The sequence below is a fragment of the Neltuma alba genome, unplaced genomic scaffold, assembly GCF_004799145.2.
Source record: "Neltuma alba isolate B1F8T4 unplaced genomic scaffold, ASM479914v2 tig00004030_pilon, whole genome shotgun sequence".
Lineage (NCBI taxonomy): Eukaryota > Viridiplantae > Streptophyta > Magnoliopsida > Fabales > Fabaceae > Neltuma > Neltuma alba.
In genome coordinates, this window is record NW_021633531.1 from 154,665 (window position 1) to 226,753 (window position 72,089).

Sequence of the window (72,089 nt, forward strand, 5' to 3'; positions counted from 1 at the left end):
TGATATATTGTATGGACTGAGACTTGGTTTTACTATCTCTTGAGTGTTAATGATAATGTTCAGTTGTTTTTACCTTGAGCTTAATGCTTCCTTATGTCTGGCCATCATTTGGGTTAATTGTTTGATTAGTTTAACTTGAGAAAGTTAAGTTAATCTGTGAACTTTGGTAAAAACATGCTAGTCTGAAAATTTAACTGAGTAAATAGACGGTTTGTTGATAGAACAGAGATGTATCTGTTAACCTAACATAGACTAAATGGGTTTTAATTTTCAAAGTGCAACATTTTCAAACAAATGCAAGAGATTGCTGTGTTTTAATTGTGATTGCAAACATTTGGTTTTGACTTGAGAAAGCTTAATCAATTCTGCAAACCCCAGCTAACTGAACTTATTGTTAAGCACTACTTGAGAAGTGATTAATCCAGTTTCATGAAGTATTTTAGTGAAGAATAACCCTAGTCTCTTAATTGTTACAAAGTCAAGTTGATTTTATACTACCTTAAATCATTACTCTCCTAATTTCATTTCACAAACTCTTTTACAACATTTGTTTCAGTTAACCTAATCAAGAACACAATCATGATTTTCAACTCATCTAGCCTTAGTCTCTTAGGGAACGATACTTTTTATATTACTTGTGACCCGTCCGCTTGCGATTTAGCTAACGGCGAACAAGCATTTTCTTTTTTCCGCCTATGCAGAGATATGATTTAAGATTTATATGATATGTACAAGTTAAGGATAATTCATAACAACCTTAGTCCATTAAACATCATTGTGGTATCAACCTATAGCACTGATAGTGATGATGAACAAATGCAATTTTTTGCAAAAATATGCAACTTAGAGAAGTCAAAACAGTTTAGAGGAAGTACTCATCTGATATACTGATATGTATGATATTAATCGAAAACAATATTTGGTTCTTGAGCATTTTGATTATACTTTAGACTACTTTGTCAAAGCGAGCAATGTGGAAGAGTTTTACTATGATGACAGTCCCATAAGATTATTGTTTGGTTTAATAAGGTATGCATGAAATTTCTATTATTTAAATATTTTATGAGGGCATACATATCTATGTGTATACGTATACTATTTACTCTTGATTTTCTTTTTTTACCCTATGTAGGGACATGATTCAAGATTTATATGATATGCACAAGTTAAGGATAATTCATGACAACTTTAGTAAATTAAACATCATTGTGGTATCAACCTACGGCATTGATACTGATGATAAACAAATGCAATTTTTTGCAAAAATATGTAGTCTAAAGAAGTCAAAACAGCTATTATTGGTATTTGAGCCAACACAATTCTGGCAGAAGTGAGATGTTATTTGTAAAGGTAAGTAAGAAGATATGACCACATCATGAGTGAGATATTATTGGATATAATTTGAAGAATTCAAATGACGTATTTATCATATCACAGTTTTCAATGTTACCAATTTTCATAGAGGTAAGTTTGATAATCTTTTCGTTTGTATTAAATTGAATAAGACATATGTGAATGAGGAAGTTGAACATTTAGAATTATGTCGAAATATGCCCAATACCATTTATTTTTATACTGATATGTAATATATTAATAGAAAACACTATTTTGTTTTTGAGCATTTTCTTTTTTAGCCCCTACGTAGGGATATGACTTAAGATTTATATGATATACACAAATTAAGGATAATCCATGACAACCTTAGTCCATTAAACATCATTGTGGTATCATCCTACGGCACTGATAGTGATAATGAACAAATGCAATTTTCTGCAAAAATATATGTCTTAGAAAAGTCAAAATAGCTGGGAGGAAGTATTCATATTCATCCAAATAATTGTGTTTGTAAATAATTTAATAAAACTTTTGTTTTTTTAACATTTGTTCAGAGTAATAATATGAAATCTTCTATTAATATTATTAACAAATTTTGAAGCCAATAAAAGGAGTTATTACTGGTATCAGAACCTAAACAATTTTGTGAGATATTATTTGTGAAGGTGAGTAAGAATATGATTCAAGATTTATATGATATGTACAAGTTAAGGATAATTCATGACAACCTTAATTCATTAAATATCATTATGGTACCAAACTATGGCACTGATAGTGATGATGAAACAATGTAATTTTCTACAAAAATATGTGACTTAAAGAGGTCAAAACAACTTAAAGGAAGTACTCATCTTCATCCAAATAATTATGTTCGTAAGTAGTTTAATAAAATTTTTATTTTTCTTAACATTTGTTTATACTAGTAATATGAAATCTTCTATTAATATTATTAACAGATCTTGAAACCAATAAAGTCAGCTATTACTGGTATCAGAGCCAATACAATACTGACATAAGTGAGATATTATTTGTGAAGATGAGTAAGAAGATATCATCATATTAGGAGTGAGATATTATTGGATAGAATTTAAAGAATTCAAATGACATATTTAGCATACCACAGTTTTTAGTGTTACTAATATTCATGGAGGGAAATTTGATAATCTTCTAGTTTGTGTTAAATTGAATAAGACAAATGTGGGAGAAGAAGTTAAACATTTAAAATTACATCAAAATATGTCCAATATTATTTATTTTTATACTGATATGTAAGATATTAATAGAAAACGCTATTTGGTTCTTAAACATTTTCTTTTTTTCCCTATGTAAGGATATAATTCAAGATTTATATGATATGTACAAGTTAAGAATAATTAATGACAACCTTAGTTTATTAAACATCATTGTGGTATCAATCTACGGCATTGATGGTGATGATGAACAAATACAATTTTTTACAAAAATATGCAATTTAGAGAAGTCAAAACAGCTTAGAGGAAGTACTCATCTTCATCCAAATAATTGTGTTCGTAAGTAGTTCAATAAAACTTTTTTTTTTTTTTACATTTGTTTATACTAGTAATATGAAATCTTCCATTAATATTATTAACAGATTTTGAAGCCAATGAAATAAGCTATTACTGGTATCAGAGTCTACATTTCTCCCTGCTTATTTCCCTAACTCAAAAGTAAACTTCAATGTGTGTGTATTATTAAGGCCACAATATCTGCAAAAGTCGAAAGGGTAGACCTTCCATATTGCAGTTTGGTTCCTATTAGCTGGATTTCCTTGATAACCCTCACCTTCACCTTCTTGTCTCTTTTCTCACATTGTACACATGGAAAATTGAAAGAGCAGGCCATTCTTTGTCTTTCATCAGTGCGAGAAAGAAGGAGATGAGTGGACATTGCAATTTGCGAAGAAATAAAATTTGAAGCGTATATTGGTGTCTTGTTGTTAGGTACACTAATAAGCTTTGGAAAGGAAAAAAAAACTTTTTTGGGGTTAAATGAACTGGTCACCACTAAACGAAGTATAATCTTGAATTATCTTTTTCCCTAATTCATACGTATAGTTAAGAACAAGTTGTTATGTTCACCTTTGTTTTTAATGTCCAAAAACAGAGACAAACATAGTAACATTCTACCGCTGAAGAAAAGTAGCGAAAGATCAACGTGTTGCCATCATTTTTCTCATATCACATATTTGTTAAATTCACATCACAGTGTGTGTGCTAACTAATTTATCTCCAAAGAATTTGTAGGGTCACATATCATCTCTCACGAGTAGTTTAATGAAAGAGACACTAAGAAAAAGGATGAAGGGGATAAGAAGGGACAAGAGAAGTGTAGTGGTTATTGGATAGGGAGACCCAAAAGGAAAAAAATTTGGAAAAGTAGAAGGATACATTAGAGTAAGAGTAGAGGATAGTGGGCGCTTCACTAAGAGCAGAGCCATAATGGAGCAAGCTTCTTACATCACGATGTATGACCCACTTCAACAAGCCACGATAGAGTCAGACAATAGGAGCGATCTTTTGCTTTCTTTTCTGTTCACGTGGCCCTTCCTTTTTACCTTCTACCCTCTTCTGTTCTCCTCAGCCGTGCTACTTTCGAGAGATCATGTAGCATACGTTATAATTAAATAATTTAATATCTTTCTTAATCATTTCAAATTAATCACTAAATCTTATATTATAGAGAGCAGGTAGCATGTTATTTGCCAATATCAATCTTTTTAAAAGAAAAAATGTAAAAGCATCTCTATCAAATCTTTGTCTCCATTTTCTTTCTTCGTCACGAAGTTTTAAACCCATTAAAGCTTCATTTAAAAAAAAAAGAAAAGTCCATTTATGCTTGTCTTCCAATTTTTTTATAAGATGTAAATAATCAAATTTTGTTGCTTAAGAAATAAGTTAATTTTACTTAGAAGTTAAAAATAACAAATATGCAGAAAATATCACTTTTTAAATATGACTTTAGAAGGTAAGTGAGAAAAAGAAATAATGAATAAAAAACAAGAGAGTATTCAAAAATGCTTACGAACCCTATACCACTTATTTTAGTAAAAACAACAAGCAACAAAAAATAGTGACGTTGATCATGAGTATTTTCAATATTTTTAGGTAATAAAATCTCAAAATTATATGTATATTTTTCACAATAAAAATTTTTATTTCTGAATTTTGTCAAACATACTGTAATCATAATTTATAAATCTATAACTTGTTTGGGTAGGGAAAGAGAGCCAAAACAGCTAAAACACCTATTACGTTTTTTTTGGTATAAATTAATTTAAAAAGTTTTTATTTAGGAGTATTGAGTTTTTGAATTTTTTTTGGACTATCAACTAAGGCCTCATTTTTTTCCTGTTATTTTCAAATGTTAGCTATCTGAAATGAAATTTTATATATTCATATTTTCTTAAAAAAGATTTTAACGTTGTAACATTATGCACTTCATATCAAGACAAAAAAAGTAAAGATATAAATTAAAAAAATATAAAAATACTGCGGGAGAGAGGGGAGGGGAGAAGACCAACCTCTTTTTTTTTTTTTTTTCTTTTTCACCTTTACCCCTTTCGTTCCTTTTTTAAAGTTATACCATTATGCACTTGATATTAAGACAAAAAAGTAAAGATATAAATAAAAAAAATATAAAAATACCGAGGGAGAGTGAGAAGGAGGGGAGAAGACCAACCTCTTTTTTTTTTTGGGGAAAGTAATTCGGAGGTCCTTACACTTTTAGTCAGTTTTGAATTGGGTCTTTAGATTTTCTTTTCTTTTCATTGAATCCTTTAATTTTCAACTGTTAAGTCCTTTAGTCCCTCCCGTTAAATAAAAGCAAACACCGCTAAGATTTTTTGTTAGAAAGCACTGAAACATGTTTAGGGTCTGCCTCTTTCGCCATTAACAAGTACTCAGACTGAGCTTTCCTCCCTCGCTCGCTCAATCCCCAACATCTTCTCCTTCCTCGTCATCCTCCTAACCCTACTGTTCCTTCCCACATGTAACACCTTCTCACTTCGAAATTGGGGTAAGTGAGTCTTTACAATTAGTGAGCCTCACAAGAAATCGCATTAGTCCTAACCCTGAAAATGAAAATGGCAAGCATCTGATGTAGAGGTTTTGGGAACAATAAACACGTATAGCATGAGTATAGCGTAAGACGTTCTCAAAGCGTCAAAAATTCATGGTGACGCGTTGTACATCCCCAGCATAAATGCATCAGTACTGTAAGTGGTTTCGATTTTTTTTGGGGGGGGGGATGCAATCAAATTCTATACCTTGTTATATCAGAAGCTTGAATGGTGAGAAAGGAGATGTTGAGAACTAAGCAAATGACTAAGGAAAGCTTGGTCTAAAAGCTTGGGTATGGTGGAAAGAGACAGACCATGATAACAAAAAATCTTAGCAGTGTTTGTTTTTATTTAACTACAAGGACTAATAGATCTAATAGTTAAAAATTAAAGGATTCAATAACAAGAAAAAAAAAAGTTTAATGACCCAATTTAAAACTAAGTAAAAGTACAACGACCTCCAAATTACTTTTCTCTTCTTTTTTTTGTCACCTTTAGCCCTTTCGTCCCTTTTTTCTTTAAATATTTGTTAAATTTATCAGGTTAAATTTCAATAATTTAACTTTATTTATATAATATTATAATAATGACTTTATAAAATATTAAGCATCAATTGTTAAAATTTGAATTTAATAGCAATGAAACGAAAAGAAAAGAAAAAAGAAAAATCTGCAAAAAAAATGATTTTTAAATTTTAAAATTTTAAGTCAGTATTGATTACTACATTTATAAAGAAAATGAGTATACTCAAAAAGCAAATAATAACACATTTTTGTAGTAATTCTTGATTTGAAAATTTTTGAAATTCAAGTGTTTTTTTTTTTTGGATTTTTCGAAATAAAAAAGAAGGTTCTTTTTCTGAGGACGAGCTATAGTAAATGGACACGTACTTGAAAAAAGATAATGATGACTTGGTCATGGAGCAAAAGTGACATTGGTACCATATCAATAGTAGAACTGCAGAAATATGGATATTGTATCTGTGAGCACAAAGAGCTGGTATGACGAAAGCGGTAAAAATATGAATTGGTGTGATAGGAATAGATGAAACTACCTCTTCTTTTATTAAAAAGGCAATGGGGTGAAAATCATCAGTCCTAATAAAAGAGACTTTGGTGGGTTAAGTATGGGGTAAAACTATTTTTCTCACTTGATTTGCTTGCATGCACCAAGCTAATATTTTACAGTGACTGACGAACGGAGACTATATTCATGGAGTGGAATACCAACGATCCATTCCTTAGCTGCAACTCAGAATAAACTACAGACTGGTAAGTATATTGCAAGCTTCTATACGTCTCAGAATATTTTATTTTAGCGCGTGTGTATTACTTTCCCGTTTTAGTTATAAAAACTAGTTGACTAATTTGAGAAGATTAAAAAAAGAAGTTAATTTAGTTATTTGTAATAAATATATGTTATCTTTTCTAAAATATCTTTACTAATCAAGTGTATTAGCTAGAATTACTATTGTTAGAAGGATTATCTTGAGCGAAAATACATAAATATAAAAGACAAAATAGATTGAGATCCTCTATTTAGAACCAAAATAAAAGTTAAACAGGATTTTATATTAAGAAACGGAAATAGTAAGAAGATAAAGATCTGGTAATTTTTCTTCTCTTTTACAAAGAAATCTGGAGAGATTGAGCATCAACATGCACATAACCATAAGTTGACATTGAAACAAGCAGAAGAAAGCATAGCAAGCAACTGAATTAGTACATTATTTCAACTCCAAACCCACATAAAAGAAAACGACATCAACCAGAAAGAAATCTCAGAACAGGAACACACAGAAAAGACCAGAACAGGAGGACAAAAACTAAAAAGACAAGTGCCACACATGATCGATCCAGATGTTGATCTGGCTAATTAATTTTGTCATGGAAGTTTACCGCGCAAGCCATCAAAGCAAGCCTTCGGGTTTGCTTCAAAGGCAGCTCTTGCTATGAACTCGCCGGGTCGACCAGGTGCTTTCATAAGCTTTCCAACATTACCACCAGATGAACCACCTCTGAATAATATGAATCTGCAAGCAACATAAGCAGCAGCAAGTACAGCTCCACCACCTTTGATAAGCAAATTTTTTTGCTCATCACTTTTTCCTTTCGGCTCTTATCCTTCCTTCAGCCCAACCTTTAGTCTTTTCCAACCCATTTCTAGCCACCTCAGAAGCAGCACATTTTAAGATGAATGCGAGGGCACCTCCAAATCTGTCCAGGAAGCCAATAGCAGGAATAAGAAGACTTCCACTGTTCTTGGCGACCTCAAACCAATTCCTTCCAGACGGATTCCACTTCTTGGTCTTCTCCAACCAATTCTTTCCACTCTTAGGGTGTGTTTGGTTGGAGGAGAGCCCCTCCCCTCATTTGGTTAAAAATTTTGGAGGGAAGGGGAGCTAAAATGTCCCCTCCCCTCTCCCATTTTGGCTCCCCTCTAAATTGGGGGTTTTTGGAGGGGAGCCAAAATTTTGGACCATTATGCTCTTATAGTTTTTTTAATATTCTACTTCTACCCATAAAATATATTATTATAATATTTATTTTAAATAAAAAATATATTATCCTAAGTAAAAAAATAAAAAATATATACATTATTATAATTAAAAATATATTATAAAAATTATTTAAAAATAAAAAATTATTTAAATAAAAAGTTATAATATATAAAATTAATTGTTTTTTATAAATATATTATTTATTAAATATATTTTAAAGTTGGAAAAAAAGATAGCCTAAGAAAATAAAATTTCATTTTTCTTAGAGCATATAAAATTTGTTAATTTGATTATTTTAAATACATTATTATATTAATTAGAATAAAAAATTACTATACCAATTTTTTAATACACATATTAACATGATAAGATTGAATTTTTATTAAATTATATAATTTAAATTAAGATGTAAATTAATTTATATAATATATCAATAAAAAACATAAACTAATATGTAAGGGTAAAATGGTAAATTGATTATTACTATCCCTCCCCTCCCCTCCTTGAACCAAACAAGGGATCATTAAATACCCTCCCCTCCCTCCTTTTTAATCAAACCAAACAAGGTGAGAGTAAAATCTTCCCTCCCCTTCCCTCCCCTCAAACCAAACAGACCCTTAGACTGACTCATGGTTTCAAAGTTCTCGGACAAGATTTTTTTCCCACAGGAGACAATTCTTCATCTTTAATAACTTGCTGTCTTGTCTATATAGCGCGTGCCTGCTTTAAATATTTTTCCGAGGTATAGACTCCTAGAGAGATGTGCAGGAGACTGCCTCTTTTCCTTGAGAAATTTCATAACGTGTGGAGATTCTAATGAATGCCTTCTTTGTCCACTACCAGTGAATGTAAAATGAATAGATTCTGAGGCAAAAACCAAGAAAATGAATAAATTCGATAAAAAGGAATTTCCAGTTTTTCATTAGCAAAATCATAGAGATAAATGGGTTCGAATTCAATGAATGATACTGACGATTTTAGTGTTTGCCCCTGTTGTCTTCTTTCAAGGACATGTCCTTCTGCTATTGCTAGTCAACATTGTCTTCTTTCAAGGACATGTCCTTTTGCTATTGCCCCTTCTCAGAGGAAGAGGAACCTCTTATTTTACTTCTGTTTTCTTTTCTTTTCCTTTTATTACTATTAAATCAAAATTTTAACAATTTATCCTTTTTACCAGCTACAATTGATCTTTAATACTTTATAAAATCATTATTATTACTATTATAATTCTATATAAATAAATTAAAATTTTTAAAATTTAATCTGACCAAATTTTGACAATATAGATAAAATTTTAATAATTTTAAACTGTCCTAAAAATATTTTAGTTAAAATTTAGTAGTTTAATTTCTTTATATATTTTTTTGTGAAAAATTACAATAATAAATTTTAAAAATATTAATTCTAAATAATGAAATATTTTGATAAAAATATTTTTAAAAGAGGAAGAAAAGGGTAAATGTATAAAGCCAAAAAAATAAAGGTTGGTCTGTCCCCTATTATACTTTTGCTTTTATGTTTCTTTTAATATTAAAAAAAATCATAGTACAAATTTCGCCATTTGCTAAAGGAGTGTTTAAAAACAATCAAAAAACACTTTATAAGTCTATATTTAAAAAAAAAAAAAACACTTTATAAGCAACGTGAAATAAGGACCGAATGCGGGCGTAGTGTAGGCCCGAACTACTCACGGCCAAACTTCGCAGAAGTAACTGAGTTAGGATAGAATCCACATGCCGATGAGGGGGGGGGGGTTTAATCTTTCTTTTACTTCTTATTAATTTTTTTATTTGGATTAAGTTGATCCAATGCTCAAAATTATTTTTTTTCAGTAGTATTCTTCAGCTCAAAAAAAGTAATACATAATATCCTAAATTAATTATTTTTTAGTATATTTAATATCTTGAAATATTTTTTTAGTAGTACATTAAACACCTTAAATTATTTTTCACTAACACTCAATATCATAAATTAATTTTTAATACATTTAATACCATAAAATATTTTTTTAGTAGCACCTAATATCCTAAATTTATTGATTTTTACTACATCCAGCATCATAAATTAATAGGTACCAAGTGCTGCTGAGAAAGTAACTCAAATAAAAAAAATTAATAACAAAAAAAAAAGAGCCTCGTCCTCCAAACGTTATGGGGGGGGGGGTGAGATGCCTTGCCCACTCAGATTTAGTAAGCAGGTCATGCGGACTTGGTGGGATATTGGTGTTTTTTCTTCTTTTTTTTCCTTTTTTTTTAAGGTGACTTTTTTTGTTAATTAGTGATTAATATCTGGTCATTGCAGTTAGAAAAACAGTAACAAGCATATTAGCCGTTTCAGTTCTCATTCCCTACCCAAAACAAATTATAAATTTATGAATTATGAGTACAGTATGTTTGGTAAATTAAGAAATAAAACTTTTTTATTGGGAATAAATATAGATATAATATTGAGATTTAAAAATTTTTAACAAAGAAATTCCAAAAAAGAAAAAACAACAAATAGCCAAAAAAAAAAGTAAGATGTCTGATTGTAAAATGTATTACTTAAAAGTATTTGAAATTTGTTTAAGGCCCAAATATACTCCTCCAATCCTTAATATAAGACCTATTTAACTAATTTGATTAGATTAAGGAAATTAGGTAAGTTTGTTAATTATAAGAAATATGAGATGTTTTTTCTAAAACATCATAATCATCTTCCTTAATATCCTCTCTCTTGTTCTACTTAATTATAATTGAGGAAGTATCCATATAGGTAATTTAGGAAAAACTGATAAATATGATAAATATGTTTTATATTTAATATTAAAATCAATTTAACAATTAGATTCTATATTAAGGATCGGAAGAATAATATATTTTTAGTAGGTGCAACTTTTGTTAGCTATATGGTAGTATAATATATTTTCAACAATACATAAAACAAAAAATATGTTTTCATGGCTGAATATACATTATTATTATTATACATAGCCGAGTGATAAGTTTTGTAATGGACAATCTTACAGTAATTTTGCCAAGAAAACATTACATTTTAATAAAAAAAGAAATAAATAAATTTAAATCAGAAAAAAAATCTGCTAGCATGCCTTCAAACTCATCATTTGTCCCATGACAATATAGGCCACAGGCGTCCTTTCCACGAGGAATTCCATAACGTGTCGAGCTTCTATTGCTCGTGATAGCTTCCCCCCCCCCCCCCTTTTTCTGTGTCTGTCATCAAAAGGTGAGAGCAGCACTCACAAGTCTCTGTCTCTTTTTTTTTTGAAAAAAATTGTTTTTTAAAGATTACTGTAGATAATTAATTTTCAAAAGTCCCCTTAAAAGAACATGAGCATAGTGACTAATATATGTAATTGAGAAAACTGCGAGTATCCAATGAACCGAAAATTTACTAATCTCACCGAAAGTCAAATGAAACTAAGGACCAAGATACTAAAAAACGTACTGGTTATTAAATTGATCAAGATAGTTGGTTAAGGATTAGTGAATCAAATTGGGATCAACCTTGAGTCAAACTAGTAATAAAATGATATATTTTAAAATATGTATTGGCTATTTTTAATATAAAAATAAAAACAATTGTTAAATAATAATAATAAATAGACAAAATAAGTATCTATCAGTCAAATCCGTCCCCAATCTGAATTTTGGTTTCATGTTGCCTGGTAGAAATATGGGAGAATTATAATAAGGTATTAAGAAATAAAAATAATTATTAACAAGTCTTAAAGACAAATGAGTAAAGAGTTGGCATTTACTACTCTAGAACCTTATTATTACTCTGGAACCTTATTATTACAGGTTACTCTATTACTATTAAAATTTTTTAGTAATTATGAACAAGTCTTAAAAACAAATGAGTAAATAGACCATTTTTCCTTTTCTTTAAAAGGTAATTGATGCAATCATGATAACAAATTTTTAAAAAAGCTGTATATGCAGACTCATGCTTTAGAAATTTCTTACAGGCCTACTTAGCTAAGGCATCGTCTAAATTAGCCTCTTTCCGTCCCTATTTCTGTGGAAAATATTCATGACTGAATTAACTAAACAGCTAAGAGAACAAAAATTCGCTAGTACATACACACCATAAAATATTCTAGCTATTCCATGCAATAAACAATCGATTTTTAATTTATTCTGAGTTACAGTTAAGAGATGGATCATTAATATTCCATTCCATGCATCAGTTTGCCGGCCACTAGGAATTAAAAAAATATATTCGCATGCAAGCACACTTTAATCGACAAGGCGAAGTTTCTGGATTGTTGAATCGAATAAAACATTACTCTCCACATACATAAATGTACAAATTTTTTTTATCTAATTCACTTTTTTTGTTGCCATCTTCTATATCTTCTTTTTTTATAGCAGCCATCTTTTATATCTAATTCACACATATATTACAAAAAGAAGTTAGGATAACTTTTTCAAATTAATATGTTAACAATTTATAACGGTTTTTCTACCTTTGATTTAATAAGTCTATTAACTCTTAATTATTTAAATTTTAGAAAAGTGACATATTGGCTAAGGAATTTTTGGGAAAAATAATTAGCTAAAGACACACTAAAATATAATATTCTGATAGGTATAGGAGCGCGCAATAACATTCGATCAATTCTTTAATTTATTCTGAGTTGCAGATGAGATATTATCAATTTTTTTTAAATTATCCTTATTAATACTAACTCTACTATAATCAAGTAGGAGAGAAAGAAATGGTATTAAGGAAAATTATTGTGGTATTCAAAAAAAATTTATATTTCCTATAATTAATTAACTTACCTAACTTTTTTAATCTAATCAAATTAGTTAAATAAGTCTTATTCATTTAGTTCTATTTATAAGTTACTTTCAGCATATTTCACACAGATAAGGAAAAATCTTAAACTTCATTAACTCTCATTTCAAATTCAACAACTTTTCAACTTTATCCTTATTTAATATACTTACATCTCATGTAAATAAAGCCAACACAATAATGATTGAAGGGTAAAATTGTACATCTATACAAAAAAAAAACACTATGAATAACCAAAAAATATCTTTTTTTTCTGCTCTATAAATATAACTAAAAAAGTACAGTAAAGAGCGGAGGAGTATATCTTTAAGTACAAAGAACTGGTATAGGCTCTGTAAAATTTCAATTAGTGTGAGTAGCGTGAGATGACTGAGAATGGATGAAACTGCCTCTTCTCTTCTTAAAAGGACGCAGTGATGTCATGGAGTCACTACAGGATGCCCACACGGCCTAACCCATAGAAGTCCTTAAAGTTTATAATGTCACTTCTCTAAATTTTAAATATGAATGAAGTAGTATAGCATTGATCTTATGTTCATATAATACTTTTCCGGTCTTTAATATAAGACCCATTTAACTAATTTGATTAGATTAAGGAAGTTAGGTAAGTTAGTTAATTATAAGAAAAATGACACATTTTTCCTAAAACACCATAATCATCTTTCTTAATACCCCTCTCCCTCTTCTACTTGATTATGGTTAAGGGAGTATCCATAAGGGTAATTTAGAGAAAATTGATAAATATGATAAATGGGTCTTATATTTAGGACCAAAACCAACTCAAGAATTGGGTCCTATATTAAGGACCGAAGGAGTACATCGCACCTCAATATTATTTTCTTAATTACATTTAGGATTCTAATTTTCGAGTGTTAGATGCACCAGAAAAATATAAGATCATGGTGTTAGATGCACTATAAATTAGATGAGATGTTAGATACAATTGAAAAATAATATCAGAAAATTGGATACTACTTTATCCTTGAATATTTTTTGTGAAGAGAAAATATTTATGCAAGTTGAGTAATGGAGGCTCACTAATGCATGTGGGATTTGAACTTATGATTTTGTGAGTTGAGCCCATTCATTACTAATTGAACTAACTCTTGTCGGCATCTTTAAAATATTCAAATGTCAATTCAATAGAGTAATTAAATGGAAAGATATTTTGGAAATATAATTATTACCTCCAGTTTTTAATATAAGATCTTGCTTGGTTTTTATTTTAATCTTAAATATAAAATTTTAATTTATTTTGCTTCTCATATTTATTTATTTTTTAAGATAGTCTTCCTAATAATGATAATTTTAGCTAAGAAACTTGATTAACAAGGATATTTTAGAAAAGACAACACATATTTATTATAAATAATTAACTTCACTTATTGTTTTAATCTACTCAAATTAGTCAACTAATTCTTATATTTAGGACCGGAGGTAGTATCTTTGAAATAATTATCTTTAGCGTCTTGAAAAATTGCTAAAAATCCCCTATTTGAGGAGGTTTTTTTTTTCCCTTAAAAAATTATTTGAATCAAACAAGTGCAACTCTTTTTTAATTATATATAATATTAAAGATAGGTTGGACACGAGTTAAAAAAAGTTAGACTAGTTGACAATGAGTTACGCTAGAACCTTTAAAGAAATTTCAAGGATATTTGAGAAATAAAAATTTAAATGGGAATCTTTTTCGCAAATTTCCAGAACTTCTTTACGTAGCGTGCGCATTTAAACTTTTTTTTATTCCTCCGTCGGTGTGCTCGCACGGAACCACCTCACATTCGACGGTGACGGACGTACGGAGACTATATATTGATGATATCCATCTCTTAACTTCCTGCAACTCATAGAATAAATTAAAAACTGATCGGTATATTGTATGTTTTTAAACTTTTATATGTGTATATCGTGTGTAGGGTGGGCATCTATGAATTTTTGTTCTCCTTGCGGCTTGATACGAAGAAATCTAGAGAGATTGAGCATCAACATGCTTAAAAGTTGATGATATTAAACATAAGCAGAAGACAACAACAAGCGACCGAATTAATACATTACTTCATCCCCAAATCCACACAAAAGACAGAAAGAAATCTCAGAACAGGAACACACAGAAAAGACCTGAACAAGAGGACAAAAACTAAAAAGACAAGTGCCACTTATGATCGATCCAGATGTCGATCTGGCTAATTAATTTGGCCATGGAACTTTACCGCGCAAGCCATCAAAGTAAGCCTTTGGGTTTGCTTCAAAGGCAGCTCTTGCTATGAACTGGCCAGGTCGACCAGGTGCTTTCATAAGCTTTTCGACATCATCAGAAGAACCACCTTTGAATATGAATCTGCAAGCAGCAGCAGCAGCAAGAAGAGCTCCACCACCTTTGATTAGTAAATCCATCCGCTCATCACTTATTCCTGTGGCTCTTATCTTTTCTTCAGTCCAACCCTTAGACTTCTCAAACCAATTTTCAGCTGTCCCAACCCAATCCTTCGCGTTGTCCAACCCACTTTTAGCCATCTCGCGGCAGTGATCATCAGAAGCAGCATATTTTAATATGAACAGGCAGGCACTTCCAAATCCATCCATGTAGCCAATAGCTGGAGCAAGAAGAAGAAGTCCACCTCTTTTGATAAGTAAATCTCTCTGCTCATCACTTATTCCCTTGGCTCTTATCTCTTCTTCAGCCCAACTCTTACTCTTCCCAAACCCGGTCTTAGCCATCTCACACCAACTCATATTTTTACAGCTCTCATACCAGTCCTTTGTGCTTACAGATATAACATCTATATTCTTACTGCTCCCAAACCAGTTCTTTGCTGTTGCTGGGAGATTCATATTTTTGGTTCCCTCAAACCAATTCATTCCAAACGGATTCAATTTCTTGGTGCTCTCCAACCAATTCTTTCCACTCTCAGACCAACTCATGGTTTCAGAGTTCTCAGGATGGTGTTTTTTCCGCCACTCGAAACAACTCTTCTTATTTAATGATAATTTGCTATTGCTTGGCGCATGCCTGCTTTAAAAGATTTCTCCCAGGATGTAGAAGTACTTGGATTCTCTCCATTGATCCTCTTTCTCTCTGCTATCCTTTTTTGCCTTAAATCGTAAGGATCTAGATTTAATATTTATAATATTTTATAAAAATAAATATTATTATTAAAAATAGATAAATAAATTTAAACTTTTAAAATTTGATATGATAAGTTTATAGCTACAGATTGTAATTATAGAACAAATTTTTTTAATTTTTCATTACAGTTGTAAAAGTTTAAATTTATTTATTTATTTATTTTAATAATATTATTTTTATAAAATGTTAAGGGGGGTGACTGGGAAGGCATTCCGACGTGGATTGCCAGTGAGATGGGTAGGAAAGTGACTCTTTTCCTTGAGGAATCCCATAACGTGTCGAGATTCTATTGCTTGTTTGTGCCTAACATCAAAAGTGCCTACCGTCATGATTAATTACTTCATTTATTTGTTTGTGCCGAACGTCAAAAGAGTAAAGCAGCTCTGAGGACCGAGTCAAGTCTTTGTCTCTGTTTTTCCTTTCTTCCCCACGAAGTTTCAAAGCTATTTCACCTCGTCGGATTCCAACGGGTCCAACACTCAAGCTTCTATTATTGCTGCTAGACTCTTTTAACTTTTTTATTTAAAAAATTAATTATTTGGTGCTTGTAATTTGACAACGTCATCGTTTGGTTTCTTCAATGTAATTCAATTTTTATGATTTTGATTTGATTAAAATTTAATTTTTTAACTTCGATTCTGTTAGAGAATTAAGGATAAAAGTGTTATTAGCTAATTGAAATATGTTCTATATAAAGCGTCTAATGTGATACTACCTCCGGTCTTTAATATAAGACCTGTTTGACTTTTTGTTTGGTCCTAATTATAAGACCCCAATTCATTTTTTCTCTCATATTTATGTATTTTTTTCAAGATAGTCCTTCTAATAATGATAGTTCTAACCAATACACTTAATTAGTAAGGATATTTTAGGAATGACAACACTTATTTATTACAAATAACTAACTTAACTTACTTCCTTAATCTCCTCAAATAAGTTAACTGGATCTTATAATTAGACCGGAGGTAGTATATGTTTAGTGTGTGGAATGTGAAATCCTCACCAAAAAAGATGAGGATAATTTGGATCTTCCTCCTTAATCCCAATAATTTTGCATTTTTTGAGGGATTTGGTTAACTCTAAAAAGATTATTGTATTTTGTTGATCATTAATAACACTTCATGGTCTTTAGTCTCCTTACTTTACAGTTGCAATATAACTTATATAATTCTAATTATTTAAAATATCAGTGCTTGCATGTTCAAAAATAAAATTATAGGGACTAAAGTTTTTGTTTTTAAACTTAGGAATTAATGCTTTAAAATGCTAAACTATAGATATTGTGTGGCACCTAATCAACATTCAAAAAAATTGTGAAAACTAAGTTGTATCAAATTTATATCTAGAAATTGAGTTACTATATATTATGGTAAAATTATAGGGACTGAATGATTATTTTTTTAAAAAAGTCTGCAGCCAAAGTATAACACAAATTAAATAAGAGGAATGAAACAAGTCTCCCCCCCAGGTGACCGTCTCAAAGCCCTTTAATCATTTTCCTATTAATGTAATTCTATCATGTGTTTATGCTTGAATTGATAGGTATTGTGCAAGAAAATAAAAAAGAGCACAAAATCCTTAAAGAGGCCTAATTTAATACTTGAGTAAGAGGTAGCATTGAACTCGTAATTTGATTACTTTCTTACTTGTTTAAATGTGTATGTGTTATTTGATTTATATTACTATGATGTGATTGAGCAAATTATGTGATTATATATAGAATTTTATGTCAAATATGTCTTGGCAAAATGTAATGTGAAATGGTTTAATGACTTGATTTGGTTGCTTTCTTTCCATGAAAAATGATATGCACATGAAATGTTACATGATAATGTTAGTTTCATAATAACCTAACACATTTTTACATAGCATGATTAACATGATAATTATGATTCATTGCTACTGTCACATCCTGGAAAAATTGACCCCGGTAATGGATATGAAAAATTAAGTTAAGAGTCAATATGGAAGTTAGATTGCCTAACAAAGCCAGACATGACATAAAATCTAGATAGGATCCGGATCAATATTTTTGAGATATCAGTCTAAGAAGGGCAAAATGAAAAAATTTGAAAAAAAATTCCAGAAAATTATGAGAAAATGGTAAAAAGATAAATTAGAGGTTTTGGAACCTTAATTGAGGCCCCGTAGGTGGAAATAATATGAAAATAGCTTATTATCGAATTTTCTGAAAACAGAGGTTTTTCAGAAAAAATAGTAAAAATTAAGTGAAAATAATTATTATAATTATTTAGAGATCTCAATAATTTTGAAAAAAATGTAAAATAATTATCTAAATATTTTTTGAATTTATAAAATAGATTTCAGGCCCTAGAAGTACAGGAATTAATTTTGGAAAATTTATTTCCAAAAGTCTTACCGATAAAGCCCTATATGGAGAAAATTCAAAATAAATAGTTAGAGGTAGAGGAAAATTCTAGAAATTTTCAGATTTCATTCTTATATTAAAATATGATTTTTCATGGAAAGAAATGTGATTTTGGAGGCCTAAAAAAATTATGAAAAGTACAAGTGGGCCGCCCTTTTTGGACCATTCCAAATCAAAAGTTTGTGCAAACCTAGCCCAATTATTTAAGTCTAAGTAAGCCTAATTTTCACATAAAAATTAATAGAATATTCTTAAAATTTTACATATGGCATGATCTGAAAAATTAGAGGGTTTGATGGCAGCCACATGGCCATTTTTGCTGGCCAAACTTTGGCCATTTATGAGGGAAGGAAGTCAGAATTTTTTCTCTATAAATACCCCCTCCATTTGAATATTTTCAGCCAAAAGAGAAAAGCATTAGGGACGTGCTGTCAAACTGAATTCTTGGCTTGGAAGAAGAGTGGTCAACCATGCATTAGTTTGAAGGAAAAACACCAAGCTTTGATCAAGGATCAATTACGATAAGGTTGAGCTTTGTTTTGATTGAGTTTAAAGCTTATTTTGGACTAAAAATTGAAGGGCTATGGTGCTGTGATTTTTGGCCAAATAAACATGGCATAGAGAAGGATAGAAGCTTTGAAAATGAGTTAGAATATCATGTTTAAATAATGTTTGGATTGAATTTTTGGAAGAAAACTAAGTTAAGGTTTTAAAGAACACCAATTTGGCCAAGGCAAGTTCTTGGTATAGGATTTTTTTTTTGATGTGATGTGATGATTTCAATAAGTTTAAAAGGTGTTTTTGTGTAGGGAAACACTAAAGAAAAGTGTTTAAAATCATTGGAATCAAAATGAAATTTTTGAACCGAAAGAGGACCCTATTCGGCTAAAGTGAATTGAAAAGGAAAGAGTGTGATTTTGTAAAATTTGATTTGGTATTTGGATTCTACATGAAAAATTATATAGAATGAATTAAGAAATTGATGGAAACAAATAGGAATTAATTATGTTAAAAATAAAAAAAAAAGGGATTTAAAGTAGGTTTAAGATTAAATATTTGTGTTCAAGCTTGAATAATTGTTAATGTGGTTTGTAATGATACTTAAATTGATAGGTTTTGTAGAGAAGAACCAAGGAGAACCTTAAACCCTTGAGAAAGCCAAATTTATTCAAGTACAAGAGATAGCATTGAACCTATAATTTGATGGTCAGTTACCCCATCGCCAATGGGTTCAACATTATTTAAACAAATCACTTCTGATGATGAGTTATTGAGTCTGCTTTTGGGAAGTCAAAACTTTGGTTACATGCAAAAAACTTATGATATGATATTAAACACTTCATAGAAGTACATCCACAGATTGAGAAGGAAAAAAAGGAAGAGAAAGAAGGAAAAAAATAGTAAGAGAAGTTTTACATGTATGAATCAATAGCGAATCCATCCAAAATAGCTTAAACTATTTTAGTATAAGTGAAAATTGATGTTCGAGCTAATAAACCCAGCTAGCAAGCCATAACTCAATCAAATTATGGAAATAAATGTTCATAATACAAAAAATAAATTATATTATTTATCATTTGAAACAATCCGACTACACAATTTAAATGACTAGTTGCATCCTTTGCGATTTCTTTACATACGTCGTACGACTTATTCTAATTATATTGATATTGATAAACCAATACCAATTAATTAGAGGTCCAAAAAAATCAATTGATTAAATTTCATTAAAATTGAGAATTAATAAATTTGAGTTTTCAATTTACAATTAAAAATTACTTTTATTTCATATTTCTTCAAAATAAGAATTAATAGTAGAATATAGACTATTATATTAATCTAACTGCTCAAATTTTAAAATTGAGAAATTAATTGAAGGCCTATTTGTTTTAGCCTAATTACAGATATGCAACCTTTAATAGGAGGATACCTTTACCTAATAAAAAAAAAACATGTTTGGCTTCACTTATTAATAGTAAACAAAGATTGCACAAGGAAAAAAAAAATGAAGCACACTTATCTATTTCTACAAGGCTTGTGAATGCTCACAGCATACCTGCAATATTCTCTATAAAATGTCAATTCTGTCCCTAATAACCTAGATGAAAAGACAACATTCGTCCTTTCCAGCTAGAGATGTAATTTCAACCTTTGGTCTTTATCAACACCCCACCTCATCATGTTAACATGGTCCAATTGATTTCTGTTGATTCTGAGCTGCTGTTTCACCAAGGTAATATAAGTCAATAACTCAACTCATCATTTTCAAATACTGGGCCATTTATGTCAAAAGATGGGGAATAAGAAACAAGCAGCGTAACGCTTTCTAACTTAGTAGTAAAACCATCGGCTTATTATAATTAGAGTTACAACAATTTATTTACCGAAGGGATTAGAAACAATTAATGAACCCACCATAGAATATCCTATGTATGTGCTATTAAGCAGTTGATTTGCGCAAATAATTGTCCAGTGCTTTAGCAAGCTCCAAACTTGATTTATGGAAGTTCATGGAAGACATCTGAGACATTTATTCATATATATATAAGACTTCAAACATGTGCATCTTTGAGATCAAGACACAAACAAACCAATTCAAACTCAACGAATCCACCACCATTATTCGCAGTTTGAATGGAACATGTTCAACAAACTTACAAGCTCCTATGTATATAAGCGAGCTCTTATTATTAACGATACAATCACTCTTTAGTATACTCATATACTAGCTAGCTAGCCTTTCATGGCGACTAGTTCATAACCTGTGAAGATACTTTATTATTAATGGTGGTAATGGCAACGCCTGGGAATGGTGAAAACGATTCGAGGGTCTATGCCTGAATACTTCCAAGTGTCGGAAATGATGATGGCATAGAAACATGCCTCAGAAATTTGGAAGAGAGGCTCGCAGCATTTTGGAGAGACAGGAACGGTTAAGTCAGTTGCAGGTTTCTTACAGTGACGAAGAACATGTGTGAGCATTCTATCTGGACTGAACTTCCCACACACTCCATACCCATCAGCTTCAACCCCAGCAATGGCCACTATCGCCAAAAGCAGCACCAAGCAAATCACCTTCTTCATCTTTGTTGGTTTCCTCTGATTAACTTGAACAAGAAAGCTATGTGTGTTTGTATTTCACAGATTCGGCTCTGTCTCGAACTGTGTATATGTAGGCAGTAGCAGCACCTTGGAATGAAGTGACCTTGTTTCCAAAGTCTTAATCCTCTGGCTTTAATTTACAAGTTTTGGAATCTATGCTTATTGATTCCCAAGGAGGAAAGAAGTTGTTGATGATATTTGGAAATCTCAGGACTAACAGACATGAAGCGCGCACATGGGATAGCCAGAAGCTGGAGTTTTATATTGTTGACTGCTCCCGGTTATTGTTATCAAAACTATATATTGGCCAAATGAAAACTATATACTCCTCCAGTAAAACTTATTTAACTAAATTAATTAGATTAAAAAAGTTAGGTAAGTTAGTTAATTATGAGAAACATGAAATGTTTTTTTTAAAATACCATACTCATCTTCCTCAATATCTCCCCCTCTCCTACTTGATTATAGTTAAGGGAGTATCAATAAAGGTAATTTAAAAAAAATTGATAAATATGAAAAATATATCTTACAGTTAGGATCAAAATCAACTCAATAATTAAGTCTTTTATTAAGAACTGGGGTAGTATATGAGTTGGTTAATTTATTCCATTGTCTGCTAATTTCCTTCGAGTCAATGGGCTCAACACTATTAAACTATTGCACTTTTGATTCTGTTTTCTCACATAGGAAGTCAAGTTTTCTGGTTCACGGACATAAACTAATACTCCTCCAATCCTTAATACTAGACTTAAGTATTGAATTGATCTTGATTCTAAATATGACCTATTCCTCAGATGTATCATTTTGTTCCTAAATTATTCCTATTGATACTTCATCAACCTTAATCAAATAAGAGAGGGTGGAAAGATATTAAGAAAGATAATTATTGTGTTTTAGAAAAAACATGTCATATTTTTTATAATTAACTAACTCATCTAACTTTTTTAATCTAATCAAATTAACGAAATAGGTCTTACATTATATCAGAGGATCATTTCTCAATAGATTGATTCAAATTTGATAAAAATTCAACACAACTAAGTATATATATTGCTAACTTGAGCACCAGGACCTTACGCTCATGTTTGAGTAGCCTAGATAACCACAATTCAATCAAATCATGCATTGAAATAAATTAATATTGTTAAGAATAGGATTGAAATAATCCGGGGACAGTTAAAGAAGGAGAAAGCCAACACTTATTCTTTTTACCCAAGACACTATAAAAATGGATAATTCTGGTCTCTGGTAATCTGTTCTCCTCTATGGGAAAATATTTAAGTGTAGATTTTTAAGCGCTTATATAATATGCTCTAATAAAAATATATTGTGTGCTTTTATTAAATTATTATCACAACAAATTTAATTTTCATTAACTTAAAAATCCATACATTTTTTCTTCTATTTTGAAGAAGACCAGTACTTGGTTAACTTGATATATGTTACCTTGCGACTTTGTTTAATGAAAATTGAGCCCATGTCCCTAATTAATTCAACCACCGCTAGTTGAATCAGATAAATTAACTGCACTTTTCTACAAGGATATCTTAATTATGACATTTTTTGCCAACCTTAACTGTGCAATTACTAATAAATAAATTGTTAAAATTAACAGGGAAAATTCAGTATTCACGGATAGATTTTGAAGTATTTATCAAAGGCTCCAATAAAAGTGAAATATTATATAATGTATTTTCTTATAAGAAATAAAATTATTTCATATAGAATTTTTTTTTCATCATCCATTTTTGAACTCCTAATCTTCGTATTAATATTCATAATTTTCTTCTTAAATTTGAAACAGGTAGTAAATTTGATAAAGGAGGCCAATATTTTATCCGAGATTGGTCGATCCTTGAAAAATAAAATTCATAATGCTACATTATTATGTATGGGTGTTAAATAGAGTTGAAATCAAACCGGGGCACATATAGGCAATAACTCAACTAATTTTTTTCATGCAGTTAATTGATGTTTAATATTGAAAGTAACATTTGAGTATTATTTGATACATAAGCCTAGTTCTTCCATTTGAATTCAAACAAGAAACGCTAGATAATTTCGTCACCCTATTGGTATAATTAAGAGAAAAACAGTCCACTTATATATGAAACCCAATCACTACAAAAAAATTGACTTTCAGTGACGACAAAAAGTCGTTACTGTAGCAATCACGGTTGAAAACTTTTAGCGGTGACAAAAAAAGTCGCCGCTGAAAGTTCGCCGTTGAAAGTTTTAGAAATTTCCACAATGACAAATAGCTTGTTTTGGCGCGACCTTATTGTCGCCGCTAAAAGAACTTTTGGTGGCAACCGCCGCCAAAAGTGACTTTCAAGGCCACTTTTTGTTGCTGCTGAAAATGATGCCCAAGAAAAATTGGCTTTACTGATGCCACGTCATCACCGTCGATGCCCTGTCATTACTGGCTACCTCCACCTCATCACTGCTGGTCACCACATCATCACCGACAGGATGCCATATCACCACTAGCCACCTCCATGTCATCATCGGCCACCTCCACGTCATTGCCACACCACCACTCTCATGCCACGTCGCCCCTCCTTGCCACGTTACCGCTCAAATATTTTCACCTTAAATGCGTCTTCTTCAGAGTTCGAATTTGTGACCACCTCCTTTTGTGTCCAATCGTCCTGCCATTGAGTTGGACTGAATTTGTTTATTATTATTGTAAAATAAAATATAATCCTCTGGTCCTTAATATATGACCCAATTGTTGAGTTGCTTTTGGTCCTAAATATAAGACTCATTTCTTATATTTATCAATTTTCTCTAAATTGTCCCTATAGATACTCTATCAACTATAATCAAGTAGAAGAGGGAGAGAGGGTATTAAGAAATATGATTATGGTGTTTTAGGAAAAATGTGTTATATTTCTCATAGTTAACTAACTTACCTAACTTCCTTAATCTAGTCAAATTAGTTAAATGAGTCTTATATTAAGGATTGGAGGAGTATATTATTAGATTATACTTTTCTAATATCACCGCTAAAACTCAGACCTTCAGTGATGACACTAATAGTCGCCACTAAAAATCTACTTTCAACGGCAATCCTAACAAGTCACCGCTGAAAGGTGTCCTTTCAGCGGCGACCCTAACAAGTCACCGCTAAAAGTACACCTTTCAGCAGTGAAAAACAAACTACAAAAGTGGACTTTCAGCGGCGACAAAAAAATTGCCACAGATAGTAGACTTTCAACGACGAATTTTTTAGTATCATGCTAAAAGTGATTTTTTTGTCGCCGCCGAAAGTTTTACTTTTAGCGGCGACTTTTTATTGTCGTTGTTGAAAGTGGACTTTCAATGGCAACTTTTTTTATCGCCGTCAAAAGTCGTCATCTAAAGTTTATTTTTTTTTGTGGTGAATACATCTTTGAGATTAAAACAAAAACACAAACCAGTTCAAACTCAACGAATCAAACACTATTCGCAGCTTGAACGAAAGGAAACATGTTTAATCTCATTAATAATGAACTACTATAATGAGCACTAGTTAAAGACACAGAGTCACACACTTTATTACAGTAGCTTGGTAGGTGACTAGTAGTTCATAAGGCTTGTGTCAGTGCACTAGTGGGGGCGATGAATGATATGGCAACGTCTTGGAATGGTCGAGGCGATGTGATGGTTGATGTCTGAATATTTCCAAGCATCAAAATTGATGAAAGCATCGAAGCATTCTTTTAAAATTTAAGAGAGAGGCCCGAAGCATTTTGCAGAGACAGGAACAGTTAAGTCTTCTAATTTGCTGGTTTTTCATAGTGACGAAGAACATATGTGAGCATTCTAATATGGACTGAACTTCCCACACACTCCATAGCCATGAGCTTCAACACCTGCAATGGCCAGCCAGAAGCAGAGCCAAGCAAATGAACTTCTTCTTCTTTGGTATAGTTTCCTCTGATTTTCTTCAACTTGAACAAGGAAGCTATCGGTGTGTTTTGTATTTGATGGCTTCTTCACTGTCTTGAACTGTGGATAAATAGGCAGTAGAAGCACTTTGGAATGAACAAACCACTTTCTCGAAGTCTAAAACCATTGGCTTTACAAGCTGGAAACTTCGGATCTCTGAATTTACGCATATGGATATGCAGAAGGCCAGAGTTTTAAATTGTGATCACTGCTCCTAGTTATTGTGAAAACTATATGAATTGATTATTTTATTCTTTCGCCTAAGCCTTCGTTATTCATCACTGGGCTCATCATTGTTAAAACAAATCACTTTTGAGTCTTTCTTTATGAAGTCAAAGTTTCGGCATGGCAGTAAATATTCTCCCTAAGTTCATGCACAAAACTTGAAATATTTTTCCCTTATTAAATGTACATGCAACGTACCAAATAAGACTTCAACACAAGAAAGATAGAATTAATGATGATTGATAACTCAAGTGCAAGGAACAAGCATCTGGTATACGAGCTCGTGTTTGAGTAGCTTAGCCACAACTCATCAATAAGATTATTGGAGTAAATGATAAGAATGGGAATGAAACAATCCAGAGACTATATTAAAGATGGAGGAGGCTGACAAATTAAAAACGTATTCTGTAGCAATCTGTTATTTTTCATTGTAATTAGTAATTGTCTTGAGACTTGGGAAGCTGGACTTGTGAACTACATCTGCTTGCAGGAAGAATAGGGCACTCAACAAAGTCTGACCCAGAAGTGTCCACGACAGATAAACTTGATAAAGCTGGCTGTTGTGTCTTGAATCCACATTGCACTCAATTCCAGGAGTAAACCCAACGCCCTTCTTTATAGCCTCTTTAATTCTCTCTAAACTGTACAATCCATCGTCAGCTTTAATCCCTGGAAAAGAAAATCCAATTCCTCTCAATGCTTGCAACCAGATTTTGCCATATTCATCATCTTTCACCTCATTAATTATCATCAGAGATGATAACAAAACTAAGATATGACCAAGTGTTAATTCTAACTAGAATGTACCTGCCTGGTTGCGGATGTTGAGCAGGTTGGCTTCCTGCTTGAGTTTAAGAGCAGTTTCAAAGTAGTCACGCTGATCAAGCTCAGATTCTTTTCCGTACTACCCATGCTACCAAAGACACCTTCCTTTTCTCTTCCGTACTAGCCCAAAGAATTCCTAGGCTAAGCTTATCAAAGTTTTTGCAGATGGTAGGGGGCAGAAGAGACGTTCGCATGACATAATTTGGGATGGTCGATGTCACAGAGGAAATCAAAGTGGATTCACCTGCCAGGGACAGAGAATTAGTTTTCCAATTAGAAAGCCTTGCTTTGACTTTATCCATAGTGTCCTGACAGGTCTCTATGCTAACTCTCTTGTGATGTAGGGGAGTGCCCAAGTATTTCCCCAGATTAGTTGTTTGATTAAAACCCAAACATCTACTAAACTCAGAGCATCTATTATGATTCACATTAGAGGAGAAGTAAACTCGAGTTTTAGAAATACTAACCTTAAGCCCAGAACTTGCGCAGAAGGAATGAAGACAGTTATTGATCAACTCAGCTTGTTGCAAGGAGGCTTCAGCAAATAAAAGGATATTATACGCAAAAAACAAATGAGATAGCAAGGGGGGCCATTCTTAGTGAGTCTGATTGGTCTCCACTCATTGCCTTCCATCTTTTCTTGAGTCAAGTGGGTCAATTTCTCTATGCAAATGACAAACATGTAAGGAGAGATAGGATTTCCCTGTTGTACTCCTCTAGAAGAGTGAAAAGATTCTGCCTTGCTGCCATTCCAGAGGAGCTGGAGTTCAGCCATGGTGATACTCATATTAATAATCCTTACAAAGTGTTCCGAGAGGTTCAGCTCATTCAAACAATTTTTAACAAAGTTCTAGTTAACCTGATTGTAAGCTTTTTCAAGATCAATCTTGATAGCTAAATAAACCCTCTTTCCTTTCATAGTTTGCATATAGTGCATGACTTCCTAAGTAATGATAATATTATCAAAACTATGATGTCCCGAAACAAAGCCACATTGATTAGCAGATATAATTTGGGACATAAAGTTCTTCATCCTGTTTGCCAAAATTTTTGTTACTACCTTATAGACCACATTACAGAGACTTATAGGGCATAAATCTTTGAAATTTTTTGGAGGGTCTTTTTTGGGAATAAGAACAATCAAGGTCCCATTGATCTCACAAATAGATTGGGGATTGGCAAATAAAAACTTCACAAATCTCACAATCTAACAATATCCCATTGATGCTAGAAGAATAAAGCATTGAAGCCATCCAACCCTGGTGATTTTAAGGGGCCCGTACTAAAGAGAGCACTTTTAATTTCAAGTTCATCAACATCACTGGCACAGCACCTCGACTGAATATCATCAATGGCCGGATATGAAAGTCCACAAGATAGAGCATCTCAAATCGATGTGTCTTCTTGGAAAAGAGAAGAGAAGAATAACGTGGCTTTATGCTTTATTTCCCCTGTGTTATAGCTCCAACTACCATCATCAAGGAAAATTGCATCTACTTGGTTAGTTTTCCTACGTCCATTTGCAAAGGAATGGAAGAACTTGGTGTTCTTGTCTCTGTGTACATTCCAATTTAATCATGCTTTTTAAGCCCAGAGCAGGGATTCTTGTGCAATAACTCCTTCAAGCTCCTTGCAGATCTCAACTTGGAGTTTGTCATAATAATTATTGTTATTCCCAGGAGCCAGAGCCCTTGTTACCCCTTCAAGCTGTTGCAAGAGCTTGTTCTTTCGTCCCTGGATATAACCAAATACGTTTTCATTCCACACACAACATGCATCAGTAAATTGCGTGAGGTTGGGGTTCCAGTCCATATCATTATTCCTTTGGTCTTTAACAAATTCATTAAAGTTATCATGAAGGACCCATGACTTAATAAAACGAAAAGGACGCTATGACTGTTCTCTGCACAGGTCAAGATGAAGAAGAATGGGGCAATGATTAGATTTATAATGTGGAAGATGTGTTACCTTAGCATGAGGAAAGAGTTGACACCATGCTTTATTAGCAAGATAACAGTATAACCGAGCTTTCATCGTGCCCCATTTCCATGTGAATAGTGGCCCACCAAAGCCCAAGTCTTGCACATTACTCCCTTCATACCATCTATAAAAGTCCCTATCAACCGAGACCCTATGTGAGGAAGAAGATTCTCTCTCAGTTTCAAATAAGGTTGCGTTGAAGTCACCACCAAGGATCTAAGGTTCCTGCATGGTGTTGTCAATGCGCTGAAGTTCATGCCAAAGACCTCGCCTAGCCACAATATTTGGACTAGCATAAATTATGGCAACAACAAAGATGCCATGTCAACTATTCTTAATCTTTAAGTAGATAAATTGCCTGTGCTTTTTAAGGACCTCTACCTTATTGACCCCAGATTTCTATAAACACCGACTCCCTCTGCTGTACCCATCCAACTCAATAAAAGTGAAGTCCTGAAATCCCAAGTGTCCTATACACTTTTCTGTTTTTTGTTTGTCTGAACGAGTTTCCACTAGTGTAAGGAAGTTAAGTTGATAGTATTTCATTGTTTCATGCACTAAGCTAGGAAATGTCTTTGCACCTGTGCTTCTTGAGTTCCATATCATGAAATTCATAGAGAAACAAGGAGATTATTTGATATTGTTTTATTGTCCTCCACCTGGACATTATCCACTATAGCCAACAAATTATTAATATTGGTTGTCAACTCATTGAGGAGGGGGGCTCCGAGACTCCTGTAATAATCCTTAAAGGCGTAAAGTTTGTCGCGCTAAGATAGTTTGGTTTAGGAGGCAGTGAGGTATCCATACAATCATATCCTATCATAGTAGTTATTCTTTCTATGGTGTTTGGGACCTGGGGCTGGTCAGGGGCTTCTTTTTCGAAGTGCGGTAAACGGATTGGCCGTGTTAATGAGCATGTCCTTTGGAGCCTGGCCATTTTTTAGTTTTGGATTGGGCTTATTCTCTTTTCCACGTGCTTTGGGCTTATCATCAGTTGTCCTTTTTGAACCTACCTTGACCCAAGTGCCAGAATTTATCACATCCTTTCCAAAGTTCCTTCTTCTAACTGATTCCATATTAGCTGATTTCTCGGTCATAATCTCCGTCCTTGACTCATCCCTCTGCTTCATCCTAGACTGATTTGTTGCCCGATTTCCTTTACCAGATCCATTCTTATCCGCCCCATTAACTCGCCTCCAAAAATCTCGTTCCACCAGCATCTGCAGCCTTAGGTGGCTGTCAATTGTTTCTGGTGTGTTTCTATTCGACAGTGTTTGAGCACAACTGGATATTCTTTCTGTAACACCTCACGTAATTATATCTATATACCCAATAAAATATTTCATTTAAAAATCCACATGTTACTAATACTCCAAGCAAGTCATAATTTCAAAATATTTCTGACATAACAACAAATTAAACTATTAAAGCCTTATAGTAATGGCGAATAAAAATATAACATAGCATATGCTTGAGGAATATAGAAGCCTTCACGGCTCACTCTATTGGTGCCTTCTCTTGATTCCTACTAGATCCTTCGCCTGAAAATTATTAATATAAGGGGTGAGATCAAACGTCTTAGTAACGATTGAAATTCTAACCTATACAAACAAACCATATATGATAAACCAAAAATCCATTTACATGTATGTGTATATGTATATATAAAAAAAATCACGGATTTGATATATTTAACTCAATTTCATTACTGATTCAACAATATACCAATATCATTTTTCCAATATATCCAAAAATAATGCAATATGCTGCCTCCTTTATATCACTGTCCACCCTTATATTGCTGACTGGAGCCATAGGCTAACACATAGTCTAATAGGAACTAATTCATTTTACTGAATTATTCCAAGCTTACCAATACTAGAGATATATCCAGCCAAAGATATAGAGCTCAAACTCATATTATGGCTCCCGTCCTTTGCAAATAAAATAAGGAGGTGTCACATGTCTCACAGCTTTATTGAATTCCCGGCCAAAGGAAAACATAGAAGAAGAAGCCCTGACAAGTGTCATCTACTGTGCACTGAATGATGGTATACCATGTAGTAATTTATATCCATACAAATCTCCTTCTATCTTTCGCCCAACAATGCATATGTTAGGTGCAAATAATGTTACATCATAAGTACGTCCTCAAGTATATTATTAAAAATAAGATAATAATAAAATTTTTGTACTATTTAACAGCAACTCATGCTAATTCCATGGATATCAATAAATTTAAATACTGATCATAATTAAAAGTAATAAATCTTAACAAAATCAAGTAACATATCAAAACATTTATTTGAAAAATCATAATATTATATTTCAATAATATAAAAATTAGCAAAATCCATAATATAATCATACACAATTCACATGTACATGAAAGAATTTTCAGAGTTACCTGATATTCTAACTTACAAATATTTACAAAGATTACTCCAAAATTCTCAAGAGTCTATAAAATTGCACATAAATATTTATTAATATAAATTTAGAACTACTCCAAAACTACTTTAAAATTTTAAGACTACTCTCTAAACTAAAATTACATAAATATATTAACTCTCCCAAATTTTGCTATTTATAGTAAATATAATATTATTTTGACAATAAAATTTTCATATAAAACTATTTAAATTTAATAACTTAATTAAATATATCTTTATTACCCAATATATATAAATATTTTATATTGAAATTCTCAATTATTTATTATAATCTCATTTAAAATTTTTTCTCAAACTAAACAACTTCTTTAAATTATAAACAAACTGTAGCTTTATCTAATTTTACAAAATTCTCAATTTACAATTTTTTAAGCCTTCAAAAATTATTTCAAAAATATATCTTTAACTTATTCAATATTTAAACCGATTAAAACCTCAATAATATATTCAATAACTCAAATAAATTATTTAACTTAAATTTAATCGGTAAAAATATTGTATATCTTCGAATAACAAATTTTTCAACTAAAATCTTAATTTAAAATTCTCAAAACAGTCATTGAGTAAATATAAACCAATTAAAATTCTTTAATAATATATCTTTAAATTTCTACTATCATATATTGTCAAAACTTCATATTTACTTTATACCCAAATAATAAAATTTTCTCACATTATAATGATATTAATAATATAAAGTTATAAATATATAGGAAATATTTATAAAGAAAATTTGACAAAAAGAAATAGTTTTGTGTATCTAAATGATTTTCAAAACTGTCAGGTACTCTGTAACTTAGCTTTCACTCTTTTTTCCTCTGCTTCTCACTCTCTTTTCTCTTCTTCCGCTCCTTCTTCCTCTTCTATCTCTCCTCTCTTATCACTCTATTTCCGCTCAACTTCCAACTACCTCATCTCCCATTTTTTCCAGATTCAATTTAATGTCCCCCTTATTTCTTCCTTCAATTAATACTTGTTCCCCTTGTTTTCTTTGTTCTTGACTAACTGCCCAGTCTTTCCATTGAATTCGGTGGAAAGTTGGGGTGTTTTTTTTTAATATAATAAAATATTATTTAACTTAATTTAATTACTTCCTTTTATTTGTTTATTTTTTTAAGTACGTTACACCTCCCTGTTGGATGAGTGGGTCCCTAGCCTTTTTTAGGCTATCGGCAACATTCTTCTCAATAGAATCCATTATTTCCTTATTTCTTACTAGTGCAATATTTGAGTTCGGCACAATTCTACTTTATGTGCCTATATTTCTCGTAACGAAAACACACTTGATTGAGCTCTTTATAGATTATTTAACGATCTTCACCCCAGGTCGTGAATGCAGGTAGTAGAGGCTGCTAGAGGTCAATTTCCACACAAATCCTAGCAAAGCCTCTCTTATCATGTATAGATGTGGACCTTTCTATTTTGATGGTTTAACCCATCATATTTCCTATTATTCCCAATGACTAGACAGTATAGAATTCCATCGGGAGGTCTGGTGTACGAATCTATGCTGCGATGCGATGTTGATTATCAGCCTTTCATAAATTGAAGTTGCGTCTCCAACGTTTCACTAGGAGGCAGTGATCGTCAATCATTCAAGGTTCCTCTTAAAATGCATAGTCCCGATCTTCTTTGTTAGTAACACTACAACAAAATACATTTTTTTCCCTCTCCTACTCATGCCTATTTTGAAAAACAAAGGAGAAAAGTCACTGAAAGTCACTTTTCTCGTCCACTTCTTGAAATAGACGAGAAAAAAGAAAGGCATTCTCGTCTGTTTTTTAAAACCAGACAAGAATTCAGAGTATTCTCCTCTGTTTCTACAAAGAGACGAGAATATTCTCTAAAATTTTTAAGGTTAAGATGCCCCCAACACCCCGAACTATTTACCTAGATGCGTCCAGTGGTCTAAAGTAATTTTGGGTGCATCTAGTATCCTAAACTAATTAAAATGGTGCATCCATATCCCAAACTAACAGAAATGTTATGTTTAACTGTTACTTTCCTGACTCAGCTTAAAGTTGACTCCATATATTCTACATGGTAGACACATGGACACCCGATGTGTATTATTCTTACTCAAAAGTCAATTTATTTAGAAGAAGAGGAAGGAAATAAATTCAATTTTGAGTAAGAATAATACATATCAAATGTCCATTTGTCTACCATTTAGAATAGCTGAGGTCAACTTTAAACTAAGTTAGGAAAGTAACAGTTAAACATAACATTTCTGTTAACTTGGGATATGGACTCACCATTTTAATTAGTTTAGGACACTGGATGCACTCAAAATTACTTTAAATCACTAGATGTACCTGGATAAATAGTTCAGAGTGCGGGCGCACCTTAACCCAAATTTTTGTAACTTATTTTCTCTTTTGTCTTCTTCAGCTCTATTTGTACCCTAAATACCGTAACATCTCCACTCGCCCCTCTGCGTATACACACTCCGCCCGACCTCTTTCCCTGAGCACGCGCACACTCAGTGACCCCTCTTTGTCTATGTGCGCACACACATCGGTGATGAAGATTAAAGAGATCAAGGTGTTGATGGTTCTGGTTTGGCTGAATGGGTTTGTGAGGTTGATGGGAGATGAAGTCGAAGGCTTTTAGTTCATTGTTGCCGACTGGTTCAACGAGGTCTGCTCCTTCATTCTTTGGCCGATGGTCAGAGGAAGATGATGATTTTGGAAGATGGAGTCGCGATTGTGGATTGATGGAGGAGGGACTGAAATCGCAGACTCTCTTCTCTATTTTGGTCAAATGGTTGATCGAAGAAGAACCAAAGAAACTTTTAGAATCATGCCCTAATGCTTCTTGCCTAAGGTGGAAAAGGAAAAAGTAGAAGGCAATTTATCTAGCACGATATTAGCAGCACGATTTTTGAATCTGAGAAAAGGGTTAAATTAAAGACACCAGATGGATTGTTAGAAGTATTAAAGTATCGATGCTTTATCAGAGTTAGTATATATCTAAACTTCTTCTATTATATGATATCTATTTTAAATCATTTCCTTATATTAATAATACGTTTGTGCAGCAAGAGGATTGGATCTTCTCTTTGTACTATGTGGATTTTACTTCCCAATTGATCTCTCAGCACCTGTGTTTTGGTTGTTGTATAGTAGACATGTAGAGGCTGCGATAAAGAGCTATAGACTAGCATTGATGCTTCGTCCAGACTTTCCCGAAGCTACTTGAGATCTTCTGCACACACTTCAGGTATCGGAAAAAAAATGTATTTTCCCCTTCAGTATATTTTTTTGATGACTTCCTTTTATGAAGGGAACCTTTAACTGCAATCTATAAACTTGTTCTGGAGTATTAGGATTAAACTTATTCTGTCTTGATTCTCTTTACTTGAGCACATATATATACTGTAATGCTTGGTCCTTTCTAGCTGTCTTTGTGGCAACTTCACTTTGGTTAATTTCTAAGCCAATCCATTATTGTAAAGTTGCATTTCATAAGTTGTTTGGGACCTAATAAGGTAATCTTGTGTCAAATTGTAGTGTCTGCTATTGGGAGGATCGTGATAAAATGCTTAAGGAAGTTGAAGGGATCATCAGATAGCAGATCAATGTCAAGACCATATGAATCTACCCACAGTTGCATGAGAACTTAATTTTTAAAGAGTTATTTTGTTAACTAGTTAGATCAGATCAATACAATGGAATTATATTTTTTGGCTTAACATTCACCAAACAGATTCAATCTTATTATTGGCGGTGATTCTTGAGAGTAGAAGCTTGTTATTCATATCAATCAAGCCTGTTACTATATTAATTTCCTAGAAGACGTTAACATCTGTTCACGGTGTTCTTTTAGCAATATTCATTTGTATTGTCATCAACTTTCTTTTAAGGTACTCTGCTTCATATGTAGTTTTCAAATTCTGTAGCTCCTCAGTTTGCCAACTTTGATTGAGTTCACTTGTTACAAGACTTGGTTATTTCCTGTTCTACAGATAGCTTCAATAACCTGTGAGCTTATTCCTTAGATAATGCTCGTGCTCTTATGGTGTCTGGTGAAATCTCCAGATTTGAACTGAAATTGGTCATTGGTGTTATTAAACTCTTATGCCTTGATCTTGCTGAAAATTTTTGAGTTTCTGTAGACGCTAATTCTATTGTCAAATTACTAATTTTGAGCTACTGTGTTTGCTGTCACAAGTGTGAAATTGTTGAGATTTGAGTTAGCTAATCATCCGAATCTAATTGTGCTGTTGTTGCTCATTTTCTTACCATAAAACTGCTTGACTAATTGTTCCTTGAAGGGTTAGAACACCTTGAATCATCACTTGTCAGCTTGTTTTGTTAGATCACATAAGAGACCTTTAGAAAAGAAACAAAATAAATATTTCTTCATTCTCTTCTAGTTGATTGAGTGTCATTTTAAATCTATGCAGACTTGTTTTCAAGTGTTCCTTGCTTGTATTTGGTGAAATTGGCATTGCTTAAGCAAAGTAAAACTTGCTGGAATTTGTTTGTAACTTTTCATATTTGAATCCAAACCCTTTTTCTTGAAAAATTTCATTATTTTTTTTAGCAAAAGCATTTGATTTGTTGCTGAAGTAAGTGCTACTTGGACATTGACTAGAATTTGTTGAACAAGGCTTGATACTTGCAAAGCACGCACGAGTAACAAGGAGCAACAATTTTGAAGTATGTCCTGTTCATTTCATTATTAATTCATTTGAACCGTTCTGACGTAATGCAAGAAGGTAATTAAGGATTAATGTGTGATTATCAAGTTACGGAACTTGACATGGTTGTGTCAACGAAAGAGCACAGTGAAGGTATTGGGTTCGTCTTTAGTTGAAGGTATTGGTTTCCTTACGTATTTCTCCATTTTTGAAGAGGTAAGTAAATATAATTTTAGTTTTGTAATAGTTGTTAAATTTTTAAATTGAATTGTTACTTATTTTGTTTTCTTCATATGTTTAAATTTGTTCATTTGTCAATTTACAGATTTTTGATAATGGCTGATCATACACCGTTGATGATATTGATTTTATCCGAGACTTTTTGATACAACAACTGCTTCAAGAATGGTGGTCTAGAGATTTATGAAGTTTATGTTTAGAGATAATAGGTTATCAATTTTGACTTTTGCAATTTGTTCTTTTGACTAGTTAGTTGATGTGCTAATGTATTGATGAAATCATGATCTTGATATATGTTGGCTGAAAATGTTGACCGGTTTAAATGTTAGACTATTTTAACTTATTAGAAAGTGGCTGTTGTGGTTGTTCTTTTGACATGTTAGTAGTATGGCAAGTGGTATTCAGGAAGTCAATTTTTTTTTAAAAAAAGAGCACATTCATGTCTATTTCAAGAAAACAGTTGTAAATAGGATAATTTTTTACTTCTGTTATGTTAAAAAAGAAGTAAAAAGTCACCACTATTTACTTCTGTTTTGGAAAAGAGAAGTAAGAAGTCTCACTTTGAAAAACAGAAATAAAAAATCAATTTTTTTTAACTTTTGTTTTATGTCAAAACAGAGATAAATAATGTTAAATTTAAGGTTTTGATAATAACAATTTAAGTTATTTCTGGTTTAGTAAGTTGATCGATCACCTGATCGATCACAAGTTAATCGATCATGTATCAGATAAAATGTTTCTGTAACTTGGTACTAAGGTTGATCAATAACATGATAGATAATTCAATATTTATGAGTTGATCGACCAATTGATTGATTATCATTAACACTATTTAATATACAAGCTTGCAAAAAATTATCGATCAATTAATTGATAATTTAATGTCTGATCAACTGTCAGAAAAAGGCATAAAATTCTGGTAAACATTTATCGATCACCTGATCGATTAACGAGTTATCGATAAGAAGATAGATAAATGGTAAAACCTTTGCACTTACTTTTTGTCCTGATTAATTCACCATTTATCGATCACTTTATTGATCAGACATTAATCGATAACTTGTTTTAACACTACATGATAACTTACTGGTTTATCGATAATGTGTTCTGTTTAAGTAGTCTGTCATGATTTTTAATCCATCAATTGATCGATTAGTCTTTTATCAATCAAATGATCGATCATCATCACTTTTACTACACTTGTTTATTTTAAGTCTTTTTCAGATCATCTGATCGATCATTAATTTATTGATAAAATGATCAATTATCCAAACATCTACAACTTTTGTTTTCACATAACGCGATTGATTAAAGTTTTTCTTAGTCTTTTCTGAAATAAAATTTCAATGATTATTTATCGATCACTTAATCGATTAATTATAAATTGATCATTTACTCGATCATCTTATATTTGATAATTTCACTGTGAAAATCTCTTTGAAACTTTTTATCGATCATTTCACTTATCAACCGTTTATCGATAAAGTATTCGATCAACACCCTTTGAAAATATATTTATCTTATACTTAGTTTTATCAATAATGTGATCGATCAAACAGTTTTCGATCATTTGTTCGATCATTGAACCACTTTATTTCATAACAACTATACACGATATTCTTCAAAATCTTCTATCTCTTTATCTTCAAATTTTTCTCCGCCTTCCTGTTAGACTTAATTCTCTATTGAAAAGAGTCGAAGGCAAAGTTAACTTTAAAATTTATTCTTGCATAATCGTTTCAGAGGTCACTGATTTCATTTCTCACTTTTTATCGATCACTTGTTTGATCATCTGTTGATCTATAATCTAATCGATAAATATACATGTTTGACTCAAGCTTTTTCCTTATATTTAATCGATAACTTGATCGATCAACCATTTATCGATCAAGACATCGATCAAGTAAGTTCAGATTATATTTGAAGTACTTGATGATTGATTCTATACTTTCCTAACTGTTATATAACAATCAATGATCATCACTTGTTCTGTTATCTTCACAAATTTTTCTTCAAGAAGAGGACTTACTTGTTTCAAAGGTTGTTATAGATTACAAAGCTCAACGGTTATTTAATAGCCTTTAACCTACTGTGTCAGAAGCATTAATGGCGAACTACCGTTATAACTGCTGAACATATGCAACTGATCTTCCAACGGCTTGAAACTCTTCAGTCTAACGATTAATTAAACTTTTCCAACTATAAAAGGAGTGAAGGGTATTGAATGAAGCATTGAATACACGAGCTACCATTTGTCGAGAAATTTACTGTTGCATTCAATACTCTGTTGTTATCGAGCTTTAGTGTTTAATATTCATTTACTCTGTAAGAGAGTTTGATACACCTTCCTTTACTCATTTTCTAAGAGTAACTCGAGTGTAGATTCTTGAGAGGATTGTAACTTTACGGGTAGTAAGGGGGAGTGACTGAGAAAATCAATTACTGTACTGAGGTGCCAAGAGCCCGTTTAATCTTGGGAACATAGTGAAAATCTCATAGGTGTTCTGAGGACTAGACATAGGTCAAGTGGTTGAGACCGAACCAGTATAAATCCTGTGTCTTCGTTCTGCTGTGAAATCTTCCCAACTCAATCTTTTCTGTTTTACTTACTTCATTGTTTCATTACGTTAAAAAAATTTTTTATAATTCACCCAATTCACTCTCTTCTTGGATGAAGCTGCCACTAACAAATAATAGGTTATTTACGTCTGTTTTAAAAAAAACAGAAGTAAAAGATTAATTTTTTACTTCTGTTAGGAACATACGTAAATAACACCATTTTTCTTTTCTGTTCAAAACAAAAGTAAAAAGTAAAGTGCTTTTTATATCTCTTTTTTTCATATCCTCTCAGAATAGAAGTAAAAAATCATCCAAAATAGAAGTAAAATATTATCATTGTAGTAGTGTAAATAAAACAAGGTAATGGTCATTACTGAGCAGGGTAACCTTCATTGGTTGTTGAGGTTTCCACATTCTTCTTACCCTCTCAATGAGGATGTGCTTCAGAATCTGGGCCCCTAAAAGCTTAATAATCAACGACTTCATCCAGGGTTGGAACCAAGCCATGTACTGTTCAGCCGTCACTGAGAGGACTAGGCATTTGGATTTACGTGCATGCCCGTTGTTGCCCGCTTCATCTAAATCGTCTTTTCCCTTGTTAAAGTCAGCCTCTACATTCATCTTTGCCGAAAAAGCTTCCCAACCATTTGCTATGTCTTCGTTCTCACTGTGTTTCACACGAAAACCACCACAGCCTAGGGATAGAAGCTTCTCTTTGTAGGACATCGATACGTCCCTCCGCTTTCCAGTCGTGGCTTCCTTTTCATTCATCTTTTTTTTTCTCCTTCGATTCACCGCCACTGCCAAACATAAAAGTCATCTGCGCCTTGGTTTGGTCCGGACCCTTGACACTAACATGGCCTCCTACTCCATCGCCGTCATTGCGACCCTTGCCTCCGTCTCCGTTACTTGCACCTGTCCCATCGCCGTCTCCTCCCATCGTCTCCATTTGACTATCGCAGCACATTTTTAATTCTTGTTAGTATGGTATGATGTGTCCCTACCAAAGTTTTTAATTTTACTTGAAATATTATTTCCATCCCTTAGCTTAATTATATTTAATTTAATTTATTATGCTTTTATTTTATATTTCACTTTTGTCTTTATCCCCGATTCAACTACAAATTTGAAAACTATTAAATATTCAGTGTTGAAATCTAGATTCAAATATAATGGAAACAAATCGAAGGTAATACAGTGCATAAATAGCAAGTTTAATTTGATGAAAAATTAATGAAAACTTATCTTAATATATAGTAAGCCTACTGTAACTATATCAGAATGGTTAATTAATTAGTTGTCAAACACTAAACCAGGTTTGATCCTAAAAAACAGAATACTTTCATTAAACTCTTTTGTAAAACTTCTCCCAAATACAAGGGTCGACCCTATATAAGAAATGGAATTTTCTGAAAAATTTTAAACTTTTTGAAACATCTTATACAATGATCTATTTAGTGGTTCAAATATCTAATTAATTCCCTCGCTTAAATATTGATAAGCAACTTCTGTCTAAACAATTAATATTTGACGGCACTGAAATTACTAAACATCTAACTATCGTCATACAACCATCCAAGCCAATGGAACTTACCTGCCAGCTGCAAAAGTCATCACTCTCCTCTTTATAGAGGTATTTATAGCGCATAATTATTTTACGTAATTACATGCAGATATATACCAAAACTTAGCCACACATGGCTACCAAAACATAACTAAAAACATCAAAACAAGACTCGACGACTGACTGCTTAATTACTTCAACCTCCAATATGCTAAACTCCTTTGATAACTACTCCCTTGCCCTTTAAGCCCTATTTCTTCATTGTATGTCATTGAAGAAAATTAGGGTGAGATTCCAGAAATCTTAGTAATAATAGCAATCCATCATACAATTATACAAAGTTTATAAACGCATGCAAACAATCCATATAACAGCTTTGGCAACCAAGCATAATCAGCTCTGCATATATATACATAATACGCTTTGCAACCAACTCTCATCAACAATGCTCATACATACACACTTTGCAACGCACATGGCCATGACAACTAAATCAGCACAAAGCAAACATCACATACTTATACCTGAGTGAACTCAACGCAAAGCAAATATTACATACTCTTACCTGAATACGGCTTTATAAGCTACCAATCATTCATCACATAGCATATCCATCATATAGATATTCATTAAAGAATGTAAGTACGATAGCACAAACATACATGTAAAGCTATGGTAAAAGTATATAAGAGGGAAAAAGTCACTACCTAAAATCCTTTCTTCTGTATTTTCCTGCTTTCTTTCTTATTTCTTTTCTTGGAGGACTCAGAAAAATATTAAATCCTATAATATAGATTCATATAAAGATGGGTCAATATTAAGTCCATTTACCTTTTATTATCAAGATATAAATTCTCTTGACTTATTAATGAATTCTATTTCTTTTTATTTAATAGTTGATCATCCTAGACAATATATTTATATTTATTTTTTATATTTGAAGACAAATGAAATGTCTTCCCTTTCTAAATCCTCACAATTTATTACATTTTTATGTATATAAATACAGATGCATATTTCAATGTCAAAAGCGATCTTTCTGAAAAGCCCAACTTCAAATTCCACATTCAAACAATCATTCTTAAACACGCGCTTCTTTGTCATTTAAACTTCTAATCTTATCTTTTATTAGAACCAAATAACATCCTTAAATCATTAGCATGATTTAATCCTCTAAGGTACTTATTTATCATCTAAAAACATGAACATCAAATCTAAATCACTTTCCAGCACTCAAACTCTCAATTTCCTCAACACAAGAGCACTCCACCTCTTATATCACTTCTAAACAGCAAATCTTCATTAAATCTGTAAATTTTCCAGCTTTCCCATTAGCTTTCAAACCAGCCTTCATTATGTCTAAACATGGCTTAGATAGTTGGGCAATTATTTGACATGGCCAAGTATTAAACAAGACACTTGAATAGTCTGACAGCTACTAAAATCTAAGTTCCTCACGTCACATTATCACTCAACCACATGCTTTTATCCATATTTATTCCTTGATTATTTTTAATGTTTATTTTTTCTTTCACTATCTTTCATGGAACCTAATGCCATAACCCAATGAAACAGCAAACTTCAAGCTTCCACAACTTCAGTTTAATCATCCTCTTCCAATTCTTAGGTCGTGCAAAATATTCATATGACATCCCGGTAAGATCCAACAAATTAATTACAATCAGTTTCTAATTCTAACTTCAGTATTTTGTCTCACAGTCAACTATCCACATATATGTGTGAGTATTCTTGTTCTTTCCTTCCTTTCCTAAGAGCCCGACTCCTCACAGACCCAGAAATCATGGTCCCTATTTTGAAAATTACAACCAGGCATAATGGCCAACAAGCAACAAGGAAACACGCACGCACGCACGCACGCACTCGCGCAAAGTCAATTTTTATCACACAAAAAAAGTCAATTATGTTATGTTATCTATTTCTAATTTCTCTCGATAATGTTTTACGGCGGAATACAACAACAACAATAATAGGCTGAATAGTTCAGCATGGTTTTTATTTGGATGAAAAGAAAAGCTAAACTGGCTAATCTTTCATTATTAATTATTAGTCATATCCAATGTTTACCTTCAATTGCAAAATCATAATTTCATGAACTAAATACTTTTCCTCCGCAACCCATAGAAGTAACTTTTTGGGCGGCAGAAGTAAATATAAAACCACTGCCACGGCCCAAGATTAAGAGTGATAGTCTCACAAACCCAAATAAATACCAAGCCCAATTTAAATAAGGTAGAAAGACAGAAAAGACCACCACAAGGTATTTTATCCCCAAATAGAATTGCGGTCTTGCATCCAAATAGAAGGATCTATGCCTAGTAAGGCTATTCACGGGACCGGTAAGCAGGAATGGAGGACAAGATAGGATTTTCATCTACATCTCATTCTGATCCTGACGGGACATTCTGTTTCTTTTTTTAAAAAAATTGTAATTTTGAGTAAGAATTTTTTTTTAATGTTATAATGTTTGTTTGTTTTTCATTAAGCTTCTAAAAATAAAAATATTATAAAAGAATATTATGCAAAAAGTTCAACTATATAATATTAAAAAAGTGTAAAAAGAAACAATGTATAAAGTCTTTATAAATTATTTTATTGAGAAAAGAGATTTTGTTGAGATAATATTACAACCTAAAAGCTGAAAATTACTATAAAAATAATTATTATTAATAAGTGAATTAAATAATCTAATAATAATTATTAATAAATAATTTTAAAAAATACCCTCAGATAGGATGGGACTGGATGGATGAGTCCATCCTGCACCCAGTCCTATCCTGGTTGCTGTTTTGTCCCACCCCCAATCCTCTCTTCTAGAAATTTTTTTGTCCTGTGTCGTCTTGTCCTGAATTGACTGAGACCAAGACGGGACAAGTTGAACATCCCTATTACCTAATGAAAAAAATAATAATTCCAAAATAATCCATGCATGTCTAAATTCCTATAAAAATTTTAGGGAGTATTCTAAAATTAAGTTTTTTTTTTTGTAAAATGACCTAATTGTTCTAAGTAAAATTAGTTATCAATTGCCTTGATTCATATTATGATATGATAAGTTAAAGTTATTTTTCTTTCAAATTTTAAAATTATTACTCTTTCAGTTCTAAATATAAGACTCATTTTATAATATAATTTATATTACAAAATATGTGTTATATTTAGAACTAAAAGAAGTACTTGTGAAACTTTTTTCTCCTATTAATATTTACGCAGAATTTTATGCGACAATCTGTATAACTTAAACTTGTATGCTCTATATTATTAGTTATATGAACCGTAGTGGCTTAATTTAGCATTTGGACTCGCTATGTTGGGCTTCGTGCTAAAATCCTGTCTCAAAAGTAGGAGAAAGCAAACCAACCTAAGAGTGTACCTACTGATTTTAATCTTTTCCTTGTCCAAATTCAAAATTTAAACTCCATGATTTTAATGGTGTCGATTAGATCATTGAGGGCATGTTTTTTCTTCCAATTGCACCAAAGTATAGAAATGACAGCAATTTTATTTTCATCTCTTTACTTTGTTTTTGTTTTTTGGTTGGGGGAGGTCCCATGGTTTATTTCTTGCTAAGTTTTTTACCGTTAAATTAAGGTGAATGATGTGGTTTTATAGTTTTAGTAGTCAACAAAGCTTTAGTCGTGTTTAAAAATAAGATGAATTTTTTTAAACTATAGATAAAACTGTGTTGAAAAAAGAAACTGACATTGATATTCAATTTGGGTTTGCTAAGTTTTCAATCAAATATTTCATTTCATTCTATTTCATATTGATATGTTGTATGGTTCATTCTAAAAGTAGTTCGCACATCCATATAAATTATATTGAATTGATTTGTTATAATTGCTACAATGAAAAAAAAAAAAAACCACTGATTACATTTAGACAAATCATCAACTATATTTTTAAAAATCTGTAATATCCAATTCATTTAAAAATGGATCAGGTATGACATTATTGGATCCGAATATATTTGATTTATGATATTTGAATAACATATTGATTGAAATTTGAATATATTGAATTAAATGGGAAGCATTATAAATAAATAAAATTTCAATTGAAAGCTTAAATAAAAAATTAATAATTAATTTTGAATATGAATAATATCTTAATTGGGATTTGAATATATTACATTTAATATGAAGCATCATAATTAAATAATATCAATTGGAGGTTTAAATGGAGAAATAAATAAATAAATTTAAATTTTCATCTATTCCTTTTAAATTTCATATTTCAAATTCAAGTTTTATTTGAATGAATAAAAAAATCATACTCGTATAAAAAATAAATCCTGAGCTACAGTAGATAATACAATTTATTAAAATTTTAAATATAATTAAATATGCTAATGTGCACATGGGAGAAATTTCTAGTTTTTGTTTATAAATTGTAATATTTTTGTGCTGATACTATAGAATGACAAAGATTTCATAATTACTATGAAAGAAAAAGATTTCATAATAAAGTAAATTCTACCCGTGTATCTCATAGGAAATTCAATGCTAGTTGGTTGTTAATACCTTAATCATAAGTATCATTCGATAAGTTACATTTTTTTGTCAGCGGATGAGTTAAAGTTATCACTATGTCTAGTTTTGTAATATAAGAACTAGTTGACTAATTTAAATAAATTAAAAAATTAATTAAGTTAGTTATTTTTAATAAATAGGTGTTTATTTTCTTAAAATATTCTTACTAATCATATATATCAGCTAAAACTATCATGTAATGAAATATTTAAGATGTGCAACTATTATAGTGATTATCTTAGAAAAAATAAATAAGTAAGAGGAGCAAAATGGATTAAAAGTCAAACTAACTCTTATATCAAGAACTGGAGGTAGTATTTCTTAAGATATTGTCATTTAGTCTTTTTTTTTTTTCATTTTTCGTATTTCTAATTAATGGCATTTAAGTAATAGCATCATAAAAAAAAAAACTTCTAGAAATTAGGCCATTTTGAAATTTTAAATTGAGATTTACAGATATTTTTGTATTTTTTTCCTCCCTCCATTGAAAGATTGGACTAATATGAAACCGGCTAAAGCCTAATTCAAATCAAATGAATCTTGTGGATAAGAATGAAATCCATTTTGCTCTTAGATAAATTCAAATAGAATAATATGTAATTTGTCCTCATCAAAGCCAGTGATGGTTAACCTTTCATATATATACTGCACTATGTCCAAGATTAAAATTAAATGCTGGCAAAAAAAAAAAAAGATTAAAATTAAATCTTAATTATCCATGAAATAGACAAATCAATTCAGTCGTCTCTTCGTTTAACCAAGAGACAGTTATACGTGTGCTGGCCAAGGGGAAAGAAGAAGAGACAACCATGTAGGTATGCGAGGATAACATTTTAAATGTCTTATCAAACATTTAGATAAAATTATAATTTCTTAAAAGCAAAAAAAACTTCAAGTTACATTCTTTATATGTATTGTGTCAAATTTTTCAGTTATACATATGATATGCCTTTTTTTTTTTCTTGTGAATTTATAATTAAATATTATTAAATGTTAATATTTTAAAAATATGACAAATGATCATGTGTAATCAGCAAACTGGACATAATGAATATAATAAACTTAATATAAGTATTGTCTTTTTTTAAATAAAAATGTTAAATTATTGAAAAAATTGCTAAAAATTCCTTATTTCAGATCTTCTTTTAAAAAAAAATTTAAATCGAGCATATGCAGCTCATCTTCAATAGACACAACTTTTCTTTGGGTAATTGCACATTGCTAAATATATGTTTCAGCCGAAAAAGGGTTATGTATCTGATGATGATTTGCAGGCAGGCAGTTAAACAAATTTCCAATAAATATTTCACGGGATGGTTTTCTTTTAGCAGTTTTTGCTAAATTATTTTATAGTTTTAGTTCTTTTAATATTTTTAGTTTATATGTAAGAGTTAACGATCTTGATAGAGTAAAATCAAAGATTTAATTTAAAAAACACATAAATATTAAATTGAAAATTGATAAAAATATAGGCAGCTCCTCCTAATTCCTAACAACATTAGTTTAATTTAATGGATAAATTTTTAAGATATTCTAATCCTTCGATGCTCCAATTGCAATTGGGTCTATCCTTTATTATTTCACTTCCCATTTGCTCACGGAAATCATTCCTCACGATGCTCCACTTCTCTCCCTTTAGGCTCCAATTCTCAGATCCTTCCTTCTCTTATTAATCCTCTCAATCACTATTCTTTCGCTGTCATTCTCCTTTCAATTCAATCCTAGCTTCTCTGTTTTTGACTTCTCTTCATGGAGAATTGTCTCCGCCATCTTCCCAACTTCATTATCCCTTCTTCTTCTTCAGCGTTGTTCTCCTCTCCTAAGCCCCAATTGGCCTGTAATTTCCCTCACAAGGCCGTGGTTTCTTCTCCATTCAGGCCCTTGTATGGTATTTTTGACCCCCTGAGCCGCTGCGGCCGGGGGCCGATGAAGATTGTAGCGAGTGCCGGCGCGACTCCCTGCGAGTTCACTACGTTGAGCTCGAACTCGCCCCTCAAGCTTAAAACGCCGGTGGGTAAGTTTCTAGGCGGCGTCTTGCAGAACCATCGCCAGTTGTTCCACCTTACCGTCAACGAAGAATTGAGGCTTTTGTCTGATGATCGAGAGGCTGCAATTGCCCGCTTGGCACTTAGTGCGGGTTCTGATGAGGAAGTACTTCACAGGTTTGCGGTTCTATTCAGACCATTCCCATACCCACACCCACACACGACTCAGCTTTTCTGTGCTTTCAGTCAACTGATTGTGAATCTTGCTTCTTTATTCGCGCACTATGCGTCCGTTTGTAACGGGTAGCTCTGCAACTGATGGTGACTCTGCTTACCATTGAGAGACATAACTCTGCTTTTGATATTATTTGAAGGAATAGATCTTGCCAAAATTCCGGTAGTGGTATATTTATGTCATTGCATGTATTTGGATTTGGAGTGTTATAATTTTAAGTATCAGACATATAGATAACTTTTTATTATGGTTGCTAAGTTCTCTGAATATTGAAACCATATGGAGGACTATTTCTTCAATGATTCTTTGTTCTTGGACAGAACAGTAGATAAATTTGGTGAAGTAACCAAGGGGCCTTATATTTCCTGGGTTGGCTATAAATCATTTTATTGGGAGTGAGATACGAGCTTGTTCCCTGATGTGTATGCATAACACTGGCGACTTGAGTAATGAAAGTAGCCCAAAACTTCAAAGTTGTACAACCAGCATCCATTTTTTTCAACAAACCAGACTTCCTCTGTTTTAGCCGATATTATTTCTCATCTCTGGGTTATTTGTTGTTACATTATCTATTGACCTGTAGACCTTGAGTGGTTTCAAGATGACTTTATGAATTGGGTATTGCTTGGCATTAAAGTCATAGCCTTGAACAGTTAAACATCATAGTAACCAACTTCTTTAGTCCCTGATGCATGCATAATGCTCCTTACTATGTATTATTTGAATGACAAGTGACCTGAAGTTTTACTTGATGCCAGGAGGATTGCGGAAATAAAAGAGAATCAATGTCAAAATATTTTACTGGATATCATGTATTTGCTGATCTTCTACAAGTTTTCTGAGATCAGGGTTCCTTTGGTTCCCAAGCTGTCCAGATGCATCTATAATGGTAGGCTAGAGATATTGCCTTCGAAGGACTGGCAACTAGAATCCATTCACAGTTTGGGAGTTTTGGATTTATTAAAAGAACATGTAACAACTTTAACTGGCTTGAAAGCAAACTGTAGCGTGAGAGAGACTTGGGCAAAAACTAAGATTAGACATTTCATGCTTGCCCAAATCTACGTTGCCTCGATATTATATGGTTACTTTCTGAAGTCAGTTGCATTGAGGTACCACCTGGATCGAAGTTTATCTTTGGGTAATGATGATCTTTGTTTCAGTGGTAGGACTGGCCATTCATTTCATGATTTTTCTCATTATAGATTCAGTGATATGATCTTTGGCCGTAGGAATAACCTGTCGTCTGTTGATCAAAGGCAGGAAGAGAAAACTGTAGATTTGAAAGACTATCTAATGGGATTTCACCCTGGGTCACTGCAGAGATGTGCTAATCTGAGATCTGAAGAGGCTCTGAAATTGATACAGGGTTATGGTTTTGCTCTTTTCGGCAATGAGAAATGTGAGTTGGTCGAGAGTGATGATGTCATTTTAACTTCATTTTCTAGCTTGAGGAGGTTGGTCATGGAAGCTGCGGCTTTCGGATCATTCCTTTGGGAGGCAGAAGATTACATCGACAATGTATATAGGCTTAGAGATATGTAAATAGTGTAGAGGCACATATGGCCAATAAAGTCCTTCACTTATTGGGTGAATGCTCTTTGTATATACAGTGAGTTCCAATTTCTGCTCAAGTGACGGGATATCTTCCTTTCCTTGTATAGCGTTGGCAAGGGATGTTTTCAGAAGTTAATTAGCAGAGTTGAGTTGAAAGAACTCTAACAGCGTGTGACACTGTGCATATCTCTATATGTGAATATTATTCAGCTTTTCATAGGCTGGGTATGATATCTTTAGAAAGTAACTTAATTCCTGTTGAGGGTGCTTGTTGATTATATATATAGAGGAACGCTTATGAGTTCTTTCCCCTTTCCATCCTTCTTATTTGTTTCCCTTGCCCTATGTTTGGTTATTGATGTAAAACAAGAAGAGAGAAGGAGAGAAGAGAAAGATTTGAGAAAGAAAAGAAGAAGAAGCAGAAGTAGAAAATAGAATAGGAAAAGAAAAGTTCGGGAGAAATAACGATAACTATCAATCTAATTTAATGATTTAAGTCTATCATAAAATGAAAACGTTAGATCTAATTATACTAATAATGATAAGAATGAAAATAATAACAACTAGTCCTAATAATAAAAATACTAAAATGCTAATAAATCTAAGTAAATCTTAAAATGATAATAAATCTAAATAACTCAGATATTCTAGAAATATAATAAAAGTATAAATATTTTTTTCATGTCTCATCATTGAGGGAAGAAAAGATTTAATAAGCTCAATTTAGAAAATTGAAAAAGTGAGGCTATAAAATTTTAATAAAGAAGTGAGATAAGATAAAAGAGTAATAAAAATCAATTGAAAACTTTAGATCCATTTCTTTAATTTTTTAAATTCAACTCGTTACAATTTTTTCTCCCCTCTGTTTTACTCATGAATATAGGGTTAGTCTCTAATTTACAAGTTTCTATCCGTAAACTGGGTGCTGCATCTTTCAAGACATTCAAATTGGTGAGAGTCCTAATTTAGGATTTTCTGAAGTCTATCGGGTGTTGGAATATTTTTTTTATCTTTGAATCCTTTTTGTCTTAGTAAAGTTGGTAAAATGGTCTGGGATACAGGGTCAATGATAGAGGGTGGATTTATTTCTTTATTTTTCTAATAGCCTAAACAACTAGTTTCATGTAACTTCACATATGCATAATTTGTTGTGCTTGTAATATTAGTTTGCTGGGCATACAGTTTTAAATATTCTTGAATTATTTGACAATCTCAATTACGTACGAACACACCTATATACTGAAATGGAAAAATTCCAGAAAAAGAACTCTGAAATTATCATTTCCTAATTCAAGCATCTAAGAGTTGAAAATGACAAAGAAAAAGTGCTGTCTAATCTAGTATTTTACAAATATAGTTAAATAACTAAAATGCTCTTGTATTATATTTGTGGGAAAAAAAGCTATCAATATCATTGCTAGTATATTTCTTGTCCTTGATTATTCAACATTTGACATTATCAGTTCACAATTTGTTAATAGATAATTTGTTATTGTCAATATATTTTTTGTTATTTCTTATTCAAAACTTGCCAGTTTAAAACTTGTTAATAAACTTTCTAATATAAGATTTCAGTCATTTAACTACATTTGCCAAATACCAAATCAAACACCACTTCTTTCTTTATCATTTGTAACTCTTAGATGCCTAATTTAGAATATCATATTTTTTAACTTTTTTATTTGTCATTTTTTCGTATTGAAATCTCGAGATTCAAATAAGTTGAGCTCCTTACAAAGAGCCAGAGTTCATGGAGTTCATAATTATCACTGTGCATAATATTTAAAGTTGAGGTCCCATCTTTGGCCAAAAAAAAAAGGGTTAAAGGTCATATCCTGAAAAAACTCGTGTTGGAGAATTCTCTCTATCTGCCTATTTGGGTAACTTGAGTCTAACATGAATATACACACAGGCGCGCGCGCACGTATATAAAGCCCAATCTTCTCTGCATTGTTTGAATAAATACTAAATTATAGTTTTAAAAGTGATTTTATAGTATATGAAATAAATATAAGAAGTTTGTTTTGATTTACAGAAAAATATTTTTTAAAAGTAATTTTATCACTTGCTAAACACCTGTCCAAATGACTTCAATAAAATAATTGAACTTTTATACGAAGCCAATCTACTTATAATTTTTTTTTGGAAGCCTATCTACTTGACTTTTCTAAGAAAAAAAAATATTACTTCCATTAAAAGTTTAAGTTAATCATTAATGATATTAGCACTAAATTATTCTTATTAGGCAAGGATATCTGTTCATATTGTAAGTATAAAGGTTGTGACAAGTAACGTAATGATGAGAAAAGATTATGACAAAATAAAAGACTAAATTTTGGACCAAACCAATTTTTGATGGTAATGTAAATTTTGAAAACTAATTTTAACACCAGAAATTGATGACAATAATTAGCTCTTATATTCAGGAATTAAAAAGATTTAGGATTATTTATTCTCCATATATATATATATATATATATATCATAACTTTCGACATAGATTAAAGGGACCCTCTAAGATTTTGTCCTATCGATAAAAACGGAGGAAGTAGATTAAAAACTTGAATCATATTCTAAACTAACACTATTGAGTAGATTATACTACCTCCGGTCCTAATTATAAGAACCAGCTGACTAATTTGAGGAGATTAAAGAAATAAATTGAGTTAGTTATTTGTCCTAAATAGGTATTGTTTTTCCTAAAATATCCTTGCTAATAAATGTATGACTATAACTATAATTATTAGATGGACTATCTTGGAAAAAATTGAGTAAATATGAGAGACAAAGTGGATTAGGATCTTATATTTAGGACCAAAATAAAAGTTAAACAGAGTTTTATATTAAGGAGAGGTAGTATTTAAATTCTCAGGATCCAAACTTTAAAATTACTCCCCCCCCAAACAAAACACGCACACGCACAATGTATGTTTGTGTATATATGTACAGTTCTCCATCCTTAATTTCAAAATTAATTCATTTTACTAATTTGAATTTGAGAATTTCTAGAATTTCAAAATATCAAATTTTTGTTAAATTTTATATATTTTTTTTTTAGTTTCTTTATCTGCCAAATTTTTATTAGTATCAGAATTTTTTATTATTTATAAGTTATTTAATTAAATTAATAAATTAATAAGTTTATTATATTTGAAATTTAAATTTAAATTAATATAATAAAAGAGCTAGTAAGTGAGTTAATTTTAGCCTTAAATATAAAACTTTAACCCTTTTATTTTCACATTTATCATTTTTTTAAACTAATTTATCTTGTTTATGAACTTATGTATAATCTGATATTACATCAAAATATTTCACATAAAGTACGTCACATGTATTAGAATTAAGTAATTTATTTAATTTTTATTTTGTTCAAATTAATTAAATAACTCTTATATTAAGAACTAGCAGAGTATATTATGGTACTTTATTTTTTGTTTATTTTAAAGTATTAGAGAACATTGAAGACTCATATGCATTTATAATATAAAATATCTTCAAAAATATTTGTATCAAAGTGCAATAATTATATTGACAAAAAACAGTTTGAAAAACCATTTTACAGGTATATAAACTTTTCTTTTCAATTTTTAATTCGATGACTATACTTTTTTATTGATTACGTTTTTAAATTTTACTTTATAAGTATCATTAGTTCTTATAACTTTGCTCTATTAACACTGTTAACTCTTGTACAAGAGCTAACGGTGTTAACAAAGTAAGTTTAAGGGATTTAATAAAAAAACGTATAGATACTAAATTAAAAATTAGAGAAAAATATAAGTAGCTGCAAAATAGTTTTCACTATTTGTTGGAAGATTATTTGCTTCTATTAAAAATTTAAGATTAACTTAATTAACACATTAAATGTATTAATTAATAATGTTATTAATGACATAAACACTAAATCATTATTTTTATTATTTTTGTATGATATTCTTATTCTAGTTTTTATTATAAGACATTTTTTATTATCTCATTAAAATCAATGGGACGTGATTGAATCATTAAATTTGGATGAAAATGAAAACGTATGAAATACATTAAAAAATTCATAGAAGTTGCTATTATGATATTTTAAATAGGGGAAATCTTGAGAAAATGAAATTAATATACCAATAGATGACTTACAATGAGGACCATTCCCTTTTCTATAAAGTATCTTATAATGAGGACATGAAGAAGTAATTCAAATAAAAGAAAATACCATTTAGGTAAGATTTCCAAAATAATTGCCTTGACTTGTTTTTTCTCCCCAAATATTTAAGAAATATCAATCAATCAAATTTATTCTTAAAAAAATTTACTCTTAAAATATTGCAATGCCCGGTTAAGTGAAAAACAGGTTGATTCAATCTGGCAATCAACATCGATGAATACTTTTTAGAGCCATTAATTACATGTTATTAATGATTCTTCCCTTTTTTTTTATTCCCCTTATTTACCGATTTCGTAAACTGTATAAGCATTTTCATCAATCTTTGTTTTGCAATTAGTATCTTTTTATTTGTTTGCACTATCTCTGGTTCTAATTATAAAATCTTGTTTGTAATTTACAAATAACATTTTATAATTAGGATCGGAGGTAATATTTGAATATTTGGTTGCTTAAGCAATCATGCTTGGATCCGTGATCTTGGGAAATATAGAAAAAGAAAGAACCCATGGAAAAAAAAAACAAAATATTTCAATTGCCATTATTGTCTTTCAAATAAAACCCCCCAATAAAACATTGGTTAAACTTTAAAATTTCAAATGAATCTTATTTGCTGCACTTTAATAGCAATTGATTGCACTTGAAATTTACTGATTTGGGATTTTGAAATTTAAGAGGTATTTACTAAAAAATAGTTCAAGAGCTTTTTTTTTTTTTAAAATTCTCCTTATTATTTATTATTACAACTTGTGCTGATGATTTGTTGAAATAATGGATATGAACATTTACGGTTTTTCATAGGTTCTTTTCTTTTCTCTATTTTCCAATAGTTCAACATACTTGTGTTTTTTTTTTTCCACAGAGATCCGACTACTAGGTTCTTCTACTTCTGGTCCTTTTTGATTGGTTAATCAATTGCCAGGTTATTTAATTTTATTTTAATTAAGTCTTTGTGACGCAGATATTTAGGATTTTTTATTATTTTAATTTTAATTTTTATTCTTTAGTTTATCTTAATTAATTATTTACTCTTGTAGGTAGTGACTTAGTGGATACTTATCTCAATCCCCCTCTCCCCCACTCCTCATCTTCAGATTTTTATTATTATTATTTTTTACTTTTATAATTAGTTTAGGATATAAATATTATTAGGGTTTCATTTTGATGGTAGACTGCATTATACTATTGAAATTTACAGACTTTTCTTTCTTAGTTTTCTCTGCTTTCTTCCTATTTCCTTCTAATTTCTTTCCTTTTCTTCTCAATTTTTCAAATTTCCTTCTGTCTCATATCAATCTTGGTATCAGAGTAAGGATGTGTATTTCCCACTTGCCTACAATTTCTTTCTTTCTTTTTTTCCCCCTAACTAACCAAAGGTGCCCTTAAATCCAAAACCAATACATGTCACCTCTTTCATTTGTTCATACACTTTACGACGCCATACCATCAAACCTCTACCACCCTCACATTCATTGTTAAGAACACGGTTAGATCCAAAAATTTCATAGCCAACAGTGAACTCACGACCTCTCCCATACCATCTATTTTTTTTACTGCATATTGAGTTACGACACCACTACTTTCTATCATTGTTCACCACTCTTCCAACCTCTAATCACGACCAAATCACCTCTATTTGAACCGTCTTGTGAAAAGCATCTCAACCCCACCAATGTCACTGTCTTTGACCACTTGATGCGTCGGTGGAAGTTCTAACACATAAATCCATGCTCCTCCACCACTCTTCGCATCAGAAGAATTTTTCACAGAAAGTACATTTTTGGACCCACTTTTTTGGAGAAAACTACAATTTCACTAAGTTCTTCTGTAAAAATTACATTCAACCCAAATTCCGCCATTCTTCAACTTAAGCTTTCTAGAAATCAAGGAGAATCATAAGAGTGCTATTGGGGTAAATTTTCTGTTTTGGTCTTTTTAAGTTACATCAATAAGGCCCAATTGATCCTCTATTTAGATTATTGTACTGTTTGACATACTTTGGAGGTTATCATTCTTAATTGTTATTGCTGCTGCTTTACTGCATGTTGATTGTTGTTGCTGTTGCTTTATTATTTACTGCAATTTATTAGAGCAATTATTTGCTAGCTTTATTTTCTTGAAGTTCATTTTATAGCTGGAAAAAAGGAAAAAAAAAAGGCAGGGGAAAAGGGGGGAAAGGAAAAAAAAAGATAAAAAAATATTGTTTGCTTTCTTTTTAATTCAATTGTAGCTTTCCTTACTTAGTTGTTTATTACTTCTTGTTATTTTATTGCTTGTCCTTTGCATGACCATTCATAAAATCCTAGATAGACATAGCCTTTGAACTAGAATTCAATTCGTTTAAACCTCGAATTTGTCATATTGAATCCCAAATGGACCAAAGCTATCAAACCCTTCAATCCTAAATCTCTGAACTCACTAAATGCCTAAAAGAATCAATGGTCAATATTAAGAAAGACTTTAATGCCAAGTACTAGGAGCTTAGAGACTCTAACAAGGAGCTTAGAAAATAGCACAAAGAGCCGAGGAATCTTTACAAGAAATAAATAGGCGGATGTCAAGGAAGACTGAAGATGGCATACTTGGAAGACTCCTAAAAGGAAGCCAATCAAGCTCTAGATCTGATGAGGCTGGACTATCCTTCTTAAAGGATTCTTAGAACTCTATAGGTCGTAATAATTGTTCCCTTAGACTGCCTCATGATGAGCATCTTTACTCGCTTATCAAGCAAGAAGAGGACCCCTAGAAAGAGCATGACATAAATGATATTCTAGACTCCCCACCTAGATATAGGCGTGCTTATAGAGGTTATTTGGCTAACTGTAGAACAACTACAACTCATTGCCTCCTCGGCAATACTGAGATGCCCTATGGTAGGACTACTATGACGATGTGATGAAAAAGGTTAAGGTTGAGGCACCTAATTTTGATGATTAGTTAGATTTAAATGCTTTCTTAGACTAGTTAGCGATGATGGACGACTACTTTGAGTTGTATAACATGAATGATCTGTAGTGAGTTTGTTTCACTAAAATGAAGCTTACTTGGTCTGCAAGAAAGTATTCGCAGAATGTCCAAGAAAATCTAGAGCGTTTGGGGTAGCCTTTGATTATGATTTAGACTGAGATAAAGTTAAAGCTAAAGGAAAAATACATACCCATGACTTACAATAGCCATCTCTTTAGCCAGTTACTTAGCCTTAAGCAAGGAAGTTTTATAGCAGTTGACTATGTGACTCAATTTGATGACCTCATGATCCATAAGGATTTGAATAAGCCATATTGTGTCACCTATCAAGTGGGTTATCAGTGGTCTTAGGATGGACATTTAGAGAGAACTTAGGATAAGTTAACATGACACGTCAAAAGAAGCCGATCATAAGGCTAAGGAGATCGACTCATTGTGTATGTACCCATATGCTTGGTGTACCAAGTTCTCAAACATGGAATCTCGTCAAGTTCACAAGTTTCCTGCTAATACTTTGAGCTAGAGGAATAATACTTAGTTTTCAGGATCAAGTGCTTTGAGATCAGGAGTATCTTTAGCATCAAATGATTGTACCAACAACTCGATCATTGAGTGCTTCAAGTGCCATTCGAAAGGCCTCATAGCATTGAAGTGCCCATAGCCCGCATTGATCATAGAATCTCAAGATGTCAAGGTACTTATTAAGAATACCCCTGATATCATCATTGACCCCATTGAGAGTCTTTCTGATATGAATATAAAGAACATTACAGAAGAAGTTTCATTAAAGCATCTTTGGGTGATGCGTTGTCTTCTCACTATACCAACACTAGATGATTCATTGAAGTATAACAACATTTTTCATAAACTTGTAAAGTGCGGTGATAAGTCATGCAAGCTAGTTATTTATAGTTGAAGTGAGAGGAATGACATATCGGGTTGAGGCATTGCTCGACTTTGGACTTAAGACAGAGCTACTTCCTAAACCCTTTCGCATCACTTGGGTCGATAATACTTCTTTACCAGTTACCCTGCACTGTCATATACCTCTTCACTTAGGTGAGTATAAGGAAGACGTCCTGTGTGTTGTTATTCCCATGGACGTGTCTCACATTCTCTTAAGACGCCCTTAGCTCTATGATAATGATGTCACCATCCATGGTTGAGCAAATAACCATATGTTTAAGCATGAGGGCAAGACGATCTTACTCCATCTTGCTAAACCTGAACCTAAAAGAAAAAGCCAGGCTAGGACGAAGGGTTCAACCGCTAAGTTCCATAACGTTTACCTCTTAACAAAGAGACAATTCATATAAGAAAGTAAGAAGGTTGATTTTGTTCTTGCTATCATCTCCAAGGTTGCTACCTTACCTACATTAGTAGCTAGTGATCTACTTGATGAAGTGATCCAACTCCTGAATGAGTTCAAGGATATTGCCCCATATGAGCTACCTCCTAATTTATCGCCCATGAGGGACATTTAGCATGTGATTAACTCAGTTCCTCAATCACAACTCCTTAACCTACCATACCACAGGATAAATCTAAAAAATAGGGAAGAGCTCAATCGATAAGTTAACGGATTACTTGATAAAGGATACATCCAGTGCTGTCCCTACCCTTTTGACTCCCAAGAAAGACAACTCTTGGAGGATGTGTGTAGAAAGTAGAGCCATTAATAAGATAACTATCAAATACCAATTTCCTATCCTTAGCTCGACGACATGCTTGACTTGATATCTTGATCTATTTGGTTCTTTAAAATTGACATTCATAGTGGATACAATCAGATCTATACTAGACTTGGAGATGAAAGGAGGACAACGTTCAAGACTCAAGATGGGTTGTACGAGGAGTTAGTTATGCCTTTTGCCTTAATGAATGCCCCTAGTATCTTTACGAGGGTGATGATTCACATGCTGGAACCCTTCCTAGGGAAGTTCTTAGTAATTTAGTTTGACAATATCCTATTTTTAGTAAGTCCAGAGACAACCATTTGAACAACCTTAGGTAGTATTTCTCACCCTTCATTAGGAGAAATTTTACCTTAGTCTACCTAAATGCTTCTTCTTACAGAATTAAGTCATCTTTCTTGATTTATTGTTTCTGAACATGGTCTATTTGCTGATTTTGTGAAGTTTCGTGCCATCCAGGAGTAGCCTAAACCTCAATCACTGCATGAAGTGTGGAGTTTTCATGACTTAACATCCTTCTATCAATGTTTTATATGATATTTTAGTTAAATAAACTCTAGTGGACCCTTGTTGCACCCTTATGCTCATGTTACCTAATTTTAGTAAATGTTTTGAGGTTGCTCGTGATGCTTCTGGAGGGGGAATCAGAGGAGTACATAGTCAAGATGACCATCCTATCGCCTTCTTCAGCAAGAAGCTTAATGACGCTAAGCAAAACTACTCCATGTATGACAAGGAGTTCTATGTCATAGTTTATTGTCTTGAGCATTGAAAGTATTACCTCCTGCCCCAGCCCTCTATTCTGACTACTAGGCACTAAAGTTTCTTAGCTCACAAAAACATTTGAATGCCAAACATGCCAAATGGGTCGATTTCATTCAAGATTTCACCTTTGAGGTTAAACATTGATTGGGAGTTGAGAATAAGCGAGTTGATGCTCTTAGTAGATGAGTTCATCTTCTCAATACCACGATGGTTAGCGTTGTTGGTTTTGAAAGGTTAAGAGATAAATATGCAGCATGCCCTAATTTTAGACTCATCTATCAAGAGGTTTTGAATTGGAACTACCATGACCATATGGATTTCTTAGTCAATGATGGCTATCTATTTTGAGGGTCTAGGTTATGTACTCCTCGTACATCATTGTGTGATTTTCTCTAATAGGAATTAAACGCTAAAGGCTTAGCTAAACATTTTATTGTCTTGAAGACCATTGCCTTAGTGGAAGATAGGTTTTATTGGCCTTCCCTCAAGTGCGATGTCACTCAGATCCTTTTCCAATGCTGCACTTGCCATACAATAAAGAAAAAGAAGAGGAATATTGGGTGGTATACGCCCCTGTCGATACTTGAGGCACCCTGGAAAGACATTAGTATGGATTTTTTGTTAGGGTTGCCTAAGAAAGCATGAGGACATGATTCCTTCTTGGTTATAGTCGACAGGTTTTTGAAGATGGCCCACATCATACCTTATAGCAGGACTACTAATGCCTCTCACCTTGCTGAGTTGTTCTTTAAAGAGATTGTGTGTCTTCATGGTCTTCCTAGTACCATTGTTTCAAATAGAGATGTTAAGTTTGTCACTACTTCTGGAAGACCCTTTGAAAACTCTTCGGCACCCAACTGAAGTTTTCCTCATTTTTCCACCCTCAGATGAATGGTCAGACAGAAGTGACCAATTGCAGTTTAGGCGAGCTACTCTATAGTTTAGTTGGCGATAAACCAAGTAATTGGGATTTAGTCTTGCCTATAGCAGAGTTTGCTTATAATAACTCTATTAATCGATCTATTAGCATGAGCCCTTTCTAGATAGTCCAGAAATTTAATCCTAAACAACCTATTGACTGTGTACCCATTTCCTTATCTACCCGCCCTTCTGAGTCCACTGAGACCTTTGCCTGTCGTCTTCACGATGTTGATGCTGAGGTCAGGCGTAAGCTAACATGGAGTAATGAGAAGTACAAGGTAGTTGCAGATGCTTATCGTCGTTACCAAGACTTTATGGTAGGAGACTATGTCATGGCACTTATATGCCTAGAGCGCTTCCTAAGATGACCTTATAAGAAACTACACACGTATGCCTCGGGCCCATTCCGTATTGAGAAGAAGTTAGGGCCCAGTGCTTATTTGTTCGAGTTACCTCCAGACATGTCTATCAGTGCAACTTTTAATATTGAGAATATTATTCCTCATTGGGGTACTTTTGAGTCGCCTCTTTTGTGTTCTGATGATTCTGCAGGTACCTAGCTCTGCCATGCCTCAAATCCACCATTGCCAGGTATTCCACTGATTGCTGAGACCATTGATGTTGTGATGGATGAGCAGATACTTTTGAGTCCACTAAGTCCCATTCGTCACTTTCTAGTTCATTGGAAAGGTCATGTTGACTCAAATGTGATATGGATTACCGAGCACAAGTTTCATCATGTGGACCCCCCCTTTTTCAATGACTACTAGCTTTCTAACTCTTAGGTGGCGAGTTCTTCCAACCAAGGGGAATTGATGTAGGTATTTAGGATTTTTTTTGTTATTTTAATTTTAATTTTAATTTTTATTGTTTAGTCTATCTTAATTAGTTATTTATTTTTGTAGTTAGTCACTTTGTGGACATTTATCTTAATCCCACTCTCCCCCACTTCTCATTTTCAGATTTTTTATTATTGTTTTATTTTTATAATTAGTTTAGGATATAAATATTAGTAGGGTTTCATTTTGACGGCAGAATGCATTATACGATTGAAATTTACAAGCTTTTCTCTTTTAGTTTTCTCTACTTTCTCTTCAGTCTTCCTGTTTGCTTTTAATTTCTTTTCTTTTCCTCAATTTCTCAATTTTTCTTCTTGTTTCACATCACTTTGCCTTTTTTTGGACTTATATTTGGTGGTATAAAAGTCTTCTAATAGGTAATACAGAATGCAAACCAAAGCAACAAATTGGTTTGAAAGTAGAGACGTGAGAAATTAGTGTAGCAATCAAAGAGAATAGGAGTTCATAAGATCATATAGAAGCAAAAATTGGGATTAAGCCCTCAACTAGGGTGGATCATTAGAATTGGATTTGATTCATTATCTATTAAGATTGTATATTTTTACGATAACTCTGAAATTTCGAATTATATGCACGCAAACCCATTAAACTTTAAGTGAAAACTAATAATGTTGGAGATAATTAACATGTTGGTGGTGGGTTGTGACTTGGGGGGTTGGAACTTGGAAACATAGCTTTGACTAGTAAAATTCCAAGTTGTTTGTGTGCACGACCCAAAAAATTCTTATAGAAAAAAATTATATTTTAATTATATTCTTTTAAAAATATATAGCAAATAATGAATTCGTTGGGGAAATACATGCACTACATGCATTTGAATCTAATCAAATGTAAAAGAATACAATATAAGTAAATGCTCTATCATACATGCATTTGAATGATTAGAATTTTAAATCTAATCATATTTACCATCCTATAAATCGTAACGAAAAGAAATTTCCAGTTTTATTTAAATTTTTGTCAACGTCAATAATTTGTTTCTATAAAAGGTCAATTTACTTGGGTTCTTCTACAAATCTATGGGCTCGGTTTCTTTAAGAAAGATTCACGTACAATGCACCTAGTAGCTAGATTCATTTTATTTTTTATTTTGGAAAAATTTATTAACTAATGTCACTAATGACATTAACCCTTGTGACTTAGCACCAAAATGCTACCTCCGAAATTTAATTTATAGTTCAATGCTTCAATCTGGAGTACAAGCTAGATTTTATATTAAGAATCGAATGTGACAACTTATATTTTGAGACAGAAAGTATTTTCATTTTACAAAATCTTAAGAGACAGATTTATTAAACGTTTTGTTGATAACAACTTTGTATTTTCATTTCACAATGATTAATACATAGTGCTCATCACCAAATGTAATCAAAATTATTCAAAATTCAATATGGATGGTTAAGATTTAAAATTTTTAATTTACAATTTTTTTAATGATGAATTTGTTTTTTTAAGAAAATTAGTTATAAGATTATTTTTATTTTAAATGTTGTAACCTATTAAGATAAAAAAATTATTTAAAATATAAAAAAAAATTTCTATTAAACCTGGACCATTTAAAATCAATCCAGATGGCCTGAATTGATGTTCATTCTCTCCGGTCTACATGCCATGTTCTGGAAGCCCAAATAATTGGCTTCTCTAGAATCATTGCGTCCATAAAAATATTTGAAATACATTGAATCATTAATGACATATACATTGAATAATTTTATTCAGCACCATACAAAGTATTTGAAATTTAAAATATGGGATAGAAATACCACGTCAAGATTTCCAAAAATTACAAAGGGTTTCAACCATAAATAAGACGTCCTAGCGATTCAGCTATGAACAAATAACAAGTACATCTCAACCATTCTTCCTCCAGCTACTCAGACAAAATAAAGAAATGGTGAACATGAGCACGGGCGTGATCTTGAGCATCCCAATGATCGACATGCAGAAATTTCCAGATGAAGAGGAGTACAAGAAGCTAAGAGAGGCATGCGATGAATGGGGATGTTTCAGAGTGGTAAACCATAGCTTACCCAAGAGCTTAATGGAGGAGATGAAGAAGGTGGCAACGTGTTTGCATGATCGTCCAAGAGAGATCAAGAAACGCAATGCTGATGTTGTTAAGGGAAGTGGCTACACATATCTTCCTATAAATCCACTCTATGAAAATATGGGTTTTCATGACTTTGGATCCTCTCTTGATATCGATACTTTCTGCTCTCAGTTGGATGCATCCCCTCATGACAAGTTAGTATACAAATACTAATCACTCTATGTAAAATGAAATATAATTGTTGACTAGATCATATAATGCATGCAGGGAAATCATGAAGGCATATGGGAAAGCAATTCAAGAACTAGCGGTGGACATAGCCAGAAAGATAAAGGAATGTGTTGTGGGGTTATCAGAACCCGTTGATTTTCAAGACTGGCGATGCAATTTTAAGATGAACAAATATAGCTTCACCCCTGAGACTGTAGGACTCTCAGGAGTCCATGAGCACACTGATCCAGGGTTTCTCACAGTTGTTCAAGATGATGACCTTATTGATGGTCTTGAAGTCTTACACCTTCCCTCTGGTTCCTTTATTCCAGTCCCTCCTTTATCTGGCACCTTCGTTGTTAATCTCGGGGATGTTGCTCATGTAAATTAATCTCTCTTCACTTAACATCCATATATTTCCTCTTTTATGCCATTCATCACTTTTCTCTCTATCTCTCTTTAATTTGCATTACACTTCATGATTGTGAATCTATGTTTTATTAACATGCTTCCCTTTGAATTATAAGAGGTAAGTAGTTACTTGAGGTTGAACCTTTGACCTTCTGCCATGAAGGGTAGATTACATGTCACTGGGCCATAAAGCCATTATCTTATTCACATGCTTCTCTACGTTGTAGATTTGGTTAGAAAATGATTATTATTATTTTAAATGAATGATGTAGGTGTGGAGTAATGGAAGGTTTCCAGGTGTGCATCATCGTGTGCTATGCAAGGAAGGAAGGACCAGAATTTCAGTAGTGGCAAGTTTGCAAGCACCAAGGCATAGGGATGTTGAAGTTGCAAAAGAGTTTGTGGACGCAGACCACCCCCCTCTCTTTATGCCTTTCACTTTCGAACGTTACATTGAGTCTCGTTGGGCCAAAAATATGAGAGTTGGTGAAGCGCTTGACTTCTTGCGTGTTGATCACCCTTCAAATACTGTTTCAGCTTGATGTGCTTTAGGGGAGATGAGTAAGAGAGAAATAAAATAAATACTACCTCTTGAGCCTTTTCAAGAGAAATAAGTTGTAGTTAAGTTTTAACTAGAACTTGTTCCTTTATAAGTAGGGTTGGAGGTAGGTAATAAGTTTCATCATTATAAGTTCTTTCTTAGTGTTTTTATAGTGTTGCTTGGGGTACTTTATGATGAACTCAAAGAAAGGGATAGAGGAGTGAAGCTGGCCCCCTATCTTAGACTCATGTGCTAATAAATAGGATAAGACCCACTTCTTTCTTCTTATCTCCTTATATATATATATATATATATATATATATATTACAATAATAAGAGTTCAATAATCTGTAATCTTGCTTTGCAATTATTATATATTATGTTTCATTTTTATACATCCTTCTCACTAGCCACAATCTATATTATTGTTTTTCCCCAAGGAACCACAATTTATACCATCAAACACTTGATAAAATAATTAGCAGAATTCCCGCCATATATATCCATAATCCATGAAGAAACATGTCTGTATGGTTGAATGAAGCGGCGACTTAAGTCGTTGCCATAGTGATAGTGGTTGAAAACTTTCAGCAATGACTAAAAGGTTGCCATTGAAAGATACTTTTAGCGGTGACTTTTAGAAGTTTCAGCGGCGACATTTGTCGCCACTGAAAGTTACTTTTGGCGGCGACCTTATTGTCACTGCTAAAAGAACTTTTAGTGGCAACAAACTATCGTTGTGAAAAGTGACTTTCAGTGGTGACTTTTTTGTCGCCACTGAAAATGATGCCTAAGAAAAATTGGCTTTAATGATGCCATATCATCACTGACCATCTCCACCTCATCACTGCCAGTCGCCACATCATCACTGACTGGACGTCACGTCATCACTAGCTACCTCTATGTCATCGTCAGCCACCTTCACATCATTGCCACATCACCACTCTCATGCCACGTCACCACTCAAATATTTTCACCTTAAGTGTGTCTTCTTCAAGATTCGAACTCGTGACCACCTCCTTTCATGTCCAATCTTCTTGCCATTGAGCTAGATTGAATTTGTTTATTATTATTGTAAAATAATATATATATTAATAGATTAGACTTTCAGTGGCGATATTAAGGTGAAAATATTAGCATTTCCAAATGACTTGAAACTTCAATTCTTGGACCAAAATAACCTTTCACAAGAGTAAACTACATAAACTCAAAAATAATAAGGATTAAAATCAAATTATACATAATTATATCAAAGAGTGTATAAAATTCTAGGAAGATGTGTGGAAGTAGCATGAAATTCTAGAGGTTAACACAATTGTAAAATGAACACATACATCTTCAACCTTGAGGCTATAGGGCCTATAGGAACCCATGAGCACGCTAATCTAGGGTTTCACTTAGTTGTTCAAGATGATGACCTTATTAATGGACTTGAAGTCTTGCACCTTCCCTCTGGTTCCATTGTTTCCGTTCCTCCTTTATCTGGAATCTTTGTTGTAAATCTTGGGGATGTCGCTCATGTAAATTTAGCTCCCTTCACTTAACATCCATATATTCCCTCTTTTTCATGCCTTTGATCACTTTTTCCCTGTCTCTCTTTAAATGCATGACATTTCATGTTTGTGAATCTAAGCTTTTATTAAAATGCTTTCTCTTCGAATTATAGAAGGCAAATAAGTACTCGAAGTAAGGGCCAGATCGAACCCGTGATGACCTTTCACCATTAAGGGTGAATTACATGTTATTGATACTACTAGAAAAAAAAAAGTCTTTTACACCGGTTAGAATAGGCATTTGACATTGGAAAGACGACCGGTATAGAAATGGGCGGCATTAAAAATCCAATCTTTTTACACCAGTTGCAAAACCAGTATAGAAAATATTATTTTTAATATTTGTTGTTATTCCAACCAATGTAAAAGAGAAAATTAAAAAAATTAAAAAGATCTACAATTTATGAGATCTAATAAAATCCTAGAAGAAGCTGTGATTAAATCGCAGCTTCTTCTAAGATTTTACCATATCTCAAAATATTCAGATCTCATAACATTGTAACAAACAATTCAACAATCTAACAAATAAGAAATAGTATAAGAGTAAAAGCAATCATATCTAATAAGATCGTAAAAAAACTAATCAAGTTTTTCAGAAATGATATTGATTCATATTGGTTCATAGTCTAAAAGTATATTTGTTAGACAAAGTTCAAAGTTATTCATGAAACAGAAAAATAAACAAAGAGTATAAACTTAAAACAAATATAACGGCAATAAAGATGAGTATAGATCTAGGAAAAATATGAGCATTTAGATGACAACATAATGAGAGCTTGAGATAGCATGGATCTAGATATGATGGACACAAATCTTGATGTCATGAGCATAGATCTGGATGGACAAGCACAAATTTGGATGGTGTGAGGATGGATCTCTACCTAACAATCATGGAGAAGACAATGAACTTGAAAAGGATGAAGCACTATAAAGGAGTCAAGCACGAATAATACATCATAAGACAAAGGAGAAGAGCATGAAATAGAGGACTAGCATTGAGATTATTGATGAATGAAGCATAGAAAGGAGATTACAAGAGAACTTAGAGAGATTACAAGAGAATGGAGTTTGGTTTAAAAGAGGTGGCTGCAAAATGAAGTAGATTAACCTTTAGGTTTTAAATCACCATTTTAGAGCTTGTAAATATTATTTTTTAAAAAAATATTTTTAAAACTTTTTATACCAATTGTAATAAATATCTGGTGTAGAAAGTATATTTCAAACCGATTGTATGAGAAACCAGTCTAAAAAGTTATAAATATTATTTTTTTAAAATATATTCTTAATACTTTTAATACCAGCACAAACAATCAATGTAAAAAGTATATTACACTGGTTGTGTGCAAAGCCAGAATAAAAATTTATCAATAGTTACAAAAATGTTACCAGTCATATTTTTTATACCATTACTGTAATAAACAGTATAGAACTGTGGATTAGGTGGTGTAAAAAAGATTTTTTCTAGCAGTAACTCGCAAGAACATCATCTTATTAACACGCTTCTATACGTTGTAGATTTGATTAGAAAATGATTATATCTTTTTAATGAATGATGTAGGTGGGGAGCAATGGAAGGTTTTTAGATGTGATTCATCATGTGCAATGCAAGGAAGGACCAGAATTTCCATAGTGACAAGTTTGCAAGTGACAAAGCAAAGGGATGTTGAAGCTGCAAAAGAGTCTATGGATACTGACCGCCCACCTCTCTTTATGCCTTTTAATTTTGAACTTTACAGAGTCTCGATGGTCCAAAAAACATACATGGTGAAGCCCTTGGCTTGCTGCGTGTTCAAGCGTCCCCTGAAAACTACTTCAGTATGATGTGTTTTAGGCGAAATGATTTGGAGAGAGATAAACAAATACTATCTCTTGAGCCTATTTGTTAGAAATAAATAGGCTTAGGAGGCAGTAATAAATTTCATCAAAATAAGTTCATTTTTAGTTTGTCTAGAGTGTTGCTTGAACTACTCTATGATGAACTTAGAGAAAGGAAAAAGAAGTGAAGTTGGCTCTGCCCTTGTTAGACTTAGTGCTAAATAGGATAAAACCCACTTCTTTCTTTCTGTCTCTTTTTATATTTCTAAAATAAAAGTTCTTCAACAAAATGTAATCTTGCTTTGCAATTGTTGTTTATTTTTATCCATCTTCTTACGAGCTACAATCTATATTGTACCGCAATTTATACTGTCAAAACACTTGATAAAATAATTAAATCTAAATAAAGACGGCTTTACAATATAAGAGGAAAATTAAATTAATTCAAATTTGATGTTAATTAAACTGTTGACCATTGTAGAGAAAGTTGATTATACTACTACAGCATAAATTTTTTACATCTGTTTTGAAGGAATTTTTACTTCTATCTTGGGAGAGACAGAGAAAAAAAGGAACGTAATAGATACCGCATCCTCTACTTTTGTTTCAAACAGAGGAGAAAAATGATATAGTTCATGTTTGTTATAAAAAAAAAAGTAAAAAATCATACTATTTACTTATGTTTTGTCAAAACAGACAAGAAAAGTGCCATTTTTCTTGTCTGTTTTTTCTAGAACAGAAGTAAATATAATGACTTTTTACTTCTGTTTCCAATAAAATATAAGTAAGAAATGCCTATTTTTACTTCTGTTTTTGGAAAATAAAAGTGAAAAAGTGTTTTTTTTTAAAATATTGAATTTCTTACTAGAAACTAACCTACAATTTAATATACAACAAGAAAAAATCGTATTTCAACAAATCATCAAATAGTCAATAACGTAATTCACATATCATTTCATAAACAAATAGTCAAGTCCACAACTGCCCAAAACAAAAACTCCAAAAGCTAAAGCTTACCATCAGCATAATACCCCAAAAAAAAAAAATTAGAATCTGAACATCATAAGCTAAAACATAAAAGCTCTATGGACTTCGTCTATCAATATAAGACTACAACAGTTGAAGAAGTTGTCATGCCAAAATGTCTTGAAAGGAATCAATCTTTTCAATGGCGTAGGAGTCCTCATTATAAAAAAATCTACAAATTAAGAAACAAACAAACTTAAATCCAACAAGAAAATAAAATAAGCAATTGAAAAATTCAACTATAAAAAAGCCAAAATTATCTGCGCTAACCTCTTCCAATTTTTTAGCACTAGTGACGTTAGTTCAGAATATATTTAAGTTCATTACATTGCATAGGCATGAGTGTTATCACAACATAACTAATTCATTGGAAGGCGATCAAGGTTCATAAATAAAATATAGTGCTCTATGAATTAATCACCTCTGACTTGCCATCGATAAAATATAGTGCTTGGAGAGAAGGTATAAATCAAGGGTCATGTGTTATGATGAGTGGAAGTTTCCACAAACAATGTTACAAGGAGGAAATCGAAGACAGAATGTTACATATTTTGCATTTTTGTGATAGTCATATCAAGAACAAGAATGGAGTACCTTGAAGTTGCTATCTCTTGAATTACTTATAACTTGTTGGTGTTCTTGAGATGAGGAAATAAAAGCCAAAATGAGAGAAGCAAAACTTGCATGAAATAGGAAAAGAAGTTATTTGTCCCAACCTGTAGCCTTTGGTGCTCCTTTTGATGTCAAGACCAACATATATTAATTAAGAATGTTTAACAAGTCATTATCGACAACAGAACCAAAAGAATTGTAATCAATGATGATATAAAATAACCACATCTTTCCAAATGAATCAAGCATATTGCATTTAGTATTATGTTCTGTCATGTTTGTCCAAATGGATCCTCTTTGAGGAGTGAGGGAACTCATCAAGAATGGAGGGACCCGAACGCCATTAAGGTGGCTGATTAAAATCATGACAAACTTTGTGAACATGCTCCGTAACTCCTCCATACTGTAAGAATCCTTTTCTTGTAACCATTTTTTTCATACTCCTCCAGGAACTCCATTTCTATATCCTATGCTTTTCATTTTAGAAGAAAAATTTAGATTTTGATTTGGGAGATATATTAGTTTAAAAGTAAATGCACAATAATGATGAAGAGTATACACATTGTAATTTACTTTTGGTTTCAATCTTTGGTTTTTCAAAGATGGCTTTAGTACATGAAATAAGTTGGTTTTCAAACATGTCTTTAGTACATTAAATAAGTTGGACTCCGAAGTTCAATACATGTTGGACTCCAAGAGTCTTCAATTGTGATTCTCAAGACCCAGAAAAATAAATTCATACATGAATAAGCTTCTTGAATTTGCTGAAATTTTTGTTTGGCTTCACTCAACAAAAAAGGCGTTCTTGTCCACCTATCCAGATGGCATTGCTACACCAAATTCAATAATAAGAGAAAAACTCAATCCTGTCAGTACCCTAACATAATTCAATGAAATCCCTACTTGTGAAGTGTTGACAATGGTGGAGGATTAGGATCTACAGTCCATAGCCTTTTCCTTACAAATCCATGTTGTTCAAGAGGGCCATAATTTGAAAACTACATATAAAGCAGAGTACCTTAAGAAACAAAATAAAAGAACATAAAGCAAGGAAGCTAAAGAAGGCATCCATGCTCGACGAAAGCAAACTAGAATACCGACTCGTATGGTTTTTGGAGGCTTAAAAGTTGTATGTTTCTTATTCCATTTCAAAATTTGTTCCAAATAAGCCTTTGTCAGAATCGTGCAAGAGCAGCAAAAAGTAAACAAAATATATTTTTTTGCCTCAACAAGGCCCTCCTTGGACCGCCAAACCAAGCCCCAAATTCATTGTATATGGAAACCCAAAAGTCACATTTCATCTGCGAAGGAAGAATGCTACAGGGTCATAAATCTCGGTTAGAAATTTTCAACACAACACCCCTGTCAGGAAGATGAAAAATGTAGCAATACAAAGATAATGTAAATTGACAGATTTAGATATTCAGATAATACTTTAATAGAGGACGAAAATATAGATTCCAAAACTTAGGTGCCCCAAACGCCAATCATAAATGCGAGAAATTCATCTGGAGAACAGAATAAAACCAAAATGAAAATACTGGATTCCAAAACTCAGATTCCAAATGTTTGCACTTACACTCCAAACCTCGACGCAAATCACGCCCATTTATTTCCACTTTATCCCCTTTTTTTTTTTTCCAATTCTTCAAATCTGCTAAGTCCAACTGTGTTCTTTGTTGAAGAAGACCAAGCAAACCAAAGACAGCGTGCTCTAGCTCCACTCCTCCAGAAAGCGATCGCGACTTTGAAGATGAGTTGTGGATCTCTGTGAAGCTGGGGTGCTGCAGTGGTGTGTGAAGCGGTGTCGACGACAGAAAGCTAGGATGTTGCTGAAAGTGTGGGAAAATTGAGTTAAGTCGCATGACAGTGAGGGAAAGTAAACGAGAGAATGAGCACGATAGGGAGGGAAGGTGACGGAGAGGACGATTGAAATACCTAAGTAGTGCTGAGGAATTGTTTTTCTTTGAAAAAAAAATATTCTGTGTTTTGGGCAACTAGACGAGAATAAGAGGCTCATTCTCTTGTATTCCAAACTTTAGATCACAGTATGAGTAATAAAATAAGTCACCTCCACTCAGCTGGTAACTTGACTGATTATATTTCAAGATTGATCACAAATACCAGTATTGTCTTCTTAGACCTTACTCGGTCCTTTCTGTCAACTGCGAAATTCTTAGCCTTTCCATATTTTCGTAGCCCTTAGTTTTAGCTTCCTCAGGCCACTTTTCCTTCATTATGCCTCTCAAATCTCTAGGCGCTAGCTCGTCTCTAGAGCCTATTAACTTGCCATCGTATCAATACTAGCCTGCATTGCATTAGGATTTTGCAGTCCTTACTGTCTCTCAATAATTCCAATAGCATCAGGAGAAGACTTATATCATCATATTCTCATTGTCCTTCACTTTACTATAGTATCTTGTTAAGCTCAAGGAGTATCTGTTTTCATATTATGCTTCCATTTTTCTTAACCAGTTTTGCTTTCCTTAAGGTAAGTTCCGCCCTGCACCTTGCCTTGGCTGCTTCACTCTATCATTATAGGAGGATTTATCTTGGTGGGAGAATACATTGCTTGTACTAGAACAATTGTCTGCCCACCATGTCCAGTACCAGTAATGGAGGATGTATCACTGTGGTTCTATATGGGCTATTTCTCTATAATCTTTACCGAGAATAGCTTGTTGCCTCAAGAGCAGTATTGACTCAGTGGCGGAAGACCACATCCAATCTTGAAGAAGTACTTTATGATTAAGACTTTCCTTATATACAATCTCTACTAGGGTGCAGTTCTCAAATACCATATCCCTATCAAAAGGAGCCTCTCCACTAGATTACTCAATTGCGTAAGCAGTGGTATCTATCTATAGGAATCTCATCTCTTAGATTCCTTAATGGCCTGGGTGTTATGGTTGCTCGTTCTTAGATGCCTTAGGGACATAAAAGAGTACTATTTAGTCCCTAACATTATCATGTATCTAAGCATCATCGAGCCCTAGGTATGATAAAAAACTTACTGATCTCTCTCTATGTACCAATTCCCAGTGCAACCATCCACTATCACATTCTTATTTATTTTCATCTCAATCCTCAAGAGAGATCTTGCCTGACTCCACTTGTAACATCCTAATTTTTGGGCATAGAAATTCTAGAATTAGCCTCAATTGAATAGGCTACCAGATCATTTTTTAAACAGATGTCTCAAAGATGAGAAAGGAAGTTCGAACTGTTTCATAGATTAAACTGCAAAGTGAAAGTTTTGAGGGGCTAAAGTGTAATCAAAGACAGAGGCTCTAGTAAAGTCTTGAAGGCCCAGAAAGAGAAAAAAGGCTAGATACAGGACAAAGATTAAATTAGAAGTCTCAAAGAGATGGTTTTATGAGATTGAACCCAAACAAGGGTAAAACCGTAAATTCAAAATAGTACAGACCAATAGGGGTAAAAATGAAAAGTATATAGAAAATTTTAGAAAAATCTCAGAAAATAGGAAATAATATTATAAAACTCTTTTGTAAGGTTATGGTCGGTAAAAAGTATATTATTTGAGGTAATTATTTAAAATAGCAAGAGACCTCAAAAATATACGTAAAAATGAGGTTAAATAGTTAAAAGTTTGTACTAATTTATAAAATTAGTCATGTTCCTAGAAGGCTAGTGGAATGGCTTTAATAAAATAAAAAGTTGATTATGCTAATAAAAGGGTATTTAAAATGATTTTTATGCAGGGCTTAAAGGAAGTGTTATGGTATCAGAAAATTCATAGATATTCTCTAGAATTAAAAAAAAATTATGGAGCAGACAGAAGAATTTTATGAGCTCTAAAAGGCCATCAAGAAAGCCGGATAAATGTGAGCCAAGTAAATTAGAAGGAAGCTTGGAGATTAAATTATGATCTAATGACTAGGATTTAATCTCCCTTCTCTCCCACAAGATTCTTAACACCTAGACCTTCTAGAAGAATGATGTAAGGGATGATACAAGAAGATCATGTAATGATGATGCAAAAGTACACTTAAAGTTTCAAAATTACCCTTACCCTTTCTATTAACTTTCAAGGGCATTTTAGTCTATTCAAAGCTAAAGTTTGGCTATAAATAGAGTCTCTCCCCCCTTCATTTTCGGTGAAGATGAGTTTAAGAGGGGAAACTCTTGCAAAAATATTGAGCTTTTCCACACTAATGATCCTTACCAGCAGAATATAATCTTCTTGGGTCAGGTGAGATAAGCCTCTATATTTGTTGAGCATGCTTTTGGAGTAAATGTAGTGAATTATTCTATAATAATCACACATCTGGCTTGGAGCAAAACTCAGCTCTCCAGGGTAGGTGTCACTCTACATCAGAATTTTATAAGCCTCGACAGAGTTCATATCAGGTCCTCGTACATGATCTTGAGTACCTAGAAGCTCATTAATCTTAACA

General features: G+C 32.4%; 2 protein-coding genes and 1 pseudogene across 3 annotated transcripts; 2 read left to right on the forward strand and 1 right to left on the reverse strand.

The window, feature by feature from the left end:
* The first annotated feature begins 24,173 nt into the window (after positions 1–24,173).
* LOC114743443 (UV-B-induced protein At3g17800, chloroplastic-like) lies at positions 24,174–48,313 on the forward strand. 2 transcript variants are annotated; one of them, XM_028931653.1, is made up of 4 exons: positions 24,174–24,184; positions 37,853–37,858; positions 45,968–46,476; positions 47,293–48,313. In XM_028931653.1, the coding sequence occupies exons 3-4, from the start codon at positions 46,064–46,066 to the stop codon at positions 48,077–48,079; spliced, it is 1,200 nt and encodes a 399-aa protein (XP_028787486.1). In that variant the 5' UTR covers positions 24,174–24,184; positions 37,853–37,858; positions 45,968–46,063; the 3' UTR covers positions 48,080–48,313. The 2 variants fall into 2 exon arrangements, with proteins under 2 accessions (XP_028787486.1, XP_028787487.1); XM_028931654.1 differs by lacking the exons at positions 24,174–24,184; positions 37,853–37,858 and having other exon boundaries at positions 45,921–46,476.
* Positions 25,930–27,095, reverse strand: LOC114743449 (ribonuclease 3-like; annotated as a pseudogene).
* Positions 48,314–61,344: 13,031 nt separating the features above from the next.
* On the forward strand, positions 61,345–62,666 carry LOC114743451 (2-oxoglutarate-dependent dioxygenase DAO-like). Its single transcript, XM_028931660.1, has 3 exons — positions 61,345–61,697; positions 61,771–62,095; positions 62,397–62,666. Exons 1-3 carry the CDS (start codon positions 61,345–61,347, stop codon positions 62,664–62,666), a joined length of 948 nt encoding a protein of 315 aa, XP_028787493.1.
* Positions 62,667–72,089: the final 9,423 nt, after the last annotated feature.

What these genes read in the sequence shown, in the direction of transcription:
- LOC114743443 (XM_028931653.1), top strand. Translation starts at nt 46,064, where the DNA reads ATGGAGAATTGTCTCCGCCATCTTCCCAACTTCATTATCCCTTCTTCT. An exon ending in GATGAGGAAGTACTTCACAG is followed by an intron (nt 46,477 to 47,292) that starts GTTTGCGGTTCT and finishes ACTTGATGCCAG; the next exon opens with GAGGATTGCGGAAATAAAAG.
- LOC114743451 (XM_028931660.1), top strand. Translation starts at nt 61,345, where the DNA reads ATGGTGAACATGAGCACGGGCGTGATCTTGAGCATCCCAATGATCGAC. An exon ending in GATGCATCCCCTCATGACAA is followed by an intron (nt 61,698 to 61,770) that starts GTTAGTATACAA and finishes TAATGCATGCAG; the next exon opens with GGAAATCATGAAGGCATATG. An exon ending in ATCTCGGGGATGTTGCTCAT is followed by an intron (nt 62,096 to 62,396) that starts GTAAATTAATCT and finishes TGAATGATGTAG; the next exon opens with GTGTGGAGTAATGGAAGGTT.